The sequence below is a fragment of the Lutra lutra genome, chromosome 2, assembly GCF_902655055.1.
Source record: "Lutra lutra chromosome 2, mLutLut1.2, whole genome shotgun sequence".
In the NCBI taxonomy this organism is placed as follows: domain Eukaryota; kingdom Metazoa; phylum Chordata; class Mammalia; order Carnivora; family Mustelidae; genus Lutra; species Lutra lutra.
The window spans coordinates 104937170-105009258 of record NC_062279.1 but is presented as its reverse complement, the minus strand read 5'-3'; the positions used below and the strand labels follow the sequence as shown (position 1 = coordinate 105009258).

The 72089-nt window shown below is 37.3% G+C and overlaps 1 protein-coding gene across 3 annotated transcripts; it reads left to right on the top strand.

The window, feature by feature from the left end:
- The first annotated feature begins 21879 nt into the window (after positions 1-21879).
- On the top strand, positions 21880-48546 carry CXXC4 (CXXC finger protein 4). 3 transcript variants are annotated; one of them, XM_047718127.1, is made up of 4 exons: positions 21880-22103; positions 22221-22296; positions 24797-26136; positions 44464-48546. In XM_047718127.1, the coding sequence occupies exons 3-4, from the start codon at positions 25054-25056 to the stop codon at positions 44506-44508; spliced, it is 1128 nt and encodes a 375-aa protein (XP_047574083.1). In that variant the 5' UTR covers positions 21880-22103; positions 22221-22296; positions 24797-25053; the 3' UTR covers positions 44509-48546. The 3 variants fall into 3 exon arrangements, with proteins under 3 accessions (XP_047574083.1, XP_047574081.1, XP_047574082.1); XM_047718125.1 differs by lacking the exon at positions 44464-48546 and having other exon boundaries at positions 24797-26326; XM_047718126.1 differs by lacking the exons at positions 22221-22296; positions 44464-48546 and having other exon boundaries at positions 24797-26326.
- Positions 48547-72089: the final 23543 nt, after the last annotated feature.

The window sequence follows — 72089 nt, the reverse complement described above, 5'->3', positions numbered from 1 at the left end:
AGTTATTAACAGCATCTCTGACTGTCATCCCTGGCCTCTAGAGGACAGCTACCCATGAACTTCTATCTCAGCAATGCCCGTGCTTCTCTCACCAGCACATTCCTTACTCCTTTGGCTACTGGAATTTTCTCCCATGAATCATTGTGATCTAGTAGGTTTTCTAACCTATTTAGCATAGGCACTCAGCTTACTTCTGTAAACCCTTTGATCCCTCTACAACTGTAAGCTATAGCAATTCTAGCACTTCTACCTGCACAGTATAATCCATCACTTGCTCTAAGCTTCTGGGAGCCTCCCACTACTGTTAGCTTCTCTCCCAGGGACTTTGCATGTGTTTTAAGTCCTGTAACCTGGGAGAGTGCTCTCACATCAATAAACTCTCTTTTATCCAGCATCCTCTGAATGTAATCCCACATGTACCTGCTGGGATCCAGCCAGTATATATTGGCTAGCTTTTCCTTCAGCTCACAATCCTTTTGCTGTGTTAGCCAACTCAGCACTTCCTCAAATATGTTAGGTTGTGATTTAACCATCATTACTGGCTTAGTGATGGGAGAGGGTGGAGGGAGAAGTAAGAGCATTTCCTGAAACATTTGGCCATGCAGGGAAGACAGCTCAAGCGAATTAATCTAGAACGTCAATCCATAAGGAGCAGTGTATCATTTTAATAGTCTCAAAATGTTCAGAAGTGTCTGGAAATTGGAAAATTCTACAACCCAGATACCTACAACCCAGGTTCCAGAGTTCTACTTCTGAATCCAGGACTTGACCTTAGCATAACACGTCTCCTGGAGCAGAGGAATATACTTTCTAAGAAGCTCTACGCCTCTTTAATTAGATACTGAGTCTTCAGTTTTCACTCCCCACTGGCCACAGGAGACCCTCTGAATTTCATACTGTTACTTATAATCACCCTCAGATTTTCCATGCTTCCAATCTGTCAATGACACCCAGAAATAACCATCAAATTCCAAAATCCTTAAAATTATTTTTGAGATTCTCTAACTCCTAAGAAATTATACATGCCAGTGAATTCCATTTACTATCTATCTGTTGCCAGTTATATACCACTGAACATTTTTGTACCACTTAACATTTTAATAATTTCACCACAACCAGACGCCTGCACCTAACAATATTTAATCTACTTCTCTTGAGGTCATTATTGCAGTGCACTTGCTGGTGATCCAGTTCTAAGCATCTCATTTTAGATTTTGCCCCTGAGAATCAATCACAGTACAATTGTCATGGGCCAAATTTTATGAGACTCTGATAGTTGTGTGTAGAGAAATATTGGGTAGAAGTCCCAGGAATGACCACTGTGAGGGATGAGAGAAGGACTGAGCAGAAGGGGAAGCTGAACCATGAGGCAGTTGCTACAGGGAACTTACCTAGCTGGCCCTACAGGGATTTGTAAAGCTTGGCTGACCCTTTACAGCTGTCCCAATTTGAGGTGGGGGTACAGATCATTAGGCCTCTTGAACTGACTGGTCAAATTCAGTGCACTGCCCCCTAGCAGGGACATAATCCTAAGCGAAGCTGCTTTCTTAGCTGAGTGACCGTGGGAGAGGAATTCAGCTTAGAATCATAGGCATAACTGCACTAAGAGAATGAGACTTTCACTAGAGGAATGAAGATAAAATGTATGCAATGTAGCACATTTCAATAGAAAATATTGATATATTTTATAGGGGAAAAACAAAGTAATTATGAGAAAAAAATCGAAGTGGCAAAATCAATAACAGATAACTGGAAAATACCATAGTACATCGAGATTAAATGTAATCCATCTAAATAACACATCAGTCAAAGAAATCCCAAGAGGACATTAAAAAATATTGAGCTAAACGAAATGAAAAAACAAATTATCAAAATTTGTGGGATGCAGCAAAAGCAGTGCTTAGAGGGAAATTTATAGCATTGAATTCATATATGAGAAAAGAAGAAATATCTAAAACCCATAACCCAAGTTTCCACCTTCAAAAACTGGGAAAAGGAAACCAAGTTAAACCCAAAATAAGAAAATTAAAGGAATATAAGCATGCCTCATTTTATTGTGCTTCACTTAATTGGGCTTCACAGAGTTTGCATATTTTATAAATTGAAGGTTTGTGACAATTCTGAATCAAGTAGGTTTATAGGTGCCATTTTTCCAATAGCATTTTTGCTCACTTTTTGTCTGTCTGTCACATTTTGATAGTTCTCACAATATTTCAGACTTACTAAATTTTTACAGTGATTTTTAATCTGTGATTTTTGCTGTTACTTATTGTTTGGAAGCACCACAAACTTCACCCGTTCATTACAGCAAACTTAATAAATTTTGAGTGTGTTCTGGTTGTTCTACAGACCAGCTGTTTCCTTATCTCATTACCTCTCCTCAGGCCTCTCTATTCCCTGAGACACAATAATATTGAAATTAGGCCAGTTAAGAACCTACAGTAGTTTCTAAGTGTTCAATTAAAAGAGTCAATTAACATGGTAAACGTCATTGTTGTCTTATTTTAAGGAATTTCCACAGCCACTCCGACATTTGGCAACTACCACCCCATCAGTCAGCAGCCAGCAATATAGAAGGAAGAGTCTCCATAAACAAAAAGATTTGAGTTGCTGAAAGCTCAAATGATGGTTAGCATTTTTAGCAATGAAATTATTTTTAATTAAGGTGTGTACATTTTTTTAAACAATGCTATTGCACTCTTAATAGATTATAGTATAGTGTAAACATAACTTTTATAGTCAGTGGAAGCCAAAAAATCCACTTCACCTGCTGTATGTGATATTGGCTTTATTGTTGTGGTCTGGAACTACCGTGCAATACCTCCAACATACACCAGTAAGAATTAGTGCAAAAATCAATGAAACTGAAAACAGGAAATTAATACAGAAAATCGATAAAACTGAAATTTGCTTCTTTGAAAAGATCAGTAAAAATGATAAGCCTCCAGTTAGGCCAAGAGAAAAAGAAAGGACACTAATAGGACTAAAATCAGAAACGAAAGAGGGAGCATTACCACAGATCCTATGGACATTAAAGGATAATAGAGAAATATGAGAACAATTCTATGCTTGTTTCTAAATAGTTGTTAAAATACAAAACTCTCTCAAGTACATTCTTCACAGGATTCTTAAGTCTATCATCTTCCCTAAATTTGGCCACACTCACTAAGCCAATAATTTATTCTGTGTCGATCCAAACACACATTCCCTCTATGCTGCTTTTGAGTAGCTAAAAATCCACTGCAAAGGTATAAACTTATTCCTTTTAGGGTCAAGTGTCAACATTGCTATTAACCAATTTACTCTTCTTTAAGCTTACTTACTTGAAGTCAACAGATATTCACTGAATATCTAATATATTCTAGATACTCTGTTAAATCCTGTACTCTATGCTTCTTGGAATTAATGTTTCAAATATTTACCACTGATTTTATGCACTGCATCTACCTTCACTCCCTCATTTTTACAAGATGCTTACTGTATTAGTGAAAAATAGAGGTAGTTAAAATTGAAATCTCTTTAGTCCCCACTACACTGCCTTCATAATCCCTTATTTATTCTCTTTACTTCTTCTTTCCTCTTTGCTCCTTTTTTTTTCAGAAGAATCTTGTTTCTACTTTTTCCCAAACCTGGTTCTACCATTTGGGCTTCTGATCCCATTCTTAAATTTGCATTGCTAACTTTATAATTATTTCTTCTCTTATATATTTTATATTACTCTCTTCTATTCATACTTTTAAAAATTGAATTACTATTGGGGCGCCTGGGTGGCTCAGTTGGTTAAGCATACAACTCTTTTTTTTTTATATTATGTCTAATTAGCCAACATACAGTACATCATTACTGTTTGATGTAGTATGATGTGGTATGACACGTACTCTGTCTCTCAAAAAAAAAAATTAAAAAACAAAAAACCCCTGAATTACTATTGCATGCCCTACATTATTCACAGCATTTAACAATTTCTCTGTTCCCGTATAGCTTACCTTCTGTGAGGAGAGACAGTTTTTGAGGGTATGTTGTTTATATACTATTAAGGGGTGATAAATACTATCATGGAAAATTAAGTAGTGTGTTAGTCAGAATTCTCCAGAGAAATAGACAGATATAGATAATAGATATAGATCTAATAAGGAATTAGCTCACACTTTATAGAGGCTGAGAAGTCCCACAATCTGCCATCTGTAAGCTAGAGACCCAGGACAGCAAGTGATATAGCTCCAGCTCAGGTCTGAAGGCCTGTGTGTGAACCAGGAAAACTGAGGGGGGTAAATTCACAGTCTGAGCTTAAAGGGGGATGTCCCCACTTGAAAACAATATGGCAGAGAATCAATTTCCTATTCCTCTGCCTTTTTGTTCTACATAGGACCTCAGTGGATTGAATGAGGTCCACTCATACTAAGGAGGGCAATATGTTTTATTCAGCATAAAGACTCAAATGCTAATTTCATCTAGAAACACTGTCATCGGTACACCCAGAAATAATATTTAACCATGTCTCTAGGCATATACCATATACCTATGGACCTGCCAGGTTGACACATAAAATTAACCATCACAAGTAGGACAAGGAAATAGGGTGTCCTGGGGTGTAGGATGACATTTTAAAGAGTACCCAGGTAAGTCCTCACTGAAGGAGTCGTTTGATATAAACAATCCACATGGATGCTGGAGAAGAGCAAGCCAAACAAAGGGAACACTGCCTGGTCTCAAGGCAGAGCAAACCTGAGCTGATCCAGGAAGAGCAAGGAGACTGGAGTAGTTGAACATGGAGGAAATGAGGTGCAAAGGTAAAAAGGAGCCAGATTATGTAGGCCCTTTTTAGCCACTATAGAGACTTTGGCTTTTACTCTGAGGGAAGTAAGAAGCTACTGAGATTTTCACACAGTGGTCTGAAAAAATCTGACTTTTGTTTTAATAGGATCACTGTAGCTACAGTGTTGATAATAGACTGTAGAAGAGAAGGAGGAAATGAGGATACCAGTCATGAGGGTCTCTGGCTGAGAGATGCTGGCGGTAAAGAACCAGAGTGTTAGCAGTTGAGGTGGTAAGAAGTGGTATGTTGCTTTTGTTGTTGTGGTTGTTTAATATATTTTTATAGAAGGGAAACATGACAGGTAAAAAAGAGTCAAGAATGACACCAGAATTTCTGATCTGAGCAACTGGAGTGATGGTCACTCCACAAAACTGAGGGTCAGTTTTGGTGGCATTAGAGAGAGGTGTTCAATTTGAGAAAATTAAGATGATCTTTTCAAATAGTTAGATATAAAAGTCCATATTAGAAATTTACATATTAGAGTCTTTAGGATATAAATAAGATTTAAAATCATGAGATTGGATGGGATCAGCAAGGGAGTGAGTATAGATAGATAAGAGAAAGCATTCTAAAGAGTAAACCTTGGGTTACTTCAGGGTTAAGAGGTTAGCAAGGCAGAAGGCAAACTAGAAGAGTGGTTTCCTATAAGCCATGTGAAGAAAATACCAAATTCTGTTGATGGGTCAAAAAAGAGGAAGACTGAAATTGATCTTGGATTTAACAAGGTACAAGTTGTTGGAAATCTTCACAAAAGACTGATTGGAGTCTATTTAACAGGTAAAAGAAAGACAAGTCATAACATCGTATATCTATATATATAATTTATATTAATATATCATAATTAATTTCTATATATTGATTTATTTATATATAATTAATTTATATTAATATGTGTTTAATTTCTTAAAAGAAACATACATATTTCTTTTAAGAAATTTTCCATCAAAGGATGAATGAGCTCTAGGTACAGCAAGGAATGAGGTTAAAATGGGAATATATGTATATATATATATATATGTATATATATATAAAATATAATATGTGTATGTATATACATATATTATATGTATCTTTATATACATATTGTGTATGTATATACATATATTATATGTATCTTTATATACATATTATATATGTATACTAATGATCATAGTACAGCTGAGAGAAATATTTGATGATGAAGGAGAGGGGACAACTACAGGAATAAGGTTCTTAGGTGGGGCCAGAGCAAATGGATCTAATGAAAATGTAGAGGGTTTGACTTTAAATAGGAACGAACACTTAGAGTTTAGTCCACTAAGAGAAAAGGAAAAATGCTGTGTACTTTTTCTTGAAGATGAGTAGATGTAGCTCTCTCGATCTGTAGCTATAGTAGATCTGTAGCTCACAGAATTTTTGTGAACTCAGTGAAAGCAGAGAACTAGAAAAAAGAATAAGGAATAGGTGTTCAGGGTTTGAGAAGAATATGAAACAGAGAGGAAAGAAGAAGAGTAAAAGTAACATAATTGTTTTGCAGCATAAAATGCCCACTTGACTAACTACCATGAAGTTAACGTGAGACAGAGATTTGTACATTTTTTTCCAACCTCTACTGACACCAACTCTTCCCAATTTCAGTTCCAGTGTGTTTTTTTTTTGGGGGGGTCCCCTGCCAACAGCACACAAAGCAATTCTTGGACATCATCAGGGTTTTTAAGAATTGAATTCCAGAGTACCTGCCTAGAGATAGCATCAGATTCCATAGGTTAAGCATCCAGTTGTACAAATCTGTCCCCCCACCCCGGCCCCCCACACACAAACCACTTCACATGCCTGCTGCAAGGCACAGGCTATTATCTGAACTTCTGATTGAAGGTTCCAGTGACTTCTTCCTTAGGTTCTTTTAATTTGCTTGAGTGGCTCACAGAATTCAGGGAAATAGTTATATTTACCAGTTTATTAAAAAATAGAATAAAGAATACAAATCAGGGGGCACCTGGGTGGCTCAGCGGGTTAAAGCCTCTGCCTTCGGCTCAGGTCATGATCCCAGGGTCCTGGGATCAAGCCCCACATCAGGCTCTCTGCTCAGCAGGGAGCCTGCTTCCCTTCCTCTCTCTGCCTGCCTCTCTCTGCCTGCCTCTCTGCCTGCCTGTGATCTCTGTCTGTCGAATGAATAAATAAAAATCTTTAAAAAAAAAAAAAGAATACAAATCAGCAGCCTAATAAAGAGATACATAGGGTAAGGTATAAAGCAAGGGTGCAGAGCCTTTGTGTCCTCTGCGGGCACACAATTTGTCCCAATCTCCACATGTTCACCAACGCAGAAGCTTTCTGAACCCAGTTTTCGGGGTTTTATGAAGGCTTCATTGATTAGTCATGATTGACTAAGTCACTGGCCATTGGCTGATTCAACCTCCAGCCTCCCTCACCTCCCCAGAGGTCAGAGTTGTGTTGGGAGGGTGGAGGACTAAAAATTCCAAACTTTGGTCCTCCTGGCAACCAGCTCCCACCCTTGAGTGGGGTCCAAAAGTCAACTTCATTAATATAACAAAAGACACATTTATCACTCTCTATACTTAGGAAATTCCAAGGGTTTGGGGAACTATGAGCCAGGAACTATAGACAAAGACCAAATACATATGAGAAGTATATTCTGGTCATTCACATGAGAAATATATATTTCTTATTAATCATAATATCAAACAGCCATATTCAGCTATTCAGGTACATGAATGAAGGAGTTGCAGAGCTGCGTTTAACAAGGGTCAAGGTTTTGTTTGGCAAGTTTTGCAAAGAGAAAGCCAGTGAATTAAGATATATGAAAAAGTATTCAAAATGATTGATCATGGAAAAGTGAGAACGTTTGCAAGGGAGTGCTTATAATGATCAACTTAGCTGAGTATGGAAGGAATCACGGGCCGTAATGAGTAAGGGAAATGGAGGTTGTAGGATCAATAGATCAGTGGTCTGATGAGAGGGAGGATTGAAGGATATTTGGGAACCGAGGATTTGAGGATCTGAAAGTCAGAAAGTGACAAGGAGACAGTGTATCTAGGGTCTGTGTGACCACAGAGGTCAGTGACTGAGGTAAGGTGGAAGAAACCATCATTAGAGGGGGATGGCAAAGAAGAAGGAGTCCTGGGAGAATTACATACCTGAATACTGAAATCTCTCAGAATGAAGGAAAGACTTGTGGTGGAGTGAGGCAGGAGTTGTCAAACATTGAGGTGAACCTCAAAGTCCTTTAGATTATTTTTTAAAAGAACCTGAAGTAGATGGTGTGGTGTGATGACATTAATGTTAAAGAAGGGAAGGGGGGCATAGGAGAGCATAGCCTAGTAGTCTGTAAGTGGCAATGAAGAGCAAGGATGAGCCTTCTACTAGTTCAGCATGTGTGATGGCTACAGAGAATGTAGTGTCTTTAAAGGAACCACATCTCAGCAGGAGCAAGAAGATGAAGGGAACTTTCAGAGAGGTTGTTGAGGACATGGGGTGATGGTTGCTAACAGACAATCAGTCCTAGGAGACAGGGAAACAGCTACTGAAATGTGGATGTGCAGAACTATATGGAAATGAGAATGTGGAAAATTAACTCTATCCTGGGAATCAGGGTTTCTCATTGTGACTGACAAAAGTAGTGATAAAGTGCATTGGACATGAATCCTAATGATCCGGATAAGTTCTGACAAGGAGGCGAGTATTAGGGAGAACACAAAGGTTGGAATCTATGAAGCTTTCTTCATTATCTTGATGAAGGAGTGAAGACTAGAAAAAAGATGGTCTCTCTCTCTCTCTCTTTTTTTTTTAAGATTTTATTTATTTATTGAAAAGAGAGTGAACACAGAGGTAAAGGGAGAAGGAGAAGCAGACTCCCCTCTGAGTGCGGTGCCTGACTCTGGGCCCCATTCCAGGACTCCGAGACTATGACCGGAGTCAAAGGCAGATGCTTAACCAACTGAACCACCCAGATGCTGCTAGAAAGAAGATGGTCTTAACTACATGGTTATCATGTAACCACAAAGCCTTTGAAACTTTTCTCTCAAAAGCAAAAAGCCCTCCTTATTGCCAAATTTGTTGGCTTCTATATGGGGCAAGCTCAAATATATTAGCAGGTACCTCTAGTTTCTGTTTTTCCATATAAAATAAATAATAGTTTCCTCTAAAATAAATTATAAAATAACCATGATTTTGGCATATGAGTGAGCAGATGCCAATTGTGGGGTTGCTGCGCTCAGAGCAGTAATAGTGAAGAGAATCACTTCCCAAACCAATTAGTGATGAAAATAAAACTGCTATGAGTACGACCCTAGGATTACCCCCTGGCTGCTTCTTTCAAGGATTTTTGGATTTTTCAGCATCATTATTTCTGTGGACCACTTAGCAATTTAGGAATACCCTTCCTTTTGGGATTTCCTGTCACTATCTTCTTTCCTGATGACTCTTTCTGAGTCACCTTACTTGCCTTCTGATCTGTCCCTTAAATAAAATCTAGGCATTCCAAAAATTTTCTAGGTGTTTTCCTTCCTGTTCTATTCTGTAGCAAGAATATAAATCTAAAATGATGTCAAAGGGTTACGTAGGTGGCTCAGTCGATTAATGGGCCCACTCTTGATTTCAGCTCCGGTCATGATCTCAAGGTCCTGGGATTCAGCTGTGTGTTGGGCTCCATGCTCAGTGGGGAGTCTGCTTGAGGCTTCTCTGCCTCCCTCTGCCCCTCCCCCTGCTCGCTCTCTCCCTCTCTTTCTCAGATAAATAAATAAATTTTGAAAATAAATAAAATAAGTAAAATGATTTCAAGGGACATGATGTCACTCCTTGCTCCAAATCATCTACTCCAATGGAAGTCAGAGGGACATTAAAAACAAACAAACAAAACTGCTAAAAGTAAATGTCCTGTACAAAAAATATTTAATGGAATCTTTTCACCATGAGACAAGTCTTTTTTCCTCAGGATAACATTAAAGATTTTATGCAATTTGACCCTTTTCTTCTTCCAGGGTTTCATTACCCATCACTTTTTCTCTTCTGGGGAAACCCTTTATGAGAGCCACATTTGACAATATGCCATTTGTGGGTGCTGATTATGTACTCAGCTTTTGTTCCCTCAGCTTTTGCTTATACTATTTCCTTTACACCTCATGTTCTTCTTCCTTGTCTCCATTTGTTAGTCATTCCAATTCAGAGAAGACTTCTTTTGTGAGGTCTTTCTGAAGAGCATCCCAACCCTCAAATTGTCTAATCATTCCTGTCTGCTGTCATTGCCCTCTCTTTACCCTTCTAGTACAGAAGTTGTCAGAGTCTGTTTTACACTTTACCTGTTCACTTAAATTCTTCTTGCTATAAAGGAAGTGGGATAATTGTCATTAGATCTCTTTGTGTATATGTGTGTGTTTTCTCCTTATCTCAGTATTCTCTGTCAGATTATTAGTTTCTCCAGGCCAGTTTTTCATTCCCTCAGTACTTCACACAATTCTGGGCACATAACTGGTGGTTAAAGAATGTTTATTCAATTAAAATACGATAGGGAATAATTCAGGCTGAAAAGGAAGAGTGAATAACCACCAGCTAAATATGGAGATGACAGTAGAACTGAGTTCTACAAGGACAAGGATTTTAAACTGTTTTGTCCTTTTTTTTTCTTTTTCAAGATTCATTTGACAGAGAGAGCAAGATCACAAGTAGGCAGAGAGGCAGGCAGAGAAATTGGGGAAGCAGGCTCCCTGCCAAGCAGAGAGCCCGATGCAGGGCTCGATCTCAGGACCCCGAGACCATGAGCTGAGCCGAAGGCAGAGGCTTAACCCACTGAGCCCATCAGGTGCCCCTAAACTGTTTTGTCTTTTGAGGACATCGTAAAAGTTCACTGAATGAAAAAAAGACTAATACAGGAGATTTCACACTTACATTTCAATACTTTACCTGGAGCAAAATTCAAGTGTTACATAAGGGTAGAATTTGTCACATCCCAGGTTACATACACTTTTGAGAAATGATGGCTATCTTTCTCACAATCAACCTTTTAAAAGCTCTGAACAGACATAAAGGAGAAAAATGTTTTCCCAAGTGTAATATTACAAAAACGAGTCAGTCTTCCTTTTAGGAAACTTTTAGGTTTAAGGGATGCTTAGACTCCTTAATTCTATTCAATTTTTTAAATCAATCACTCTTGTGCTGAATATTTTTAAATGAATATGACACTTTGCATGGATCCCATAAATAAACAAAACGTGCACAGCTTTGTTTATGTTAGGAACCTTCTGCTAAGTGTTGCTTCTATTTATTTACTTTTAAATTATGCCAGATTTTTGCAAATTTGAGTCAGTTTGGGGATCAACTTGAAATTTTAAAGACTGGCTATTTATTTTGCTTCTTATACCTTACAAATATGTTAAAGGAGTGGTTTTATGGGCCAGCAGAAGGTAAAAGAGGACATTATTTCTGATGGACTTAATTATGGAAATAGATGTGCTATACTATAAAAATGTTATCACTTCTCTTAATTTATTTTAACTTCCTTATTCTCTCTGCTTTCTCCTCATATCCAGAGTTTTTAACCCTACGCATTCTATCTGAACCTTAGATATTCTCTGATTTGTAGAAGACAGCACAAAATTTCTGAGACAAAGATGAGAGTAGCAATAGGTTGATAAAACTTTGCTCAGAAAGCCATGTTGCTAAAAACAAGCTCTACTTATAGTCAGTCATAACTGGAATTATAATTCACTAATTCACTCGTGATAAAATGCTGGCATCCATAAACTGACTTCTTCTTATCATCTATAATCTGTCATGATTCACAAGATTTAGGGCTGGTTAGCTTTTCAAGAGAGCAGAAATGAAGTGATGAAGTTACATAAAGCAACAGCAGACACTGAAACTCATCTCACCAACATCTATCCAGTCCCCACCTCCTTCTTCCTCTTTCTCAGTTGAGCCATAATTATGCTCAGATATTTCTTACCCTCCATGTAGTCATGCGCTTCAGGATGATCTCATCGCTAGCTTAAGGGATGTAGGTACCTATAAGAGTAAGTCAATCTCATTCTTTTTGAGAGTGGTTGGTGTCGGTGTGGACATGTAACCTAATTGGATTAATGAGATTTTAGCGGAAGTCAGGCTTAGTTCTTCTAGATTTTATTGCTCTGAAGATACAGACCAAAAAAAGTCCTTTTCTTTCCCTGAAATCTTTTAATGCCTGGAAATGATGATTGGAACTGCTGCAGCAGTAACTGCGGGAAACCTGACTCAAGGAAGAGCCAAGGTGATGGAGATGATTGAGGAAAAAGATGGGAAGAACGTGAATCCCACCCGTGACACACTGATTGTTCCACGCCTGAAGCCTGCCCTATCTGGGACTTCATCATTTAAGCCAGTTTGAGTAATTTTCTCTTACGTGTAGTGAGTAGAAATCTGACAACCTTCCTTTTCACTATGGTGGAAGAATAAAGTTATATTATGTTGTATATAAAGGAAGGATATACATATCTATGGTTCTTTTGCAAATAGCTTAGTGGTCAGTAAAATATCTAGGGGTTTCATTGGACCTTGTTCAAATTTTGGACTCTTGAAATTTGGTAAAGAAAAACGTGTAAATCAATTAGTGTTACCATTGGGTAACATTTTTTTTTTTTTCACTAATATAGGGTAGCAAAAATCACAGGGATAGAATAGCTCTAAAAATAAAAGCATTCAAAAGAAAATGCCATCAAATCATCATCATTTTAAGGGAGCCAAGTTAGGAATAGGTAAAAATTATACTGCTCTTTCGGGGCGCCTGGGTGGCTCAGTGGGTTAAGCCGCTGCCTTCGGCTCAGGTCATGATCCCAGGTCCTGGGTTCGAGCCCCACATTGGGCTTTCTGCTCAGCAGGGAGCCTGCTTCCTCCTCTCTCTCTACCTGCCTCTCTGCCTACTTGTGATTTCTCTCTGTCAAATAAATAAATAAAATCTTTAAAAAAAAATACTGCTCTTTCAAGCAGTGCTACTATCACAAAATGTTAGCAGTTAACAAAGAATGGGATGTAAGCAGTGGCCCCTCTTTCAAAGAGCAGTTGTGCCCAAAGAAAGAAATATAACATTATTATAGCTACCCAATATATATTACACTTTAAAGCATTTTCTTAATTTTTAATTAAATACAATTCCTATTTCAGCCACAGTGAGTTAACACAACTAAAATTTTCATGCTATTCACATCCCATTTAAAAAGTAGTTCATGCTGGAAGTGGGGCAGGGGTTAATGATAAAATTGAATATGATTTTAAGCTTGATATAGTCTTGTGGGGTATAATTTCAAAGATGGGATGTTAATTTTTTAATACTAATTCAGGTCACTGTGGCAGTCTGGCAGTCGCTGTTTTTTTGGGAGGGGCAGTGAGGGAGGGAGAGAGGATTGGAAGCAGACTCCCCATTGAGCACAGAGCCAGATGAGGGGCTCGATCCCACAACCCTGAGATCATGACCTGAGCTGAAATCAAGAGACGGGCACTCCACTATCTGAGCCACCCAAGCACCCCTGTCACTGCTGTATTTAATTAACTTATAGTTAGGATACTGACAAGGCCACTTCTGGTCCCTAGAATGCCTTTGTACAAATTAGGCCCAGAACTTGGCCCAGCAGGCAGAGCAACAGACTGGATTCCAACCCCTACATGCTCATTTGGCCGGGCATTGCTGAGAAGTGAACAGCTAGCGCAAATGTACTCGGAGGCCCTGAGCCGCACATTACAGTGTTTAGGGGGGCAAGTATTAGATAATACAGAGTGCTAAGAATGCAGGCAAACTGGAGACCCCATCTCGAAGCACAGCTCCAGGTACTATCTCCAGAGGGAAATGTAGACACAGGGTGTTCAGATCTCTCAATCTTTGGGGAAAAGACTGGAGATCTAACTCAGATAATACCATGAATCCAAGCAAAGGGTGTTTGAGGCCCAAAACCAAATTTTCGACCGGCAGTTTCAGCTGCTTACCTACCTGGTGCAGTTCTCCTGATCCTGTTGGGTTCAGGGATGTCTCACCTCCTAGAGGAGGTAGACAACCGAGAGAAGTGGAGCAGAGGCCACGTGCTTCATCCAAGGCAAGTCCCAAGTAGGAAAGACCATCGATAGAGATAAGGAAGGGAGGTGGAAAAATAAATGTGATATTAAGTCTGAAGAAAAAAGAAAAAGGAGTATAGAAAATTAAGTACCATGTGGGGAGGAGGGAGTTGTGATTTTCAGGTAGTTTGCCTTTTATAGTACTGTTCTACTAAATAGCTCCAACACTCTGCTAACATTAATTAAACCTCACAAACCCTGTGAGATAGGTAATTACTATAATTAAACTGATATTCCAGATCAGTAAAATGAGACTTAGAATGCCCAAGGTCATAGTGAGATTGTGTGGCCCAGTTTGGCAGAAAAACCACATGTTCTCACAATACATTACTCCCCTAAGGAGGGCTTCCCTAGCTCTCTCTTCCAATCTCTCTTTCTCTCTCTCCATGTTTAGATTAAGGATATACTGATAGGATAAATAAACTTGATCTTTGAGAAGTTAAACTGCAAGCTGATGAGGGAAGCTTAAAGACAAGATGGAAAAATTTCTAAATGAATGAGCCAAATCCCACAAATACATATAATATGCAAATTCCATTTCAATTAATTTCATTTATTTAAAATATTGCCATTTGAATTGCTGATTTCCCTAAATACATTGATAAATCAAGAAATCGACGCACATAAAGCATTGTCCATACTATACAATAGCATAGAAAGACTGCCATTAGTTTGGAAAGAGAACACCACAGACAGACAGAAGGAACTCTTCTTGTTGCTATAACTACGGCATAACAGAGGTCAGCACTGGAAAAAACAAAGTACAAACAACAACAACAACAAAAAAAAAAACCCTTCCTGAATTGAACATGAACAACTCAGGGACATTATCCTGAATTCTTCCTCTGGACAAAGGAAGATAATAACCCTTCATTTTGAAAAGGGTTAATTGGAGATAAACTAAACAATGGAAATAGACATTTTTAAAAATCAAGCATTAAAAAATGGTTTTAATTTAAAGTATAATATTGACAGCAATATCAGATACCTGTGCTTTTGCAAGAAGGGATATCAAAGTTACACTGGAAGTCAAAATCTCTGAGTTCAGGAGAAAAAAGAAAACACAAACTTGTTATTAAAATATCTTTATTTTATTTAAAAATGTCACATTCAAAAATGGTGATTTCAAGGAACATTATTTAATAGAAAATGGTTTAAAATAAATTTAATTTCAAGATGTGATAGAACTTAAAAAGCATGACTGTCCTAAGCCTAATTGTATGTCTCTAAAAAGTTAATTTTAGACATAGCTTTATTACTAAAATTCTTGGAGATTTTTTTGTTTGTTTTAAATAATTGGACAAGTCCTGTCTGGTAATTTGAAGATTCACAAGCCTATTTATGACATGTCCAGTTTCTGCATATAAATTCATTTTAAACAAAATCCCACCTCTTGGGGAGCCTGGGTAGCTCAGTGAATTAAAGCCTCCGCCTTCAGCTTGGGTCATGATCTCAGGGTCCTGGGATGGAGCCCCGCATTGGGCTCTCTGCTCAGTGGGGAGCCTGCTTCCTCCTCTCTCTGCCTGCTTGTGATCTCTGTCTGTCAAATAAATAAAATCTTAAAAAAAAAAAAAAAAGCCCACCTCTTGTCTGTGAGCTAAGGAGAACATTGGTTACGGGAGTTACTGGGTTTGAGGTTTTGAAAGTAAGGAGGTTTGAAAGTAAGGAGAGGGAATGAGAGTGGGGACTCTGTTACTTGCTTTCCAATGTCCTGTAAATCCTGGCAAGTGAGCCTTGGGCACATAAGAGAATGACTGAAAGCAGAGAGAGCCCAGGCTACCACATTGCTGAGGGCCTTCAGGATGCAGGGACTGCTGTGACACTGAGTGCTTGTTGACAGAGGTGCGGGAAGTGTTTTCTGGTCAGCTCACACTTGCCAATTTCACAAGATTTCCAAACTTCATGTGACTTTATCATTACTTATCTATCTGGAGAAATACGCTTTCAAGAATGCACAGAACTCCATGTCTAAAGAAAATTTTCCTGGGAGAAAGGCCAATGAAAGGGGCCTTGAGACTCCAGGCAGAGAAAAAGAGAGACCCTACAGGGCAACTTGGGGCTCAAATTGTAAATCTACATTTAGATCTGTTAGTGTCCAGAAGCTACTTACCAGGACTTGGTGTTTTGTACCAAAATTAGTGCATTATTTCCTTCATAAGTGAATATTTTGAAGAAATGTCTGTGACATTATTGCTTGTGTTTTTTAATATTCCAATGAACAAAACACACCAAATAGTCATGGTAAAGTACAAGGAAGCCCATATCTTAGCAAAACCAAGCCAGTCAGGGAGACTGTGGAAGTGTTCTTCTGGAGACTTCCCTTCCTAGCCTATTATTATTTCAATTTTACAGGATTCTGTGTGTGTGGACAACTATTATACTGCAGGGGCATACCAAAGCTGTAATTTTATAGAAATGAGAATTTACATAACGAGAAGGAGTGCCATGAAGAAATAAGAATGGGCCTAGACCAAATTAGGCCTTGTGAATAACAATTCTAAAAATGAACGTCCAGAATAGTATTTGGTGCATATCTGTCTAGTGTCCAGACTGTATGTAAAAATAGGTGAATGGGTGTCCTTGATTAGTATAGGTGATTTGAATATGGTGCTAATGAGGCCAAGGTAATGGGTTTAACCCTGTGAACCCATTATTTTCATTACCCTCAAGAGCCACAGACTTTATCCTTAACGGTGGCCAGCCATTTCATAAATTCATCCTGTTAGTCATTAAAAAGACAAGGCCAGAGAGTGTAGATGGCTTAAGACAAATTTATTATTGCTGGAAAACAACTCAAAGCACATGACCTGCTGTTGGCAGGTTAAGAGTACCAGCTTCGAATATGAAGGTCAGCATTGTGATAATGATGTATCGATATTTAATTAAATGTGAAAGAAAATAACAAGTGTGCAGAATATTGATTTTAAGAGATAATTTTATCAAATTCCACTTGTTGAGTCACCAAGAACATCTTTAAACATTTTCTGGAAAATCTTCACTTATGGGATTTAAAAATGTTATTTCATTATAATATAGTAATTCACTACAAGGAAAAGTTTTTTTAATATAAATAGGAGTACTTCTTCTTTGCTTACAAGTCTTTAAGTAAAGGTTTCTGCTTTGGTTTTAGATTTTTATAAGATCATGGTAAAGTGAACAACATTGTCTGAGAAAAGTGGAGATGCTGGGGGAGAGAGTTTTTGCAAGGTATAAGAGATGAGATTCAGAAGATGGGGCGAATCAGAGAAAGTCTCTGAATGACATTGTATGAAACTTGCATTTTTATCCTACAAATAATGGGGAACTCACTTCCATGTTTTCTATATGCTGCTTTCCTTCAAAGTGCATGGCATAGAATGTTAGGTACCTACCATGTGCCAGGCTTTGTATGAACTGGGACATAAAACTGAACCAGACACAATTCCTGATACCAAGAATCTCAAATTTTTTTTTTTTTTAGATTTTATTTATTTGACAGACAGAGATCACAAGTAGGCAGAGAGGCAGACAGATAGAGAGAGAGGGGGAAGCAGGCTCCCTGCAGAGCACAGAGCCCGATGTGGATCTCCATCCCAGGACACTGGGACCATGACCTGAGCCGAAGGCAGAGGCTTTAACCCACTGAGCCACCCAGGTGCCCCAAGAATCTCAAATTTTGATAAAGAAGACAGATAATTAAAATTCCTGGGTAGCTCCAAAGAAGAGGTAAAAAAAATTATTCCCTATTTGTGTTATTGGTATATTCCTTCTATGAAGGATGTAGCTATTGTATTATTATTATTTACAGTGTGAATTACTATGGAAAGAGGCAGTTGTCAGGGACTGTTAACACAAATTGGGAAGGTGGGTTCTAGAATGTTAGGTGAGAGAGCTCCACATAGCTTTCCTAACCTGGATGGTGGGTGTTTTTTGTGGTTCATGGGGAACACCTTACTGGTTGGGGGGTTAAATATTTCCCCCAGGTTTTGAAAACACCAGCAAGTGAACAGCTAATGCCTCAGATTTATCTCTAAGTCGGCTTATTTTACATTTATGGTATTTCTTCTGCTTGCGTTACTTAAGCTTTCTTTATTCTTTAGTGAATTCTTGTTTGAATATTCTAACCATGGCTTGGCTGTCCTACAGGTATTTAAGCAACATAATTTGTTCATAGTTGCCAAACTTTCCCCAAAGTCATTAAGACTGCTCTTAAAGATAATCTCTAAGGGTGGTAATCAGCAAAAATGCTCTTAGGGGAAGAGGAATCTTAAGGTCAGTTCGGGCTGTGTGGTCTATTTAACCTCTCCAGCGGGTTATTCTCTGTCCAATGTTACTCTGTGGGGGAAACTGCCAGCTGTCCACCAAAACTGTTTACTCACAGTAATAGAGTCACACTTAGGAAGTGACTACCCAGCAATTTTTGCAGCTAGTTGTGGCATGTGACAATTCTTGACAATTGCCTGTGAACCAGAGCTCTGTGGGTCACTTCAAGACCACGGACTTTAAGAAGGGATCAGATATCTGTGCTTTCTCCAATGCCCTTCTGCTTGCTTGATGTAGGTAGCGGTCCTTTAGGGATCAAAAAGTCCCAGGATGGAAGGAAACAGGAACCGTGAATCACTCATAGAGAAGAGTGGTCTTCTAATCTGAAATTCCTATCCTGGGCTGTTTCATGAGCAAAAAAATAGCCTCCTATGGTTTTTGTGCTGGTACATTTTGGAGCCTATTTGTTACAACAGATAAGCTATCTTTTTAGAGATTCTGGGATCATGATAATGATACTGATCATGAGCATGATGGAAAGCAGCAATGCTTTAAAGACATTTCATAGCACATTACAAAATGCTTGCAGAGCAGAGGATACTTTTCCAGGTGATACTCCAGTTGGAATTTTGCATTTTCCCATGAAGATATCAATGAAGCTTCTCTACTACTACTTCAGATCACAAAACTCATAAAGCAGAGTAAAGGCACAAACCACTTCCAGGTAATTGCAAGCTGTAACAGACATTTTGCAGGGGGAACAAACCTTAAGTTTTAGTACTTATAGAACTGTGGATTCCAAAGGAGAGTTAACAGAGAATCAAGTGTTCTCAGCAATTGTTACAAAACCCCTAACACATCATGCTGAAGCAGACAAAATAGGACAGGGAGTAGTGTGAAAATGGCAGATATACAAGTGTTAAAACTAGTATTAATAATAATAATTAATAATAATAATAATAGAAAAGGGGTAGACCAGAAAAGAGATATTTCTATTTATCACATTTGGTTAAGGATGTAATCACTTCCCTAATGGAAGGAAAATGATACAAGGGCCATGAGGTATATTTTATCATTTGTTCTATATGTCAATTAATGTCATATTAATAAGAGGCCTATACTCATAATTAAAGCTAAGGTATGCAGAGAGGGTTTATTGATTAATTAATTACCGATCATGAAACTAGGATGGAGGTTAGAAGCATAAGGCTTTGGAGATAGCCAGGACTGGGTACAAATTTTATGCTTGTTGCATATTAGCTTTATGACTCAATCTAGGTTGTCTAATTTCTAGGGCCTCAATTTACTTATTTGTAAAAATGGGAAAAATTGGGGCGCCTGGGTGGCTCAGTGGGTTAAGGCCGCTGCCTTCAGCTCTGGTCATGATCTCAGGGTCCTGAGATCAAGCCCCGCATCGGGCTCTCTGCTCAGCGGGGAGCCTGCTTCCCCCTCTCTCTGCCTGCCTCTCTGCCTACTTGTGATCTCTCTGTCAAATAAATAAATAAAATCTTTAAAAAAAATGGGAAAAATTACCTCATACAGTGATTTCAAGGACAAAATAAACTATCTGCACATCAGTACGGATCTGATACAGATGGGTCATTAATAGTATCTCTTATTAATTAAGACTAAATATTCTGGAGTTTTTCCTTTATAAATTAGAAAATAAATTTCTTTAGAATTTAGAGCTTATTTCCTCTCATTTGCTTAGGTTTTCATTTTGAAAGTAAGCTTGGTGTAGTCTGAAAAGCAAAGCAAATTTGGCATGAGAAAGCATAGTGTTTTGATTTTTTAAATTGTTTATTTACAAACTTTAAAACTTCTATCCTTTGGACTGGTATTATAAATATCTTGAAAAGATGTTTAAGACTCTATCAGCTTTACAATATGTTTTCACCCATTAAAAAGCACCTACATTTTGCTAATCAATTCCCTATGATCTCAGCTCAAAAAAGAAAAAAAAAGGAAAACTCCCTTCTTTGCTTTTAAAACGAATTAATGAAATTATGAAAATACCTTATCAATGAACTTTACTATTTACCATCCAGCTATTTTGTCTGTGAATGCCCAAAAACCAGTTTGATCAATTTTATAACCAAACTTATTCGATGTTTAAAAAACAACAAAGTATGCGTATTAATTAATGAGTCATGAAACAATCTGCCCCTTCTTTCAGTAGCTGCCCACTCTTGGAATAGCACCTTGATTTATGCACACCACAGTTCTTAACATCTTATAAATAGTCAACTTCCATAGCTAACAGATTCTTGATATGGTCAAGGTCAATCTTTTGGAAAATTCAAAAGCAAAATCATTTGAAATGTCTTTTCATCATTTTGTTATTTTAAAGAAACAACTCATTATTCTTTTTCTCCTCCTCTAAAACTACTGCATTATTTGAGAATATAGTTTTAATTTTAATATAAAACTTTATAGCACCAATTTAAACAGTCTAATTTCTTTTCTACTTCTGTAGCTTGTTAGCCACTCTCAGGAAATTATCAGAAAAGATTTAGACTTTCATATATTATTTCATAACCATTTCCTTTAGAGCTTACTTCAAGAGTAGGATAGCATGAATCCAGGAATATCTCGTTCTCTTGAAGGCAGCAGTGAAAAAGTTAATTCACAGCCGCATTTATGAGTTTTATTTATACGTAACCTGTGGTAAAAGATTTATCTGTCAATTATTAAACTATTTTTCTCAAGTGTCAAGAATGCATACTAGTATAAAATCAATTAATGCAGATATATAAGTAGTTTTTGTTTAAGTAAAGTTTGAAATTAAAAATAGGGCAGTACGTTAAAAATCTGAGCTAATACTTGAAACTCCCAGATGGAACAGAAAAGAAGGGGATTGGAAGAGAGAGAGAGAGAGAGAGGAGAAATGAAGAGGAGGAGAGGGAGGAGGAGGAGGAGAGGAGAAATGAAGAGGAGAGAGGGAGGGGAGAAGTGAGGGAGAGAGGGATTGAGATTGATTTTGAGATCGGTCAAGCATCACATCCTTTTTTTTTTTTTTTAACATTCTGGCATAAAAATATTTAAAAGATCCGGACAACCAGAACACTGATCCGTTTTTCCTTACTTTAAAGACATAAGTGATATGATTTTTTTTTTTTAAGTCTCGCTGGGTACACCAGGAAAATTATTCAAAAGCCATGCGGTAGGGTGCGAACTAAGAGCATTCTTCAAACAAACGCGACCTTTTCTGTTTCTTGTACTCCTTTTTTCAACCCAGCCAGAAAACCCAGACAAGTTTATTTACACACACACCCGCACACGCACGCACACACACACACCCACACACACACGCAGAGAGAGAGTGGCGGAAACGCCCTCTCTCCATCCCTTCCAAACAATTATCTCTGAGAGCAAAAGAAAATAATCAACGGCCCTCTGTGCCGGGCGGCTGAGCAGGAGAGCCGGGCGCCGGGAGGGAGGGCGAACCGCAGGCAAGCAGGGAAACGTGGCTCCTCCGCCGAGGAGAGGATTTGTGAAGGGGAGCGCTGGCCCGCGTGCGCCTCTTGTTCCCCGTGTAATTTGCAGCCAATCATCAGTAGGTGTCCACGTCCCTGCGTCCTCCTCACCTCGGCGCCAATCACCCCCCCGCCCCCGCCCCCAGCCTCCACACCTCCTCCCTCGCCTTTCTCTCGCGCTCCCCTCCCCCAGCAACCACACACACGCACACACACACAAACAGAGAGGGAAGGGGGGGGAGGGTGAGAGAGAGAGAGAGAGGGGAGAGAGAGAGAGAGAGACTCCCCGGCTCCCTCCCTCCCTCGCACACAGCGACTGGAGACGGACGGAGAGCAACGCGCTGGGAGAGGAGAGACCACCGAGAACAGCCCCGCGCTCTCACACATACACTCACACTCGGCTCTTTCCTCTCCCCCCACCTCCTCCTCCTTCCACCCCCACCACTAACACCATCTCCTCCTCCTTCTCTCTGCAACAAGAAAAAAAAAGCCATTTACAGGTATTTTTTTTTGATCCGCATATTTATTTATCCCCCCCCCAACAGTTTGTTTACAAGTATTAAAGTTGTAATTGGGAGCTGCCAAGACACATCTGGATTTGTGTTTCTTTGTGTTAGGGGGTGATGTGCAACTAATTAAAGGCAGACTAGCAGCGTCTGCAAATTCTAAGGCTCCCCAAATAAAAAGAGACTGGTAAGTGATTGTTCTTTCTCTTTCTCTGGCTTTTTTTCTCTTAAATGTTTGCTGTCCGTTGGGATTGTAAAAGTAGATTATTAATGCTGGACTCCAGCAATAAAAGGCGTCGCTGTATTAATTTATTAATTAATCTGCACCCGCCCCTCCTCCTGAATGTTAAATATGACCTTTGATCTCTATGTCTCTGGTAGACCAGACATACAATATTAGGCATGTACAGTCACATTGTTTAAAGGCAAAACAGGATCATGAAGTATGGTTGTCTAATTTAGCTTTGGAATAGGACTATAGTTATTTGTGTGTGTTTTATTTTGTTTTTTAAAGAAAATCCAAACAATAGCTGTGGCTTAGGTACCTTTTTCATGCTCCAGAGATGCATTGATTAAACAATAATGACCTGGATACTGGGCACAATCATTTTCTACAGTTTCTGGTGGCATTAAACCTTGAGGGAGGAAGGGGGAGGTGATGGCAATAAGAAAAGCAAGGAAAGCTTCTGTTTGCAAACAGCACTCTAATACTCTGGAAAGGGGACATTAAATTATTTCTTTATATGGAACAAGGTCAGAAGACTAAAATACTGAATTTTTTTCTCTCCACTCAATGTGATAGCTAATGCATGGTTGGCATAACTAGTTTTTACTGAGTAGCAGTTATTATGGTCTTGCAGTTACAATGTGATTCGCAGAAACTGAAGCTATATGCATATTCTTGCTGTGTCTTCCCCTACCCCCTTCCAAGCATCAAGAATATTTAGCCAGGAGCATTTTGGGGGCACCCTTTGTATTGCCATCAGACCTCTGAAGGGAGCAGTTTTCCCTAATGCGAAACCACAGAGGTGGTTCCTGAGTGATTAGGGACTTGCTGTGATTGAAAGATGCCTGCTAGCTTCTAATCCAGCCTGGGGTGAGGTTCCTTATCTTGATTTACTTTGCCTAATAGGGATTTGTTTACATAAACCCCTCTTTTTAGGGCACCTCATCAGCAGGTCTTGAAGTTTTTGCACTTGGAGTTTGGGCATAAATGGTTCATTAATCTAATTATAAGCATAATTACTATAATTGATATCCATTTCGAACTGAATATTTGAGACTGAGACTACTGGGCCCCCATTTAGAATTCCCTGAACTCCACATTCCAGACCAACATGTGGGCTTCAAAAGATGTCACAGAAAGATATTCTGCCCCCCCCCCCCAAAATCTGGAAACAAAGAAACTGGTTTTTTTAGGTTAATATACACTTTATGTCTTTGCGTTACTTCTTAAAAGGCTGAGATGTACCTCTTCCTCTGTGATAAACAACTAAAATACCTCTTCCTAAAGCATAATAATGGCCTGTAAGCAAAGGTATGAATGCAAATACCCAGTTAACATTAAACTTTCCTCTTAAAAAGAGCAAAAGAAAGAAAATCTTTTTTATGGTTATTTCTTCAAGTAAACAACACCTTAAGGGATCTCCCTTCCTCCCCAACCCACCACCTTTTTACTCAATGTAAAAACCAGTGACTATGAGAGATCCTTAAAAAAAAAAAAAAAAAAAAAAAAAAAAAGTCCCATGCTTTCCTCTTGTCTTGGGAAGAGACAGGAGTCTCCATTAGGAATTATTGGGAATATTCTTAAAGAGGCTGCAGGCTCTTGGTTTAAAACGGGTGACATTGTTTGTATTATTTTTAAAAATTTGTATCTCGTCCATTTTTCTTTCCTTTCTTTATTTCTTTTAAACAAGTAGAACACCACCCTCTTACCCCCACCGAGCCCCACCACCAAATGGCTTGTACAATTGAGACCTGTCCTTGGTCCATTGAATTAAGACCCTAACAGAGCCAGCTGTGCTGGGATTCAAACTAATGACCGCAGACACAGAAGGACACTGTGGCAGCTGGTAGTTCTTTTTTCCCTGCCTCTTTAGTTCAGATTGTATGTGGGCAGTCTCTTAGCTCTCAGTTGTATTGTGTTTGCTTACAGTTTATACTCGGATGTATTGTAGACTTTCTCAGTACTTCATTTGCTAATTTCCTGTTCATTTTCCTCATAGGGCCATTGCTGTTTTCTACTTTACAGCATTTGCATGCCCAGGCAGCACTTGTTCACACATTTCATAATGTTTAAATGCCCTCTGCTTATAGGTAGTATCGCCCTCCCACCCCTGATTTGCATGTCTTTAGCACTCCAATTGCCCTTTTCCCTCGGCATTTGTCACCCCCGTCTTTCCTCTTTCCCTGGGTATCCTGGCTATTAATACATTTTCTCTGGAGGGTTATGAGAATAGGGAGGAGGAGCTGTGGTGTGCTGTGGGGAGGGAGGGAGTGGGTTGGGAGCGTGGGGGGGGGGGGGATGGCGGGGGGGGGGGGGGTCACGTCTTGATGATTGTCATGCAAACGACCTGACGAAGAATGTGGGAGTTCTGTGTGTCTGCGGTGGGGTAGTGAGGGAGGCTGTTTATTTATTTTAATCTTTTTCCTCGTGCAGCTCGTTGGAATGACTTTCTTTATTTTAGTTGTAACAGTTGGAGGATAATGCTAAGGAAGACGCTGCCTGGGAATTCACCGTCTGTGGAAATGCGCCCCAGAGAGGAATAAAGCAGTCCTCACCTTGCTTTCCCCATCCGGACCTACTTTCCCCTCCCGCCTCGGCCCCCACCCCAACACCACCATCACCCCCTTCCCTCCCCCCCACCTTCCCCCCTTTCCCACCCAGGTGTCGGACCAGGCGGTCCCCACTTCCACCCTGCACCCCTTCTTCCCCCCCTGCACCATGAACACCAATGTCTGCGTGGAGCCCGGGCCGAGCCCGGAGGCCCCGGGCTTGCCCAAGGAAAGCCACCTGCCCGAGGGGGCCCTGAACAGCCTTGTGGATTACAACTCGGAGATGGAGCGCTACCGCTCCTTTGCCACCTCCTTCTACAAGACCAACGGGGGCGCCTTCCCGCAGGCGGCCAAGATCGCGCGCATCACCACCCCCATCTTCCCCAGCAGCGCCGCCGCCGCCGCGGCCGCCGCGCGCATCGGCATGTCCCCCTGGAACTGCGACAACGCGGCCACCGCCGCCGCCGCCACCGCCATGCTCTGGGGCAGCGGCGGGGGCGGGGGCGGCGGCGGGGGCGGCAGCGGCGGCGGGGGCGGCGGGGGCGGTGGCGGGGGCGGCGGGGGCGGCAGGAAATCCTCCTCCGCCGCCGCCTCCTCCTCCGCCTCCTCTTCGGCAATCCTCCCCGCCGGCGGTGGCGGCGGCGGCGGCGGCGGCGGTGGCGGCGGCGGCGGCGGCGGCGGCGGCGGCAGCAGGACCAGCATGCACCACCGAAACGACTCCCAGAGGCTGGGGAAAGCTGGCTGCCCGCCAGAGCCGTCGTTGCAAATGGCAAATACTAATTTCCTCTCCACCTTATCCCCTGAACACTGCAGACCTTTGGCGGGGGAATGCATGAACAAGCTCAAATGCGGCGCTGCTGAAGCAGAGATAATGAATCTCCCCGAGCGCGTGGGGACTTTTTCCGCTATCCCGGCTTTAGGGGGCATCTCATTACCTCCAGGGGTCATCGTCATGACAGCCCTTCACTCCCCCGCAGCAGCCTCAGCAGCCGTCACAGACAGTGCGTTTCAAATTGCCAATCTGGCAGACTGCCCGCAGAATCATTCCTCCTCCTCCTCGTCCTCCTCAGGGGGAGCTAGCGGAGCCAACCCGGCCAAGAAGAAGAGGAAAAGGTGTGGGGTCTGTGTGCCCTGCAAGAGGCTCATCAACTGTGGCGTCTGCAGCAGTTGCAGGAACCGCAAAACGGGACACCAGATCTGCAAATTTAGAAAATGTGAAGAGCTAAAGAAAAAACCTGGCACTTCGCTAGAGGTCAGAGGAGATGATTTCTTGTTTCCCAGTCTCCCCCCCTCCCTCCTCACTCCCCTCTCTTCTCCCCTTCAGGGCTTCTTGTCTGGCTTGAAGATGCAGTACCCCTTTCCTGAAGCTTCATTCAGGCTGTAAGATACAGTTGCAGGTGGTTGTGAGGGCACGGCCTCTTCACCACCCTCCCCAGCTGCACTTCGCGTGGAACTGGCCTCCAGATGGGGGGGGGGGGGTGCGCCCCTCCTTTTTTTTTTTTTTAATCTGCGGTGGTAAACTAATGTAATTGGTTTAAAAAATCAGAAGTTTCACATTCAGTATGCTCAAAAATGCCCCTTGGCGGTTTAATATGCCCCCTCCCTGTTAGTATTAGTTTTAAAAGCATCTCTGCCCAAAGGATTGGACATACCACATTTTATATACTTTTATTGGCTAAGAGAGACTTATTAGTGGCCCAGTTATAACAGTGAGGACACCATTTGTGGCACACAAGCCTATGTTTGCATTAAGACACACACACAGAGGAATCTTGGAAGCTGAAATAACATGGATTCAAAAGGGTGTTCTACCCCCTTCCAGAAGTTTTTCTCTTCACCATGATAAAAATGTTTCTGTTTCCCATTTTCTGCATATCTGGTATTTTTTGAGAAAGGAGAAGTAATATAGAAAGCTGAACGCCACCTGCAATTTTTGAGGGGGTGTGTCTTAAAATCAAGGGACAGAATGAGTTCATTTCAGACAGGTGACGGTAATTTTATTTAAGAATTGTTTTACATAATCTCACAAAAAAATGATTACTAAAATTTGGTTACCAAAGAATATTTCCTCTGGGCTCTGCATTTGACAAAGTAACCATTTTGTGGTCACAAAACTGTTCTATAAACGAAGCACAGTTTTGATTGATACGCTAGGTAGTCAACAATAGTTTTTGGTTTTTTTTCCATATGTCCTTAAATTAGACAATGTATCGACTGTCACCAAAGTAATTGTTAAATTAGGCTTTTAATTATGTTAAATACAAAGAGTGATGTGTTTGGTGGGAATTTCATATGGTAACATGATCAAAACAAAAAGGGAAAAAATGTACAATCATAGGTAAACGAAATGATTTTAGTGGCATGTTTAGCAAGATGTATGAACAAATAATCATATTTAGCCCCTTGATATCGTTTACAGAGTAGGTGGCAGGATGTTCATATATACTTGAGAATATAGGTGGTAGATTTAGCATTTGGGAATATTCTATGGTCTAGATTACAGAGTGAGATTGTCTCTCACAAGTTATCATCAGAAGGGCACTTGCACATTCTTTTTAAAAATTGTGAGCACTACTTAAAGGAGTTTTTTCCATGAAGGACTGGTCTTTAAAAGGATTTTTTAAAAAGGAAAGTTAAAGAATTTTGTTGGAGGCTAGAACACAAATAAGGTATAGTTTTTTTCAAGTTTTATTAATATGCAAGGCAAATAACATTTTGAGATTCAAAAAAAACAGTATTATATTGATATCGTTATTGATTGTGATCAGTTCCATCAAAATGTTACATGTATTCCTCTTTATAAGAAAACCCATCTCTTTGTCGAAAGTTTGACTTTACTCCAGGGTGGTTTATTACACTTCCTTTGGCAACACTGCTTAAACAAAGATAATAACAATTATAAAAATGCAGGTCCCTGTATTTTGTTGGTGGCAAAAATTCGTTTTTAATTTTTAAATTCCGTTTTCTGGACTAGTTTGTTGTAACTTACCTCTAGGTCTCTAAGGCCCATGGAAGTTAAAATTCAGTTCATACTAAAGTTCCTGTTGATGCCCAGTTGATAAGGACTAGATGGTTTTTATTTTTCCACTTGAATTGTATAGTATCTAGAATTACAGATTTCATGTTGCTAGTAGGCCACATCTTCAGCTACACCCATGGCACTGCCTTGTCCTGATTTAGAGTATGCAGTGGGTAAGACCACTGAATAATTCTGATTTATTTAGTAAATAACTGCTTTGCAGGAGCTTAGTGTAGGTACCAATAGGTTTTCTGCACAAGTTTCTATGCTGATGTATCAGTCTAGACAAACTTCATAAATTCCCTTTTTTTTCCCCCTCCTTTGGATAGTTTTCCCACAAACTGGTTTTGATGCTTAAATTCCTTAGACATTTTGATCCCATAGTATTATGTTTTCTTCCTCCTCCTCCTCCTCCTTCCTCCTCCTCTTCTTCTCCTTCTTCTTTTTTAATCCAAGTGCACAACAGTTCTGTTGATCTTCAGAAAATGGGGTGTGGGTGAGAAAGGAAACACATCCCTGTCTTTGTAGAGCTCTCTGAAGATGTTTTCCTAACTACATACCCCTTCCTACCAGAGAATGGGGTCATGGTTCAAGGCTAAGATCGTTAGCAGAGTGTTATTTGGTAGAAAGAAAAAGTTTGGTGGGGGAGGGGTTGTTTTATTTCATTTTTTTAATTGGCTAAGATTCTCTCTAGGTTATTTTAAAAAGGCAATGGCAGACATAAGCATATGTGTAACCACACAGTTATGGCTGTAGGGAAGCAGCTGGATGCATGTCAGAGTGACAGGGTTTACATGACTGAACCAAAGCTGGAACAGTGTTTGCTGGTTGGTGAAAAGTCCCCTGCTGACCTGCTTCCCTCTCTAATTTGGTTCCTGTAAGTTATCATCATCTGTGGAGGTGTTTTAGAGATTGGTTAGACTCCCTAGATGAGGACAGTGATTTGGGGATTCATTATGGATATCACCTGTGGACCTCAGGTTTAAGTTCAGTAACTTGTATTTGTTGGCTTTAAATTATGGACACCAATTAATAGCAGCATCATAATCATTAGTTATATTCTGATTTAACATTTCAAACCTCATGCGTCCTTCTTTCCTTTGACTTATTCTCATCCCAAAGGCTGGAGGCTTAATCAGATTTTCAGGGTGAGTAAACTGAAACACATGGAACATGGAAGTGTTGGGAGTCTTGCCCACATTTTTTTGAAGTCTCCCCTCTGGCATTCCTTTTAAAACAGCCTTACTTATTTTCACATTTTCCTGCTTAGTCTCATGTTAAGAACATCTTACTGCCTTGGAAATAGGTTTATCAAATCACGTCCTTGATAATATTCCATAAGATAATAATACACATATAACAAATTCAGTTTTTCTGTGATACTGTGCACTGTATATTTGTATAGAACACTGTTCATTTAGTCAATTATTACATTAAAAAACTATCATTAATTATTCAAAGCAGCTATTACAAATACCGTATGCCCCTTCTGCAACAAAACTTATTTTAAAAACTTGCATCCTAAATGATCAATACCAAGTTGAGAGATTTTAATAAACATATGATTATGCATTATGATAATAAGTTACATAATAGCACTTTGTCTCGTGCAAAAGTAACCAGTCCTTCAGTTTTCATATTTGCAGCAGTTACATTTCTGATATGAAGCTCTAACTTTTTAAAATATCCCAACTCGATATGGCTCAAGGGATAGGATTGTCCCATGGGCAACCCCAGCCTCTTAGTGCCTGAACATTGTTCAGGTGACATGATTGATCTCTGTGGGACAGCATTAGAGACCACACAGATCTGGTTTCTCTCCCATTAGCTGATTTATGGAATTACATTAGTAAGCAACACCTCAGGAGATTTCCCTGCCCCCACTCTTGGCTCTCAGCTGTAAGTTACACGCTGCCACCACAAGTTAGAGGAGGGACTTGAAATCATTATAGTAAAGAGACTATAGTGAAGAGAAAATGGAACTTCAAGAAAAAGGGACAATTTCAATCTCTTTTCTTTTAAAATCTTTCTCTCATTAAAACATATATCTACTGAATATTCAGGCCAACAAGTTAGGTTGAGCTACTAAGGGGTTTGGTGGAAAACACCCAAATATTGTCCCAAACTTGGTAACTTGATTTTTATTTTATTTTATTTTATTAAGATTTTATTTATTATTTGACAGAGAGAGAGACACAGTGAGAGAGGGAACCCAAGCAGAGGGAGTGGGAGAGGGAGAAGCAGGCTTCCCCCTGAGCGGGAAGCCTGATGCAGGGCTCCATCCCAGTACCCTGGGATCATGACCTGAGCTGAAGACAGATGCTTAATGACTGAGCCGTCCAGGCACCCTGATAACTTGATTTTTTAAGGAGTATTTTAAGGGAAGAGGACACATTTCTTTATACATGCCATTAAGTTCCACCACACAAAAGGCAGTCATAAAATTCTGGACACAACATTGTCTACAAGGAAGATGGTACCTGCTTCCTAAAGAAATTTATTTATAGACCATATGTAAAATTTGTGTGTTCTTCAAACTCAGAATATGTATAGTTAAATAATGAAAACAGCCAATAATTGAACATGTTATAAGTTTTTGAAGTTTGGTGACTTTAAAAAAATGTATAGGTAAACATACATATTTCATATCTTAAATTGAAACATTCATCAGTTTGTCATTTTATATCACAATTTAAAAACGAGTTCTCAGTTTTTAGTTTCAAAAACCAAAAACATACTAGTATAAAAATATGAATTTTTGTTTTATTATCAAAATGCAAGTATGTAACTATCAAAGGGAAAGAGGAAAGTTGTCAATCAATTCAAACAAATGATAGTATATTAACACTAGAGTGTAATACAAAACTCATATAGGAAAAAAGATCCTGAGTTTCATAAATGATAAGAAAAAGGTTCAGAAAAGTTTAGCTTTAACTAAAGACAAATAGATTTGTAGTCAAGTCATCAAACTGTAATACAAGTTCAGTGAGATTTTCCTTCTATCACTATATTTAATACAATATAGTCAAAGTTTTTTTTTTAAAGAACCATGCCTTTTTAATAATTCCTAAATGAAAATAATACCCCACCCATGCAAATATCATATAAATTCTAAGCAATCTTTTGTATGGCAATTAGGAATAGTAAAATAAAGGTAATTAAAATCCATATGTAAGTTATCTTCTAAGAATGTGTGAAATTCAACTGTCATCAAACAAAATACAAATAAGCAATCAGAAAGCCAATCAGAACAAATCAACAATAACAACTTTTAGACTAATCAGTTAAAAATATTATACTTATTAAATAAGAATGAAAAGGGTATCTAATGATTAGGAACACAAGAGTTACTTGATTTTTAGACTTTTTGCTGAACTGATGACAAGTATTGCTACCCATTTTGGTAAATCCCTCGTTTCCTGGGTGAACAGTTAGGAGTTTTGACTTATAGGTTGGCAGATACAAAACAAATTAATATACTAGTCTATAAGACTAAAACTGGAAAGGAGTAGTGGAAGAAGGGTGGGCATTTTATCCACATTGGCTCTAGTTTGCCAGGTTGGAGACTGAAGATCTATGGGGAGGGTGATCCTGACAACCTTGTGGAATATTCTTTCTGGATACACGAGTAAAACATGAAATTATTTGAGTCTGTAGAAATGTGTTTTTAAAAATTCTTTCGAAGTAGTTGGTGCTTAGAACTGTTTGAACTCAGCTGGTTAGATTACCTGAATACATAGTTTATTTTTACCAGAAAACAACTCACCTTTAATTTTGCTTTGAAAAAGTGTAACAAAATGTCCCCCACTATCCAATAAGTTTCACAAGAGTGGATATGCTTCCATTTTTTTTACATGTATTTTTCCTCACATTATACAAAATGTTAATCTAATGTATTCATTGCATAAAAATATCTAATCAAATTAATAGGTTAAATTCAACATTTGTTGAAAGGGAAGGCCCATGTAAATATGTAAGTTGGATAAAGGACTACATCTCTCTTAGTTTTCCTTTATTTTAAAGTTAATCTTTAAAAAACAAGAACTCAAAATAATGGTAAAATTTTTTTGTTTTTATGTATGATTTCAGTCAGCAACTAAAATGTAGTATAGGATCTGTAGAACACTCTAGAAAATACCATTTTTTACAAAAATTTGTTTTCAAGGATTTTTTATTATAGTAATCAGTGTAAAATTTGACGATTCTGCATAGGCGTTAATTTTGTTCCTTGTGCTGCAGTGTTTCTGCTCATTCTTAACATAGTTTTTCATCTGGCATTATGCTATTATCCTTAAGAGTTTCAGAATACTTGGGGGAGGGGCACAGGGGTGGTTTATCCTTCAGTCATATCTTGTTCCATCACATACAAACACCTGTCCTGATAGTGAATTATTCTGCACTGTAATAGGAAAGCCTTCCTCCATTCAGCATCGTATGTTTTCTGTTGTTTATTGAGTTATGTTGCACCATACTTCAGATGCGACAGCCATTTAATAATGTTGAAGACTTAGCTCTGCAGGGGCTAAAAGGATCCCAGCAGGCTTGTTAACTTCTACTCTAAAACATTATGAGAAATATTTTTTTTTTCCCTCTGTGAATCTTCGGGGCTTTCTCTTAATTTTTTTTTAACGGCATAGGAATCCAAAACCAGGTATGAGAGTGAGCCTGTTAAATTTGTCCTGTTTTTCTTTTTCTTAATATTTAAAGCATTGATTTCACATTACATTTCTTACTCAAAAGCAAACGGCAAAGCAAAAATTACTTTTTCAAAAAAGTATACTGAAGATGTAGTTCTTTGGCTGTATAAAACCAGATAGAAATTATATTAGGGAAGTATACTACTAGTTTCTTGGCTTTTTATTTCTTTTATAATTAAAAATTATATTTGGGCCGTATGACCACATTTTGATGATGGGGTATGAGAAGAGCTAGTAGTATCAGGTAACTTACAGTTGAAATTAGGTACATCAGCATAACTTCTCTGAACTTTGTTTCCCCAACTATATAGAATGGCGATAATAGTATTCATTAGCTTACAACTTTCTGATGCTGTATGTCAGTTAGTGTACTTTGTATAATAAAAGACGCTATGCAATTTCTCATTCCTATGTTAAAGTCCTCGACTGAAAAGTAGAGAATAAGACAATTATGTTTATGGATAATCCCATCCACCACAGGCTTCTTATAGTTTTCAGAAATTAAAGCACAGGCAGACTACATTGTGGTTTGTGTTTTCTGAATTTTTGCTTTAATCATCAAGTTCACCAAATATCTGGCTTGAGTTCACTTGGAAAGAGATAAACCTGATAAACAAGTTTTCCTTGTTCTTGTACTTGCACTGTCAAATACCAGGAAAAGTGCACAAATTGCCTGGTCAAGTCAGTCAGTGTGGTGAGCCTTAAATAAATTAGTGCTCTTCCTCCTTCCTCACCAAAGGCACCCCATTGCCATTAATTTCTGTAACACCTGAGACAGAGACACACACACACACACAGAGATTGGTTGACTTTAACAAAGCATCTTCCTTTGGCTACTATTTTCTTTATTTGGATAGACAAGAGGAGTTAGTCTAAAAGGGAATTAATTTAAGAAAATCATTGTAAGAAAGAAATGGTTAAATGCATATAAATTCTAGTTGAAAAACATTTAATAAATATTGGAAAATGTTAGAGTTACTTTTATTTTGGAAGATAAGTGTATAGGAGATAAAATAGGTAGATACACATTTTGGGATAAAAAGTAAAGTAACTATGCAGTGCTTTCTTTTTTTAATAAGGAGAAGGTATTTATGAAATGAAGAAAGTTGGTGAGCAATAATAGAAAAGGCTAATGGTTTTTTGGGAGAAAACAGTGATAAGCCCTAAAAAATGTGGAATACTAATCCAGAAAGCACTAAAAATCCAGGAGAAAGGAATATTCAAGTCAGGACACAATGCAGTTATCTAGAAAGAACTTTGTCAAGACAGGATATGGATGTCTGCTTTCCTTCAGCAGTTATAGAAGTTTTGCAGAGAGTGGAAACTATAAAAAGAGGGAAGATAATATTTTTATGACTTCACTCAATATATTTGGTTTGGGAGTCAGAGCTAAAGCTCAAGTTCAGTGGAGTGGCAGCTGAATCAGAGACAGGGAAAACAGATTGTGTTATAGCTGATGTTATTATTTTTACTTATGTCTTTGAAACATTTGGTAGAATAATTCCAAAGTGTAACTAAAAGAGAATGCTTCCAAAATGGGTGGAAAATGGGATCCCATTTGGATCTCTTCTCCATCTAAATTCATAGTTTAGAGGACATTCTTGAAAATGTGAACAAGTGGCAAACTGGGGAAAACTCTACTGAAAGTGTTGTTTCTTGCCCAAAGACTTGGGGGGGGGGGGGAGTCCTGGATGATTGATAGAATCAAAAGGATAGAGATCTAGGAGGATCAGAGGGGAGGGGGGCATATGTTTATAGATCGCGAAGACTTATGGCCATTTCTGTGTATTTCAGCAAATCTGGTAAATTCCAGAGAAGATATATTTTCTCCAAAACCTTTCAGAGTTGAAAGAGATAAAATACATTTTAAAGGAAAGACAGACTATTTAAATTTAAATGTGTGGAAATGATGATTACGGGGTGCTGGTGAATCAGTGACAGGAATGTAACTGTGCTGGGGAAAGACCTGTCTATGGAAAGTGTATTTGTGTGTAGGTTAAATGAGATCAGCGATGGTTTTAATGGAGTTAAGAATAAGGAAAGAGCTAAAATTCTCAGTTGTATGTAGATCGATGAGAAGTGAGAAGGTGTGGAATCCTCTAGTAAACATTAAATACTTTGTGTGCTCTAATTTTCATCCATGAAAAACAAAATAGAGAACACTGGCCTTTTCTGTCCCAAAGGAAATACAGATTGGATCTCTCAATATAAGGCTGCTCTATACAGTTAAATTCATTGTGAAGTGGAGTGGTTTTGGATTTTCCTCATGTGATTCTCTTCACATGAGTATGCTATTTGTGTGGCGTGGAACTGTGTTTTTCAAACTGCAGGTGACAGAACATTAGTGGTCCATGTGTTGGTTCACCATGAAGATTTTCAGAAACTAGAATAGAAGAGAGTGGAACATAAAATATATGAGTGCAGCACATATACTAAGAGTACATATTGTTAAACTTCTGTTTCAGTTTGTATGTATACATAAATGTATGTGTATGCATGTACTAGGCTGCTATGTAAAATGTATTTCTGAGTGTTGGTTGCAGTAAAAAAGTTTGAAAAACACTAGTTTAGTGACAGCAACAACACTATTGAATGAGATTGTAGTGAGGAAAGAAATTACATTTGTAAATGGAACAATGTTAACAAGATAAAGAGTAAAATTTAAATGTATTTCTATAAATAGTGTGTCTTTACTTCTAGGCAGGCCTCTACCTATGCTGTATATTCATGAATACATGGTACGTTACTAAGCATATAGTCAGCCTTTGATAGATTCAATTCAATTTGACAAATCTTTAGGTAGGAACTGCTATTTTTTAAGATTTGTGGTAATTGCTGTGGCTATATACATACAATTATGTTTACACACACACACACACACACACACATATTTAAGGAACTTAAACTTTCCTTTATTTCTGCCTTTTGCAATACCCATCTAAATGCCTAAATCTACATCTTAGTCCTTCCTCCAGGATACTTAGTTCCCTACTTATATTCTTAACTTTCAGTCCCAAGAAATGGACAAATGTAAACTGACATAATTGAATTAAAATGATATAATTTCTCAGGAAACAATCTCATATCTACTTAAAAGCCTTGGGATTCCTTGATGCGTCCTTGGCTTAGTTCTTCCCCAGACCTAGATAAGAAATACAGGTTGCCATTGATGATCTCTACCTGGTTACCCCATGTGATTATGTGGTATTGTATTACATTTGCTATTAGTAGAATTTTTCAAAATATAAAGAAGAAAAAAAAAGAATACTTGCCTTGAGCATTTGAACACACTGAGAATCTACAGTATGACTTGTTATTTCAAGTATATTTTGCAGACCAGTGGAAATCCTTGTTTGCCCTGAATAAGAAAGAAGGGAGGGAGGGAGGGAAGGAGGAAGGACAGGCAGAATGTAGCGTTACAGACCCAAGAGAAAGGAGAAAGGTGCATACTGGTAGAAAGTATTGTCATGCCCAAGGTCATCTTCTTGATTCTGGTTTAAATAAGAAATTCATAGAAACAAAGTCTCAAAAATTTTGGCAAGATGCCATGAGTCTGGCTGGGCTTAGGCCCACTAGAACCCCTCAACATTGTTTCTTTTCACTTACCACAGGGGGAAAAGTAGTTTCACTGAGACTAGTTTCCACCCCCAACCACTTCTCATTTCTCTTAAAGAGTAATTCACTCAGGTCTTCTGTTAGAAACATAGAAAAGCCAAAGTGAGAAAACTCATGCTCCAAATTAGCCCTGGTGTTTAGGGAGATAGAGGTCATCCTATAAACAACTAATTCTTCCAAAAATATCTGTGATTTTTAAGTGTTATGTAGAGAATTTCCTGGAAAATACAGAATGCACATATGGAAAAGACTCCAGAAAAAATGGAAGAAAGATGATTAATCACTACATCTTATAAATTCTATGCTTGAAAAAAGTTGGGCTTATCAATTGACTCTACTAGTTAACTTTGGGAAGGTGGCTATGTTTGCACAAAGATGGGGCACAAGATGCTCATAAAAAAGAAAGAGTATGTGGAAATTCTCTGAGGAGAAATTTGAATCTAAAGATTTGAGAACTTGCTTTAGCACAAGATATGCTGATATCATGGTAGTGTAGAATGCTTAAGAGTGTATATCCTCTTAATGAGGGAAATTAGCCAAAATGTATTTCTAAAGAGCTAGGTAACATGTAATAACTTGATAAAGTTAAATTATAATAATTATTGATTGTATGCCTTTTAATTTCATTATTTAAAAGGGAAAAAAAATGAGAAAGACCAAAAACTCAGAGTGATTGTGAATTTGAGTACTTGGTGGATGGCAGTTATAATTCAATTACAATTATTTAAAAAACACTTTTTTTTAAAGAAATACTGCAAAAGCTACATGTTATTCTCAGAAGTACAGTTTTAACCAAGTGCATTATTTTGATGATAACATCTTAATGACTGAAATATTTGGAATTTACTCTAAATTCCTCTAAGTAATTCATGGACATAAAACATGCTTTGGTTTCTGGGCTAGGTCTATTGAAGTGGTTGGAATTTTGTCATAGAGGATTCTAAACCAAATGAAGTCCAGTGACTACATCCAAGATGCTAAGGACTTAGCCTAAGGGGGAAAAAAATTATTAAAGTTATTTTTACGTTTTATATAATATAAAAAGAATAGTTCTCAAATTCTCCTATCTATAATAATTCAAAGAGAAGCACTATAATTTGAATTTCTTATAGAAGTTTGGTGTAACTATTGTATTTAATTTGAATACATGTTAGAGACTGTCCAAATCATAGCTTTGATCATTTTAAAATTTCACCTCTTAATTTTTTTGTGACCTCCCATTTTCTCACATTTTACAAGCATATTTCTTCTTCTGTTCAGTAAAAAAAAAACAAGACAGTTCACTGTCTGCTTTAAAATTAACCAAAATTTTCAGGGAACCTGGGTGGCTCAGTGGGTTAAGCCTCTGCCTTCGGCTCAGGTCATGATCTCAGGGTCCTGGGATCGAGCCCCACATCAGGCTCTTTGCTCAGCAAGGAGCCTGCTTCCCTCTCCCTCTCTACCTGCCTCTCTGCCTACTTGTGATCTCTATCTGTCAAATAAATAAATAAAATCTTAAAAAAAATTAACCAAAATTTTCAAAATTGTCTGATAACTTTATCACAAAAAGAATACTGATGGTTTTTCAATAGCTGATTAGCAGTGATCTCACCTAAAGGCATTGTTGCATTAAACAGGATTAGTGGAGTAACTTTGAGGGGAGGTAGAATTATCTTACTTTTGTCTCTGCCAGGTATATAAGTGATAGGTAGGTAGGTAGATAGATTAAGATTCATTTATCACATAACCACATATATTTGGGTATATATTCATAAATTAAATATAAACATATGGAACATATAAATAGAATTGACTCTGTACTAATCATTCTTGACAGTATTGATGTTATTAATCTAATTTTAGCTTTTTAATCTCAATTTTACTTTTAATTTCCTTTCACACTCCCTCTAAGAACATTTAGCATAGGGTTAAAAATACTGCATAAAATAATTTTTTCAAAAACACCTTTTTAATTGGTGAATCGTTGACCAATTTTCCTCTTTTTGCTTACCCTGATATCATTCTATTATAGTTTACTTTTATATTTCCAAGAACATTTTAATCACTAAACAACTCATTAATCAGACAATAAATTTACTTATTTGTTAGAATGATGTGATTTGAAGTGTTTTTACCAAAATCAGTTAAAATATAATTCTACTTAGCATTAATCATGAGACTTGCCTAAATAAAGTAGTTGCATTAGATACTGGGGCCAAAGGTGGGCACCTTTTTTGGTCACTTTTGGATGCATGTAAATCACGGTGGTAGACTATTACTTTCCTTCCTACCAACCCATTCCTACCCTTTAGACACACACATTCTCCTTTAGACAGCTGTTTTCCTACCTGGCTCTACCAGTACACTGATTAGCATCTGTACAATGTAATATATAAATTCATCTTTCCACCCGCAAAAGTTGGCAAGGTTTATTATCTTCTCAAGTCATGCTATCATCGCCTAAAATCATGCCATCACAATGGTGATGGTGAGGGTGGTGGTGTTCATGGTGAGGGGGTGGGGAGGAAGAGGAGGAGCTTTCAATATTTGCAAAGTGGGAAGAGTAGCAGGAGCAACGGCCTACAGAGAATGGATACTAATGAAAAAGCCATTGCCAGTTCTCTACCCTTAATTAGAGAAATCCTGGCCCCATACATGTCAATTTGAAAACCAAAAAAGTAGAGTTCTCCTTATAATCATATTTAATGCCTGCAAAAGATTAGGTGATAAAAGTTATGTAGTTACATATTTGGTGCTTTCTCTCTTTTAGAGAGGGATCTAATATTCCAGTTATCAATAATTTTGGTAGATACTTTTAGTTTACATCTGGATAATGGCCAAAATAAAATGTAAGTATACTACTACTTATACAGTCATATGATAAATTAATTTGAATTATGAGAAGAATTAATCTGATACATATTTCATATGTGACATATGTGCAGTATATATCACATATGTGACATCTATCATACATATGATATATGTTACATAATATAAATGACATATATATTATAAAAGGACAGAAAAAGGTGTAATCTAAAAAGTAGAAATTGTTTATATTAATTTATATTAACTGAGGTATTATTAAAATATAAAGTTGTTTTTTATTATAATAACAATAAGTTATTGGACTGTAAGATTATCATATATCATAAATTAATTTTTCTCTCAATTTACTGACCTATTCTATACTTGTGCTTGCTATTAATTCTAGTAAAGTTAGTGGATTACTGGTCTATGATTTTTAAAATATTAATTATAAATATGATATAGAAAATATTTCTGCTAGAGACATTTTGGGGTGTCTCTAACATTTCCTAAGTATCATTTTAGATCATAATTATTATTATCACAATTATAATAATATTATAATTATAATTATTAAATTTCCAAAGACTTGTATTAATGTGCATGTGTGTGTATTCACATTCACAGTATTGTATACATAATACAATTTTCCACTTCTCCAAATAGGTTTTGAAATTTTGTCAGTAAAAAACTTTGAGACTTCATATAACTTGATGTTTTAGCATTCTTTGTGAATCAAATCAGGAAAAAAAGTAATTTTTTTTCATCATCAGGAATCTTTCATTGTTGTTTATTCAAAATACTACAAAGTTTTAATGTTTCATATGAAGCTAAAACAAAATATAATCAAATATCTAAAGGCAAACAATGGTACCTACTCTTACCTTTTGTAATATGTACTCTCTATCGTGAAATTTCAGTGCTTTGTTGAGGTTTTCAAGTTCTAGCGTGAAGAGGTCAATCAAATGCTGTGAGGTGCTCCAATTTCAAGGTCTTAGATGGTTGGAGCCTAAGAAACTTACAGGCGACTCCTCACAGGAAAACACTATTTCAGAAGAGTGGCAAACTACATTTTGATATTGCTTTGGTTTTGATTGGAAAAAGCATACTTCACATCATTACAGGAGAATCAGAAAATGATTGGATGACTTCTATTTCTTTAATAACAAATGGGAAAACAAGAAATTATTTTTGATTAGCTTAAGAGTAGTGGTGGCCCCAAGTACTGACTGCAGCTTGGAAATCATTGTATTAGAAACATCCTATTTCACAGTAGAATTCTGAAGGCCTAGGGGAATCACCATGATTTTTGGATTAGAAAGTATATGAAGAAATATTGGAAAGATATATTGAACTTTAGTTACAGAATTTTCTAATGTCATAATAATTACCTCAATTTATATAGCTTTATGCATTCTGAAGAAGATTTCGGCGTTAAGTTGTCTTTAATTTGCCCTTTGAAAGTTCATGTTGGGTTTTATTAAAATGAGTTTTGTTTAGTGCCATACTTTACATATTGTAGCTAAATATGAATAGTCAATCCCACCTACTTTATAGAAAGAAGTGTAGATATCCCTTTTACAGCTTCCAGGAGGTGAATTTTTATTCGACTCGCCAAGTTCACACAAGAGCATGTAGATGCTTGCCCAGCCTGAAGATACCCCCTGCTCTGCAGACACCAAAGAAGAAAAATTCTCAAATTCTTTAGGAGGCAGCTTTGGGGATTTTTAATTTATTTTAGGGTGTTTAAATATTTCTTCATTGCTGATTTAACAAAAATTAAACTTAAATATACCTCTGCTGGAGACATATTGATAACTTCTGTTTTCATTTTTTTTTAAAAGTACGTGTTAACTGTACTTGGGCTTAGTCATTTAGGAAGGAAACAGAAGTCCTGCCTTTAAGCTCATTAGTTTAAGGTCTTCTGTATGTGGCTCCTGCTTTCTTTCATGGTAGGAATGCTCTGGAACACGAGGCTTTACAGCACTACGGGAAGGAGAACGGAGGGCTGTGGGTTTCTGCACAGGCCTCCTGGGAGCAGCAGGCTGCTGTGTGTCAGCGTTCACACCTGCATGAGCAGTGAAGGCTGCCTTAAACAATGCTGATCAACTCCATTCTATTCTTTACCTCCCCGCCCCCTTCTCTTCCTGGGGAATCTGGCTTTCCTGTCACTCAGAATAACGATTTCCTGCAAGCATCACCAAGATCCAGAAAGTCACTGTAATGTCATCAGGAGTGTGATTTCCCAGTGGGGACTGTTGAATTTATATAACCCGAAGATAGCTGGTCAGGGTGCTTAATCCTCCCAGCTGGTGTGTTGAGCCCCATTTGAAATAAAATTCCATTTGAAATAAAATTCCTGTAACAAAGATGACCTCATTAGTTGACAGAATTAGAGAAGATAGGTCCCCAGATTAGTGCAGACTTTATCAAAGACCTATAATTTAACCAACATTTTATGTATGAAAGCAATGTTGCTTTCCCCATCGTGACCAAAAAGAACTCAGTCCAGGTGTAAAGTAAATTTCCAGTGAATTTTCATGAGCCCAGTGAAAATTGGGCAGGAGGTTGAGCATACTTCTTCTGCCCTGTGTGGCCTATGGGACACTAAGGAGTTGTGTTACTTTTTCAACCCTGAAATAAAATTTAGAGAAATCTCACTTCAAGCTTGTGGTGAATGCCTTGATAATTTGTTCTAATTACTGCACTAGTAGATTTCCTGTTTTCTCACACTTTTAAGTGATTTCCCAGCAAATCATTTTTAGGCTTCATGACCTCAAAAATCTTAATATAAGGGAGAAATATTTTTTAAAAGATGCTTCTCTGCTTATCTTCATCCTTCCTCCCCCCCCCCCCCCGGGCCGCAGTGGACTATATCTTTATATATGGAGATACATACTGGCCTCAATGTACACATAATAATATGCAAACATCACAGTGCTTTATTTTGTGACAGGTTGTATTAGTAAAGGAAACCAGATCTCTGCTTTTCTCATATTTGCATTATCTAATTAATTTTTGGTGCTAATAAGCACCGAAAACTGATTATCTTTCTCCTCACAACCATGACCTTGGATCTCAGGTGGCATTTTATGAAGCTTGCTTTCTCTAAATATTACAAATAAAATTTAGTAATGAAAAGGGGCACAGGAAGAGCAAAGATTTGGAAAAGAATTTTCAAAATGTATCCAAGACATAAGGAGTTCACCTCATTTAAAAAATGTACTCCATACATTTTTCTGTTTATCTTCATAAACATATATGTTTATCAAGATACAAGATTATCTAAGTATATATACTTACAGTCTTGTTTCCAGTTGGCATCTGAAAGTAAATTGGCATCTCTATGTCATATTCTATACATGTAAATGTGAATATATATGAATATATATGCACATGTTTATTTTTCATATGTGAATCTGTAATTGCATGGATATGTTTGGATCTAACTTATCTTGTTAAAAATGACTACATTTATATAAGTATGCATACTTATATAAAATTTCTTCTTAGTTGGCATCAGGCAGCAAGCTTAGCATCTGGTATGAACGTCTAAGTTTTCATTTACTGCTTGTGTGTGTGTGTGTGTGTGTGTGTGTGTGTGTGTAAAGCATGAATATTAGAATGAGTATGTTTCTTATTGCTTCATATACTTCCTTTAATAATGACTAAATAAATGTAATGAACACATACAATTATATTTATCATTCAAAAGTTAGTTTTCAAAAGTGGTAAAGGGGTTTTTTTCATCAACCAAATCAAATGACGGGGATTCAGATACTCATAGTGAGCTGGAGAGAAGAAAACATTATATCATGAGGAGTAAAGAGTAAAATATTAATGAGTACTACTTATATGGGAATAATAGACTTTCTTGCTTGCATTTTTAAAGAATACTTCACAAGTTAAATAATTTTGCATATACATTATACAAACTTGCATTACAATCATTAGTTTTGGGTGCCTGGCTGCCTCAGTTGGGAGAGCAGGAGATTCTGATCTTGGGGTCATGATTTTGAGGCTCACATTGAGAGGAAAGTTTACTTTTAAAAAAATCATTAGTTCTTATACTTTCTTTGGAAATCTATTGTGTTGACTGAGGACAAATTTTTAAAAATTCTTTCTAGTGCAAATAGTAAAAAGTGGCTTTGCTTTCAAAAGTTTTTTTTTTTCATTTAAATTTCAGTGGACATCTTAACCAACTAATACACTTTTATTTTTAGATGACATTGTTACAGTAGCACTGTATCAACCAGATTAGTCAAATGTGAGAAAGTAAATAAAAGCTAGCCTCAATTATTAAAGAGTACTTAGAGTTGAATTTTTCATGTATTTTCTGAAATATGAAATTCAAGTGCTATTAACACAGTCTTAAGATGTGTTTTTAAGAGGTGTGTGTGTGTGTGCGTGCATGTGTGTGTGTGCGTGTTCTGTACTTACCCAATAATTTGGTAGCATTCAGCATACCAACTTATATACTTACTTATTCTTGGCAGTCATCTTGTATTCTGCACAGGATTGTTGGACTGGTCTAAGGAATAAAATCAGCCCTCTTTCATTTGCCCCTATAGGAAAATTTAACTTATTGTTTCTTATGTACCTTCAAAATGTTCTTATGTGATTCTGTTTTTTTAAAGAATACGACTATAGTATAATGAATTACTGTAATATTAATAGAGAGAGGAAAATTCAATACTTTACTTTTTTTCTGACCAAAAAAAAAACACAAAACAACACCATAACTTTAAGCATTTTGTTAAAATGATTGTTCATACTTTTGGTGCTAACTTAATACTCCTTTGGAAAACTATACTCTTTTTATGGTGCAAAAGGATAGTTATGCTCCACTGAGTGTCATTGGCTAGCATAAGTTTGTTTCATACATATAACATTAATTCGTTGAAAATGCAGACTTTAAAATAGTGGCATATGTTGTCAGTATAGTTCTCATTAGATTATTTGTAGGAATGTTTAGCATTAGCAGTTGTTAAATGATAGAATTAATATCAATGTAATATTTGTTATTGTCTGTGGTAAACAGAATTCCCCGGAATAAAAAAAATTACTTCACTGAATTCTCTAAATATCAACCTTACGTAGGATGCGTACTTAGGCAGCAGATACAGACTTTCTGGCCAGACGTCATACTATTGGCTAATAGTTTGAACCTCCCCCTTTATTCCGATGGTTATCCATGTTCTAGGCTGTGTTCCCTGTATTTTTTAGACTAATGTGTCTTAAATATTATATTCAGTAAATTAGCATTAAAGTCAACATCCCAATTTTTGTAATGTTCCAAGACTGAACATTTCTTTTTTTTTATTAAATGTTGAAATATACAAGTCATTATGCTGTGTATTGCTGACTAAAAATATTGCTCAAGTGTAAAGGAGAAAAATCTAATTTTATATTGGCATAGAAAGAAAGCTTAACTTGTTTTCTTGCTCTTTTTTTATAGAGAACACCTGTTCCCAGCGCTGAAGCATTCCGATGGTTCTTTTAAAGCAGTAGTATATCTTATTTTCAAGGCATTTGGAAGTGAAGGGCAAACTAATGTCTTGTTTTAAGAAACTGCTTAGTCCACCACTGAAGAAAATATCCAGATATTATTTTCATTTTATGTATAGGGGTTTCTTCCAAAAAAAAAAAAAAAAGGAAAAGAAAAGAAAAAAGACATATAAAAATAATCTGGGAGCTTGGGGAATTGGCCAGTCTATTTACTTTCAATACACTGATTCTTTCTTTGATGTAATTTAGCTATACTAGTGAAGTTGTTGTCTATTTTGAAAGTGGCTGTAAAAAATAAGTTTGGGTAAACCCCTGCTGTAAAATCATGTATCTTTGCAAAGTACATATCTATACTTCATTTTCAAATATATGTGTTTCAGTACTGTAAACTGTACAGATAGCAGCTTGTATTTTGTGTGTTTAGACACAAGGAGACAATCATGTCTGAGCATCTATGGAGATTAACAGTTTGTACACAACAGTATGGTTCTGCAAGTTAAATCTGGAGCAATAAATTTTAGCTTTAAATATTTTTTGCCAGTTGTTTCTAGAAGCAGCAACAGCAGTGGCATGTTTTGCCATGCATCTTTCCGTAGAGACTTGATGCCAAGTTTTACAAGACTAAAAGATTATGATGCATCCAGCAATTACCTTCAGTTGTGTTGTTATAAGAGGGGAAGATGTTATGAAAGTTTCAATTAATCTTTTGAGCACTATATTAGAGTAGTGGTTATGCACTTGCATTGCTTACAAATGAGCTGTACAGAAGGGTATACCTCCCAAATACTTAGTGTAGTTGACTTGTCTTGGGTTGCACTGTAAGGCGGAGTACTCAGAGTAGTTGGAACATGCAGAATCAGTTGTATAAATTTAAAAAGAAAAAAAAAACAGTGTTTTCTAGGATACAGAGAAAAGTATCATATCTTAGGGGGAGAAATTCATGATGGACTTTTTTTTCTCAGCCCAACATGGGGTGTATGTATTTTTTTTGTTGCTGTTCATATTTTGTTCTCTTTTTTTTTTTTTGGTAGGAAAAAGAAACACTTAATAAAATGTACCCAAGTGTTTTAATTCCATGTATGATATGAAATGGGTAGTTTGTTTTAAAATTTGAATACAGAAAGACTTCTTGCATTGAGGCATGACTACGTATATTTTTTAAGTTAAAAAAATTGAACACATTCACAAAAGTGAGGCTTTTAAATTTCTTTTTATCTTCCTTTCCCATAGCCTCCCAGGTGGACCAGTGGCCTTCCCCGAGGCCCTCAGTGGAATGTTCCATTGCTCCCATTCCCATTTGATGCTTTCATTCCTGAGCAGCCAGGTCCACATTCTGTGGAATTCCATAAGTGCAAACAGCCCCAAACACAAAGGAGCTAATGCTTCATAGGATCTGTGCTGCCCTTTCACGTAGGATTTGGTGTTCTTATGGCCATCAAGGTTCCTAAGGCTGTCCCCATAGGACAGATATTATTTGTGATGCCATGATATCTAGGAAGTTTATTTCATTTTCTTTTTCTTGCCAGATTATAAAGACAGTTTTCATCTTGAGGAATAAAATAGAATTGAGTAAAAATACATGGAGCATCGAAGTTGCCATGTTACTGTAACTTTTGTTCTTTATCCACCAGCCCACTATTTTAGCCTGTGACAGCCACTAGTCTGCTGAAAAATGTTAGCAAGATGGATCATGCAAAGAAAAATAACTTGAGAAGAGAAAGGGTGAAAAAGGGCTGTAAAGTTTTAGAAAGACTAGCAGATTAATAATTTTGAAAGGCTAGTTGTAGTTGTGAATGGGAAATAATATGACAGGAGATTTTAAGAAAACCAGAAGAAAGCACTTCATCATCAGAGTCTGGGAGGGAGGGTGGAGAAGTTACCTGCAAACGCCAGTGTGAAAAGCAAGTGACTGAACCTGGCTAGAGGGGGATCGCAAGGCCTCCAGTTTCAGTCAAATGGGCTTTTTAAGGAAAACTTATTTCATGTTTTACACCTGTCCCCGTTTCAAGAAGATCATTAAATCATCATAAGCTAAAATGTGCTGTATGTTAATTCTGACATAGCTTTCTGCTTGATGTATATTCCTTTGAGGGTTTCTAGTTAGAATTTCTGTTTCTGCTGTGGGACCAATGAGAACTATATGAGTTCTTTCTCATCCACTTTTACTTGATTTTGCTTATATTTTTAAGCCAGTGTGCAAATTAATTACAAGTAAGTGAAAACTTACTTTTACACTTGAATGGTAAGTTTGCCTTGCTTTTTGGAAAATGGTGATTGTTACGACAGAATTGAAGCAAACGTCTGTTCAGGCTGCATTAGGCATACAGTAACATGTAAAGATCTCATGACAATGTATTGAGAGTCTAAAATACATGCTAAGTATTGCATGTCTTGATGTGTTTTTATTTGTTTTCTTAAAAAACTAATGAATCTGTATATTGTAAAATGTGTTGTTATACATGTCAATTCAGTTTTTTAATGAAAGAAAATCTGTTGATTGAAATGGAAAAGTGCAGCTTTCTTTAATTCTCTTACATGTTTTTATTCTTGATATTGTTCTTTTACACCACCCCTTTTTTATGTTTTTGGTAAAACTCTGTTTATATAATGTAGGGTACATAAAAAGTTCTCGTTGGTGATGTTGAAAAAAGATGTTACTCTTCTGTCCTCCTTTTGGTTCTCTTCTCCGTAAGTCCATATACTGAGAACTTGTAAAGCATATCATTATAACCCTGAGGGAGTGATTTAAAGGTTTACAATTACCACGATTCTAAAATGCCAATGAATGTAACTTTTGAAAATTGTTCACTGTACATTTCATATTCGGACCAAGAAAATTCAGAAGATAGCAATCAGAATATAGATTGTGGCGGACTGTACAATTTAAAAATTACGTATCAGAGAAGTCAAATTAAAAGCTTTGTAAGAGAGGTTCAAATATGCACAGGACTCTTCCCTTCTCTAGGTGTAGACAAGGAGATGCCACATTCTGTCAGCAGCTGGGGAGAGCTGGAAAGTATGCAGGGTGTTGGTATGAAGAGCAATGAACCATTTTTCTTGTCAGCTGTCACTCAGCACCCAAACATTATAAGAACCTCATAATGCAAACCTCCCTCTTTCCAGGCCTTCAGACCAAAGTGGCTTTCTGATGGATTTTGCCCACCTGTGTACAAGCAGAGACATTTTTGCAAATGAGAAACATATCCATCCTTAGGAGAGAACACAGTGAAAGTCTTTCTCCAGTGTAAGAGTATATAAAAACATCTCTGGTTGCTTAATCCCCAACACCCAACTTCCAACTTCTAAACACATTTATAGGGAGCAAGAGATGGTGGGCTTCCCATGAATTAGTGTGAAGCAATCACTAACAGAAAAGAATATTCCCTTCCTTTCATTTAGAACGCCTGGCATGTAAGTTGTACAATTAATGCTAAAGCATATAAAGTCTTTAAGCTGATAGTATCTGTAATCAAATAATGAAAAAAAGGCAAGCAGTTAAATGAGCACACTATTCAGGGTCAATCGTGTTCAGCAAAAAGCTGTAGTGGGTCTTTGATCATGGTTAGATTCACAGTGATATCAAACAGTTGGTTCTCATGTAACAGCTAAATGCTTCAGATTTTGTTTTTATTAAATTTGGCAGTTTCACACTGAGATCTGTATTCCTAGTGAATAAAAGACAGCTACCATGTGAGGAGGGATTCCATTTTCACAATGGCAAGGAAGTCAGATATTTCAGGAACATGGGACACAAAATGTACTCCTTTCACAGCGTTCTCCTATTCTGAACTGTGCAGTCATCTATTAAATTTTCTAATAGATATTTGTGTAAGGTGTATGTATGCTTGTGCAATTATTAAAAAAAGCAGTTTTGGAAAAACAGTGTATTTATTAAAGAAAATTACTTATGGGGCATGTACAAAACTGTAAAAAAAAAAAAAAACTTAAAAAAAAACCACATTCAATTTGCCCAGTAAAGTTGTTTTTGTGAAATTTCTGTGTTGTTGAATAAAGGACTTTAGTATTCAAAATATCTCTATTTTTCCATGAAGAAATTTTTATTTGTGGGAATTGAAGTAATGAACATATGATCCTGAAAATCTAATTTTGTTTATGATAAAAAAGTTTATAATTCTACACTTGCCCTTATGTCAGCAGAATGAATACTGTATATAAATCTTTCATAAAATATGCCAGTTTTGTTCATTTTGTTTTTCCTCATAGATTTTGTCTTTCTCATATATAAAGAAAAGGAAAAAAGAACATGGTTCTTTTCACATTACTAAAGGATATATTCTTTGTTGAAAGCTTTAAAAAGTCATCTAAATAGAGGAAGAAATGAATGTATCCAAACTTTTCTCCATTCTTCTCCATCCTAAGTGTGCCAGGAGAAAGCATCCCACTGTGCCATGAATGAAACTTCCGGTGGTAATGCTTGAAAGACTTCAAGTGCCTGAAGAAATACGCAACACTGGAATTCTGTCTTCAGCCCCTCCCAGCAATACTCTGAGATTAAATTTTTATTGTGTTACTCTTTTTATTATGGAATACTGTGTTCCAACCATGCTGCTTATTATTTGGTGGTGAATGTGTTTAACCCTTACTTACTTCACTGCTTCTCAGAGCAAGGCTCTCATTTTTTTTTTTTTTGATGCTTCATAACCTACAAAAAATGTAAAACACAATTTCGTATATTGGAAATCTTAAAAAAGATTGCAAACCTGGAACTTCAAACAGTTGAAAGAGTCCATGTCCACAGAAAAACATACCACATCAGAAGATTTTTATACATTTTAGAAATTTCAGGATGTGTTCTCTTAGTATAATATCACAAATATAAAATGTCTTGGCCATGACAACAGAATTAGATTATATAATCTGAGAAAGAAGAATTAGGTAACTTGAATTATGAGAGTTCCTGGATCCTCAGCAATTTTTTCAGGTGAGTTGCTGTGTTTCTTTATTATATAAAGTGGTGGTATAAGCAACAATAGGGTAAAAATATAGAATTGGATTTTCATGGAAAATAGCTTCCTATTTCTACTTGAAATCTTTAAGGATACCAATACTTGGAGTTTCATCTGTAATGATAAGAGAATAATTCGAAGTAGTTTGAACCAAGGAGGGAGAGGGGAGGAATTCTATACCTTATTTAGACTTTGAGCCCGATAATTTCATTTGGTTTCTGCAAAAATCATGTATTTTTTCAACTTGCTTATTGGTTAAAGTTTTTATTTGCATTTTTTATACAGAAGTTCTTCTCCATTTTATTTCTACTCTTGTCTTTATTTTGTCTCTTTTTAGTGGTGAAAAATGTTGTTTGAGGTAAACCCAATGAACACAAATTTAAATTTATTTGCATACACTACATAAGTAGAATAGTTACCTAAGAAATTTATTCTTATTTGGAAATTTTATTTCTAATCTTCTAATATCTTGGCTTAAGATCTGTCTTGTCTCCTTTGCAATTCAGTTTTTGGGCCAATTTTTGAGGCAATATTTCTTATTTTTAAGGTATACATATATTTAAATGTCAACCAAACTATCTTTTTAGTCTAAGTCAATGCTTTCTTTATGATGCGTTACTTATGACAAAAATCACTCCAGTTAATAGGTGTTATAATTTCACAAATTAGAAGCAGTGTTCAGGCCTCTTTCCAAGAAGAGTACTTTTAAAAAACTACTCTTAATCCTGTATAAATCCTGTATGTAAAGCATTTTTAATACAGGACAGGATTACATGAACTCTTCAGGAGTTAGATGGTAGGAGAATCTGATTGGTTTGAATTATGATCTTCTGCTTATGACTTTTCTAAAAAGTGATCTTCTATCTAAAATTCTATGGCTTCAGAAAAACTGCACAAGTGGAAGGGAGGGTAGAAAAGCACAAGTGGAAGGGAGGGTAGAAAAGCATACAGTTAAATGATACAGTTTTACTTTTGATACCATCATAAAACACATGTAGCTGAAAATTCATACCCATTGTATCCTTCAAGAACTTTTCTCATGTTTGCATGAATTGCCTTAAGATTTTATTTATAACCTTTATTGATAAACATTTATAATTTATAATTTTATTTATTAATATTGAATTAACATGTGTGTATGGTGGAACTAGACCAGTCTGTGTGTGCGTGTGTGTGTGTGTGTGTGTGTGTGTGTTTAGTCAGCAGAGTTTAAGTCATGTCCCATAATAAGAAAGAATCGGTGTAGGTTATTAAACATTTTTTATGGCTAATATTTGGTCACTGTTGTGCCATTGCAATTGAATTTGATGACTGAGCATCTTCTAATACTTAACCTGTTGTCAGGGAATCAGAGAATTTGGGGGAACCTACATGGAATCTTTTGGACTTTTTAGGTTTTCTTCCTTCAGTTGACTACGTCCTACTTTCAGCCATTTAAGGGACTGTATTGAAAACTATGTGTACAATTTGCTGCCCAAATGCATTATTTATCTTTATAGAATTTTAATATTATAGTTATATTTATATACTATTCAGTTTCTTATATGTATGTATATTTGAGTGTCAAGTGCACATCCAACCGCTAATAGATGACTTAACCCATAGCTTATATATTTTGACCATATGGAAATGCCTTTATCCGCCCCCAAATTCATGATGTCTACAGAGCAGCAGTAAGAAGAACATTGTGAATATTTTTTTGTGTTGGCAAACCAGCAATTGATTTAATTCCTCATTTATTCAACAAGTATTATTGTGTATCATCAATGTGCCAGCTACTGGGAATATCAAGATGAATAAAACATGATTCCTGACACATTTATCATCACCATGGAACTGATCAAATGGTTGAAATAAATACAAAAATAAATAAAAACAGTGGAAAATGTGAATGGAGCAAGCATCATGTGGAGGAGTGGTAAGAAGAGATAGAGTGAGGCTCTTGAACTTCACATTCTTTCCTGTTGAAAAAAGAAGGCAAGGCTTGAGCACTCCTGGGATGTAAAACCTGAGGGTACAATGGTGAGCCAAAGAGATTGGAATTGCAGGAAAAATAGGACGAAGTTCAAAAGACCTGAGCGATACTACCACCCTAGTCCAAGTTGCTGTCATTTCTCATGGGGATGGCAGGAATGCTTTGAAGATATTGTGGGTTTAGTTCCAGACCACCATAAAGTAAATATTGCAATAAAGCAAGCCAAATGAATTTGGTTTCTCAGTGCATTTAAAAGATGTTTAGACTGTGCCATGGTCTATTAAGTGTGGGATAGCATTATGTCAAAAACAAAACAAAACAAAACAAAACAATGTTCATTCCTTAATTAAAAATACTCTATTGCTGAAATATGCTAACCATCATCTGAGCTTTCAATGAGTTATAATCTTTTTGCTGGTGGAGAGTCTTGCCTTGATACTGATGGCTGCTGATTGATCAGGGTGGTGGTTGCCAAAGGATGGGTGGCTGTGGCAATTTCTTAAAATAAGACAATGATAACATTTGCTGAATTGATTGATTCTTCCTTTCATGAACGGTTTCTCTGTAATAAACAACAGTGTTTAAAACATTTTACCTATAGCAGACTTCTTTCAAAATTGGAGACAGTTCTCTGAAATCCTGCTGCTGCTTTATCAGCAAGCTTTGCATACTATTCTAAATCCTTTGTTGTCATTTTAATAATCTTCAAAATCTTCTATTCTCAGGAATAGAGTCCATCTCAAGAGACCACTTTTTTTGCTCATATTTAAGAAGCAACTCATCCATTTTTTTCGTGAGATTGCAGAAATTTAGTTCCATCTTCAGGCTCTCCTTCTAACTCTAGTTCTTTTGCTGTTGCCACCACATCTGCAGTTACTTCCTCTGCTGGAGTCTTGAACCCCTCAAAGTCATCTAACTGAGGTTAGAATCAACTTCTTCCAAACTCCTGTTTATGTTACTATTTAACCTCTTCCCATAAATCACAACTGTTCTTATTGGCATCTAGAATGCTGGATCCTTTCCAGAAGGTTTTCAATTTGCTTTGCCCCATTCCATCAGAGAAATCACTACCTATCTATGCCCTTACAAACTGTATTTCTTCAATAAAAAGACTGGAAAGTTGAAATTACTACTTGGTCCCTGGGGTTTAGGATGCATATTGTGTTAAAAGGCATGCAAACAACATGAATTTCATCATACAACTCCATCAGAACTTTTGGGTAACAAGGTACACCGGCACTGAGCAGCAATATTTTTAAAGGAAATTTTTTTTCCTCAATAAGTGTGGGCTTAAAATAATGTTGTAAACAGATGTGCTTTCTCCAGGCTTTATTGTTCCATTTATAGAACACAGATGGAGTAGATTTAGCATAATTTTTAAGGGCCCAAAGATTTGGGGGATGGTAAATGAGCATTGGCATCAACCTGTAGTAACCAGTCACATTAGAACCTAATAGGGAAGTTCATCTGTCCTTTGAAGTCAGGCATTGACTTCTCCTCTCTAGCTATAAAAGTCCTAGATGGCATCTTCTTCCAACAGAAGACTGTTTCATCTACATAGAAAATCTGTTGTTTAGTGTAGCCACCTTCATTAATGATCTTAGCTAGATCTTCTGGATAACTTGCTGCAGCTTCTACATTAGCCCTTGTTGCTTTACTTAGCACTTTGATGTTATAGAGATGGCTTCTTTCTTTAAATCCCATGAACCAACCTCTGCTAGCTTCCAGTTTTTGTTCTGCAGCTTCCTCATGTCTTTCAGTCTTCATAGAATTGAAGAGAGTGAGAGCCTTTCTCTGGATTAGGCTTTGGCTTAAAGGAATGTTGTAGCTGGTTTGATCTTCTATCTAGACCATCCAGACTTTCTCCACAACAACAATAAGGCTGTTTCACTTTCTTGGCATTCATGTGTTCACTGGAACAGCACTTTTACTTTTCTTCAAGAATACTTCCTTTGGCTTCACTAACTCATTTGGTTGTTTGGTGCAAAAGGCCTAGCTTTCAGCCTGTCTCTCTTTTAGACAGACCTTCCTCACTAAAATTAATCATGTTTAGTTTTTGATTTAAAGTGAGAGACATGTGACTCTTCCTTTCAGTTGAACACTTAGAGGCCATTGTAGGGTTGACGACTGGCCTAATTTGGATACTGTTGTGTCTCAAGGAATAGGGGGAACCAAGAAGAGGGAGAGAGATGGGGGAATATGAGAGAGATGGGTGGTAAATGGGGTGGTCAGAACACACTCAACATTCATCTATTAAGTTCACTGTCATATATGGGTGTGGCTCATGGCGCCCAAAGCAATTGTACTAGTAACAACAAAGATCACTGACCACCAGAGCAAATATAATAATAATAGAAGAGTCCGAAATATTCTGGGAATTACCAGAATATGACACAGAAACATGGAGTGAGCAAATCACACACAGAGTTCATGTGATTCCATACTATTGTCACTGATTTCTCATTGCTCTTAGAATAAAAACCTGGATGTCATCTGTGAGGATCTTGTGATCTGGCTCTGCAATCTCTTATCATCCTTTTTTTCTCTTTACGCTCCAGCTGCTTTGACTTTTTTTTAAAAACTTTATACTTGCAAGATGGGTTTTTCTTCCCACCTCAGGACATTTTGTTCACATTGATTTTAATATTTAGATTTTTTTTCTTCTTTATTCTTCATTATTCAGAACTTAGCTAAAGCTTCACTTTTATAAAGGAAGTTCTTTCTAATTTTTGTGACTATGTCAAATTCACCTATTATAGGTCCTTAAAGTACCCTATACCTCTTCCTAGGAATTAATGAGTTAATTAAATAAATATATATTACATATTTACCATGTGCTCTTCACTCATTCAGACTAGAATATGTGCATACACAAATTAGACAAAAATCCCTGTTTTCATAGAACTTATTTACATTCTAGTGCCAAGAAAGAGGTCAAAACAAAGAAGGGAACAAATATCAATGTCACATGGTAAAATGCACTATGGGTAGAATTAAGGAGTGGGAATGAGATTAGGAATGCAGTAGTGTGAGAAGATGAAGAAGAGTTGGAATTTTAAATGGATGATCAGAGAAAGCTGAACTGAGAAGGCAACATTTGAGGTAAAACCTGAAGGAGGCAAGTAAGTAAGTACACCATAGGGACCTCCTAGAAACAGTCTACCCAGCAAAGGGAATGGGAAGTACAAAGATCTTGTGACAGGAATGGAACTAGAGCTTTCAAGGGCCAGCAAGAAATCCATTGTGTCTTAAATGCAGTAGGTAAGAGAGAGAATAGTAGGAACTGCGGTTAGAGAAGTAAGAGTGACAAGATTGTATGGAGTCAGGTTAAGGACTTTGACTATTACTCAGAAAGAGAAAGGAAATCTTTGGAGCACTGGATTGGAGGGAGACATGATCCAACTTATATTATAAAAGGACTGCTTTGACTACTGTGTTGACAGTAGACCATAGATCAAGGATGGAGGAAGGAAAACCAGTTTGGGGGGCAGGCATTGCCATAACCCAAGTGAAAGAAGATGGTGGCACTGGAGTGTTAGCAGTGGAGGTTGTCAAAAGTGGTTGAATTCAGCATATAGTTTGAAATATAGGAAATAGGATTTATAGACATGTAGGATATGTAAGTAAGAGAAAAATTAATAATAATGCCAGGGTTTTTTATGTGAGTAACTGGAAAAATGAAGTTGCAATTTACTGAGATGGAAAAGACTGAATTTTGGTTTTGGACATATTAAGTTTAAGCTGTTTTTCAGACATTCAAATAAAGATGTCAAACATATGACTGGTATGGATTTGGAGTTCAAGATAGAGTTATAGGATGGGCTTATAGATTGGTATATAAAAATAATGACTCTAGGGGCAATTGGGTGGCTCCATTGGTTAAACATCTGACCCTTGATTTAGGCTAAGGTCATGATCTCAGTGTCCTGGGATTGAGACCTCCTTCAGACTCCACACTCATCAAGAAGCCTGCTGATTCTCTCCCTCTCCCTCTGCCCCTTCCTATGTGTGCATGCGCTCTCAAATAAATAAATAAATAAATAAATAAATTTTTATAAGAAAATAATGACACTGAATGAGATTATCAAAGGAGTGACTACAGATAGATAAGAGACAGGAAGGATGAGGACTGAGATCTTGGTCTCATCTATCACAGTTGTACATCCACACTTACTATAATCATTATTGGATTGGTGTCAATGTCCCACAATGACCAAGGTAGAGAAGAAATGGAATCCCGAGGAAAAATTCTGCAGGTGAGTCTTTCCATTTCCCAATCTTCCCAGTGACCCATATTTTATTAACCTTTAGTTAGCCCAATCTTTAGTCTTCATTCCCCTCAATTTATCCCAATAATTTTATTGTACTTGGTCTAACATAATTAATCTTTCTGTTCTTAAATTTTTGTTAACAATTCCATTAAAGGAGATGAAATTAGTATCTCTTACTTAACATCTCAGGGACCAAAACGTTTGAGTAGGAAGTTGATAGATGTTAAAACCACAAACCGAGAATTGAGATTGTTTGATTGACTCATAGTCATGAGACAGAAATAATATTTTCAAATTTGCCCAAACTTTCTTTGCAAGGGAAGAAGTTGGCTCATTAGTAAAAAACTATTAGAATGGATATTTCAAATACTTACTGTTTTTGTTAATTACCATTGATTCTTCACAGAGTTAGCCATGCATATTTTCTTTAATAGCCTAAATGAATTGTAGGGAGAGTGGTTAAGAGAGAAGTGCATCTTTATATTTTTTTATGCAAGAGAAAGCATTTTGTACCAGAATATCCTTAGACTAGAGTTTTAGTTTCAAACCTGCCATTTGACAGAAATTTCAACATATCAGAAGTTTTCCATTGAATCCTTTCCATCAGAGTTCTGAGGACTAAACAATGAGTAGTTCCAAATCTGAAAGAACTGAATGATAATTATTTCAGTCCATTAGAGTCCTAAGGAACCTCAATATATCCAGAACCAGAAAAGAAATGAGCAATGACTACAACAAAAACTGAAGTGCTTGATTTCACAGTTTGGCTCTTATGCAATGTCATGAATTTAAAAAAAAAATTGAGTTGAAAATAATTCAGCAATACGACCACAATCTATTCTTTCTTGAGGAGCTTGGACAACATTGTCACCGAGGATGTAGGATTTCTGAGATTTACCAACCGATTCCATCACTAAGAAAAACATCACATAAGGATCCACAGCACTCTATCTGTTGTATCAAGTATGGGCTAATTTGCAGGCTGAGTTATTAAATGTATTCCCACACCATAACAAAACCGTGGACCTGAGAAGATGTAATGCTTCCCAGTTTATAAAGTCTGTCAGAGACTGAGTTCTTAAATGGCCAATTTGAAGGAAGCTGGCACACAATTTAAAGATGTAATTTGAGTCATGGCTGATGATATACTTTTACTTGTTTAGCCTTTTATGCAGCTTGTTTGCATTACTTGAACAGATTTGCTGTTTCTATTCTAACTGCATTGTGTATGGTATGAGGAATGCTGGTTAATTCTTGTCGGTAATCATCACACATGCTGCCAAAGTTGTACACTTATATCCTCTATTACATAATCTATGTATGCATTCCTTATGTTATTAGTGGAAGTGGCATGTAATAAGTAAATAAACCTGCTCCTGATTTAGATTTAAAATGACTGTTGATCCTTTTCTGTCTTTAAGAGTTAGAAACTTCATCAAATGGAGGAATCTGGTAGAGGCTTCATCTACTTCAACTAACTTTAATTAGAATTCCTTAATTGTCCCTACAGCTGCCACCAATAGTAAACTCTAGAATATCAATTGTAATTGAAAGATAAATTTGCATTTTATATCATGGCATGAAGTTACTGTGTCTTACTTGGTGAACTTTAAGGAAGGGAAGCTCTTTGGTGCCATTGGAGTGTCCCTGAATAGCCCTTTTTTATCATTTTGATACTTGTATAGTAGGTGATTGTCTTATCTACTTACTTATAAAAAGAAAAGTAAGTAAAAAATGACTTCTATACTACTTACTGGTTTATTCAGAGACTGGGGAGTAGATAGGCTTTTTAAACAATGGCTTATAGTTTAAAAAGACACTTACTACTAGTCTGGAGGCATTAAGAAAAAGTAAACTGTGTCACTTCTTGCTTTATGCTCACAGTCAACTTATAATTTAAGCAGATCTGTATAGGAAAAGAAGAGACAAATAAATAGCAGGTAACATAATAAAATTAATGTATGCATGTCTTCATAACCTTATTCCTAAATTTCTTAATCTTTTCTTGAGTTGCTAAGTTAGAACCACCAAATCAGATGATTAAATTCAATGTAATTAGCCTTTCTGTTTTCTAGAAGGGTAAATGAAGTTCCAGCTTCTGATAATCGTACGATTCATAATCTTTTATTTCATAATAATCTAGTCGTTAAAGAAAGTAGAAAATGTAACTACTCACAATGGCTTAAATAATAAAGAAGGAATATATTATCTTATGGTCCTGAAAAGACTAGAGCAAGATCACACTATTTTATCTTATCCTCTCTGCCTCTTTATTACTCCTGGTCAGCTGTCTTCTGAAGCCTCATCTGTTTTTGTGGCCTCTTCTACCTCTAAATGTTTATTTTTCATTGCTAGGAATTCTTTCACAGGGAAAACTTTTCTTTCCAGACAAGTCCAGGAAAAATCCCAAAATTAATTCTTGGCAGATCCAGTTGGCCTAAGTTAGATTATGTGTCCCACACTGAACAAGTCACTGTTAAACAGAGAAGTTTTGGTTAATCTTATGCAAATGCAATATGCAAGTTTTGCTTAACCATAGGCTATAACATCTGAATTGAATGGAGATAAGCCTTTTCCAAGTATATTTACTCAGAATAGGAGAATACTAGTTCTCCAGGGAAGATCAGAGTAAGACTATCATAAAAAGGTAAATTGATGTCTGACAAGGAAATAAAAAATGAATGAAAGAAGAGTAGCAAGGAAGGACTGAAGAAGAGGAAAGAGAAGGAAGAGAAGGTAAGAGAAAGAGAAGAAAGGAGAGGGAAAAGAAAAGGAAATGATGACTAGTGTCTGCTAAATGATGTTTTACCGAAGGGTTAATGGACAAGGAAGCAGCAGGAGGGAAGAGGCAGAGAAACCAAGATGTTCACTGGAATCCTAATAGGATAATTAATTTCTGTATAATTGTGTGATAACTCTATTTGGTTAACTTGAAAGATACGTTTTTATTAATTAGTCATGTATATGCATAAACACACACATACAACACATAGGCACACATGACACCATTATGTCTGTGGGTCTACGTGAGTTACCCCATTACTTTACAGAAATGTGTACAAATATTGATTAGCTATAGGCTTATGTATGAGATTATTTGTTTCAGAGAAGCCAGATAAGATCACAAAATCTCAAAATACAGATCAGATTTTAGCCACCAACTTTAACATGCATTTCACAGATTCCTTAATTATATTTGCTGCCTCATCACTGAAGCTACATCTCACTAGATTTGACCCAATGAGTATGATTGAAACCAAAGGTGTACTAGTTTCAACACACTAAATGTTTTTCATCTTGGACTCAATTACTTTATGCTCATGAGAAAAGCCATATTTGCTGTTCCTAGGAACAGCAGAGTCACATTTCCCATTTTGTGCTATTATTTTATCAAATAATAAAACCATATGTCATAAAACACTTAAATGATTGTAACAACCCTGGTATGAAAATGAAGACGGCACATCCGAAGAAACTGTACCATGGGTGGTAGTGACAAGTTAATGTGTTTGTCTTTGTTGAAAAGGAAAGCGTAAATCCTGCATATAGGACTTCGGTTTCCACTTAGGAATACAGAGAACTAGGAAATGTATCACTCTAAATGTTACTGAGAGGAGAGGAGAATCCGAGTCAGAGGAAAAGTGGAGTCAAACCCACAAGATGGGGGAGTAAATGCAGGGCAGGTAAACAGAATAACTGTCTACTACATGGAGAAATGGAAACTTCCATTGCCTGCTCTTAAATCTCTTAGCTAGAGAAGGAAAAAGTACACAGTAAGTGGGGCCTATTATCTTATGAGAGAAACAGGCAGTATTCCTAAGTGTTCGAATCCATACTCTCTTTGTTGCCAATGTGTGAGAAATCCTCCTCTCTTCTCTGTTCCTGCAGTTCAGGTGGACTGGCTTCACACTGGTAGCTTTGGGGGTGAGGGAGGAAGTACATGAGCCTGTCTGATTAATATACATATGGACCAGTGATTCAAGGATAGGTACATGATACATGTCTAGTTAAGCCAGGATTCTCTCTCAGCCTCTCTTTCTCTCTTTCAGAAATCACTGCAGAAAGTGAAACTTTTTTTTCTGCTAAGGTTGCCAAAATGGGATATGGTATGATGGGAACTGCTGGTGACCATGTTGCTTGTTCCCAAGAGTGGGAATCTTCCTGAAAGTGAAGCTAAACAGATTCAAGCCTATATTGGAGACAGAGAAAAAGACATCTAACAAGATGTCCTAAACACACAAATTCAGCTATGCCTGTTACTGGGTTTTTAGATATAATCATTATATAATATAATTATATAATATAATTATATAACTAATTATATAATCATATACTCATTACTCATTAACAGGGAAACATGAAACATTCAACATGGAAAAAAAAACTTCAAGTAATTATGGGACGCCTGGGTGGCTCAGTTGGTTGGACTACTGCCTTCGGCTCAGGTCATGATCCCGGAGTCCAGGGATCGAGTCCCGCATCGGGCTCCCAGCTCCATGGGGAGTCTGCTTCTCCCTCTGACCTTCTCCTCGCTCATGTTCTCTCTCACTGTCTCTCTCTCAAATAAATAAATAAAATCTTTAAAAAAAAAAAACAAAAAAAAAACTTCAAGTAATTAAACATATGTTTGCTTTATATAGCCTATATTTCTTATACATATATTAAGTGTTTTTCTTCTTGCTCTCCAATTTGAAATAGAAGAAAAGAATTGTAAAATTTTAGATAATTTGGCCTTCTATGTTGATATGAACATGTAGGAATTAAAATATAGATGTATAAATATCAAAAACCTAAAATAGGTAATGTGAAAGAATATAATGAAAGAATAACTTATAAAATCCTGAATGTGAAAGAATATAATGAATAATTTATAAAATCCTGAATTAGGGTTTATTTGATATTTCACTAGTAAGAGATAACTTTTTTAGACCAAAACTTGATATTTATTTTGAAAAAAAATCTTTATTGAAACGTTTGATCCAGGAACGCAGCTATAAAATCTAAGAAGTGTGATATTTAAATATGCTTGTAGGAAATTTAATTATGCTTTCTTTTATTTGACAATGAATGCTTTCAATCCAATTGGAACATCTTATTTAAAATAAATGGTTAGGCTTAATAATGAGTCTATATCCATATTTATGAATTTTCAAATTATTTATTATTCTTGAGTCATTAGTAGAACACATACTCAGATATAAACACTGATTTTTTTGAAAGTGGTGGTATTCATCCTTAAAACAAGACACTTATGTTTACAACATTGATAGCATTGGTAAGTTCACATATTTCAAAATCTAACTGATTAGTTGGCAGAAAGGATTCTTATGTCATTTGACAGGGGATAGTTCAAATATAACTACTACTATTTTTATCATTCTGTAATATTTACCGTATGTTTATGTTCAATCACTTATTTGCATGTCTCTTCTTTAAGGTGAGAAAGTCAACTTCTCTAAGTGGATCCTCTGCTCAGTTTATTTGTAAAAAGGTAACTCCTTAGAGTTAATGACATCGATAGCTCACAAACGTATGTAATTACATAAAATATTACATTTATCAAAAGCTTCCAACTGAAAAAAAGTATACAATTAAAGTAGGCTCCAAACAGGGGCGCCTGGGTGGCTCAGTGGGTCAGGTCATGACCCCAGGGCCCTGGGATTGAGCCCCACATTGGGCTCTCTGCTCAGCGGGGAGCCTGCTTCTCCCTCTCTCTGCCTACTTGTGATCTCTCTCTCTCTCTCTCTCTGTCAAATAAACAAATAAATAATCTTTAAAAAAATTAAAAAATAAAGTAGTCTCCAAACAAACATACATTTTAATAAGCCTCACCTATATTAGATGCTGTCTCAGCATGACATTTATTTTAGTTCTCTTTGCTTTTTTTAAAGGAATGGTTGATATCCTTATAAATTATTTTCTATTTTCTAAGCAAGAAAGTATTTCAAAAAGTGGAAAATACTGAGAACAAAATAAAACTAAACAATTTTGAGCAACTTTTACAGAAGGCTACTCTGTTGAGGTCTCCCTCCTCTCCCACCTAAATCCTGGAAGCAGTCTTTCATCTGGTGACAGAGTTCTTTTTAATGATAATGTATTGATACATATATTTTTTAATCAGATGTCAACATGTGTGTGATGATTCATTTCTAAATAAAATGCATTCATTTGTAAAAATAGTAACCTTTCATATTTAATCAGGTAACACTTTCTTAAATGGACCTGTCTCATCTCTTATTTTACCAGAGATCTGCTAAAGGTGAATGACAGAGCCTTTTAACCCAGGCTTTGGGTTTCTAGGATGGCTCCAAGGCAAAATGAAAAGGGGACCTACTGATCTCCTATTATTGTCTTTCTTAGCCAAGCATTTTAATATAATTACCTCACCCACCCACACAAAGCATAGATGCATTGCAACCTCACATTTAAAAAAAAAAAAAAGATTTTCAAATGTTTGATTCTTAATCTTTTTTTTCTTTTCTCACCTTAACTCCTGAATTATTATACTCATAGTGACCTTGGTTTATGTTAAATGCTCACTATAAATCTTCATCAGTTTTCTCACTATGACACTTCACCTGGGAATTAAGACATGATTTCTCAGCCAGGCTTTTTAGGTGCATGATCCGATCCAGACCTTAGTTTTCGATCTTATTTTTTATTTTTGTTCATATGAAACCTATGGCTGTGTTTCCTTTTGGTGTTAGTCTGTAGGTTTATCCAGAAGCAGACAATACAACAGGATTAGCGGTGCAAGAAATTTATTATGGGAAGGAGCAGGGGAAGGCGGGAGGACCTTCAGGACACAAAGGGTACGTGACACTTGTGTGAGACAGTGCAGCACTGAAGACTGGGTGGAATGAGTGTTGGATGGCTGCACAGTTCCAAGAACTACTTAGGCTGATCCACTCAAACAGTGAATTTGCCCGTTCTCTGAGGGCCTTTGTCAGAATGCTAAATCTGGAGACAGGTAAGTCTGGAGAAAGCATCCCTTTCCCTAAGTCAATGAATTCTTCCTTATCCAGTCTTACATTCCAGCCCTCTTGATTAAACACTTTCTAAACGCAACCCCAGGGCTCCTTTCCAGGCTCTTGAGGGTACGTGCTAGCTAATTCTTACAAATACATTCGAATACAGTCTTTTTCCTCCCTTATCGGGCAACATTCAGATGGGTAATTCTGGGATTTAACTTTAGTCATGGTCCTAGAAGCCAGGAGAGGTGTTGACAGTAGGTTCTAGGAGACACCTGCTATCTTGCTGAATAGTGGCCTCTGCATCATCTTCAAACCATGGTGGGGAAGGGGGAGCTGTAGGCCATCTCTGCAAGCTCTAAGGATTGATGCAAAGCCAATCCTCAAGATCATCAATCTACATGTTCTCATCCCATAATTCAAGATCCCTGTTTTTCTCAGCCAGGACCCTGAATTTGGTATTACCGACCTGCATTTTCTGAGCATCCTAAGGTCTCTGGAACTCTGTAACACTATCAAATCTTTGATCTGCTGTTTATCTGTTCTGCTCTTCCATTCCAGGAGTCAAGAACTTTTTGTTGAGAGACCAAGAGTCTCTCTGGATTCATGCATATTAACTACTTGTTAATTGTCCTTGGTGCCTCACATTTGCAGGGTGTCAATGTCAATACAATTTAGCAGTAACCAGCCAACTCTACCATCTTTCAAATTTCTGAACCATTATACCTGAAAGACAAATCATCACCCAGTGAAATCTTTAGCAGTTGGGCCTTGTACCGGGGACTTTCTCTTACCTGCCTCCCAATCAGACTGAGTGGTTAAGATGAGCCATATCTAAATCCCCATCTTACCACTTGTTTTATCAGACCCTCTCAGTACAGTAGATCTACACTTGCAAGAGTTGGGATCTGCAGAGAAGCAGATGTCAACAGAGGGTAAGGAGTACAAGAGATTTACTGGAGGAAAGCGCAGCAATCAGTAAGAGTAAGCATCAGATCAGGATATAGGTTTAACAGTGTGGTAGGAGAAAGGAAGGACGGGGAATTAGGTAGGAAGAATCTCAGACTGCAGCACAGTTCTAATAAAGATTTGGTTAGGCTAGTGGTAATCCTTGAACCAAAGTCCGTATTGGAGGAGTCCTACATGTTACCTTGCCATGGTCAGTCATTGGAAAAGAGCGACCAGCAGGTGTAACATTAGAGTGAATATGAAGGTAGACCTAGAGGGATGAAGTTGGGGCCATCAGTCAATCACATATCCTATAGCAGGAGATGTAAGCAGTGAATTTTTCATGGGCATCACAGTTGCCATTTCCTGAATAAATGGATGGCATGATTGGGAACATGGAATTGGGAATCAGATTGTATGAGTTCAGATACTGCTGGGCCACCTACTAACTATGGTAACTTGGCCAAGTTAATATATGTAATTGCCCACTTGTTCATCTTTAAATTGGTAATAATGGTTTCACTCATAGAGCCACTGGAGGAATTAAAAGAGATCATTCACACGAAAGCTGCCATTATTATGATGATTATGTTCACAGTTCAGTCATCCCAAAAAATGCAACTTTCTTTCTTTTTCTTTAACTGAACTTGTTTTCACATCCATCCTAATCCTAGCTGGTGTTAGAAACTAAATCTTAGGTAATTCTGTGTCTTTACATAGCATGATGATTATAAGCACCATTTAGAATCAGACTACTGGGATTCAAATACCAACTCTGCCATTTCTAATTGAATGAATTTGGTTGAATTACTTCAACTCTATATGACCTAGTTGTGCCATCTGTAAAATGGTGATACTATAATGGTAAATCCCTCTTAAGCTGGTTATGACTCAAAATTTGGTAAGAATAATGCTTGGCCATATTAAGTGCTTGGTCAAGGCTGGCTCTTGTTGTTCCTATCCTTGGGTTTGATCATATCCAATCCTGTTTTTGGTATCTCAATTCTACATGTTTAATTATACATTCCAAAGTTGGGGGTGTGGGTGGGCGCAGAGTACAGGACCTTCCAGGAACCTAATAGAATCTAGGGCCTAGCTTCCTTTTGGGTCATCTTCCATTTTCTCACTCTGTGGAATCTTTTGTGTAGTCTGAGTGGGAAGGCCTGGTTCTTTATTCCTTGTTTATGGCAAAAACTTTATGCCTTAAAAGTTTCAGGGTTTAGTTTCTTTCACTGCAAAAAGCCTTGCCTTTTGAGATTAAAAGGTTTTTTTTGTTGTTGTTTTGTTTTGTTTTTGGTTTTAGATTTTTTTTTAAATGAAAAGGTTTTTCTTTGTATATTATGATATCCTCTCTCTCCCCTAATATGAGAAGAGGAATAGAGAAGGGGTCAAAGAATCAAAGGAAATACAATTCCAAGAGGCACATCTTAGTTAATATCTCAAAATATTATTCTTCTACAATGTTTCTATTCAGGCTTTTCTTGATATTACTTGGAATTCTGTATATTCAAGTTGTAATTTAGATGCCTTCTCTTCTTGGAAGCACTCCTTATCACTTTAGTCCAAAGTGCTTTCTTCTAACTTTATTAAAGCCATTATTACAACATTCATTCTAAATGGTCTGATCCATACTCTATTTTTTCCCACTAGACCACGTGCTTCTTGTGAGCTGGCTATAAACCTTATTCTTTTTTGATACATATATTTTCTTCAGACTCTAACACAGAGTTTGACCCATAGAAGCACTTACAAATGTTGAAATCACTGGAAGCTGATTATAACAAAGGTTTATAATTCTGTCTAAATCTCTACTTACATTTTCTTAGTCTTCAACAAGCCTTATCTGTTGTTATGGATCATTGATATTGATGTAGCTAAATACAGCATAGTAATCTTTATTTTGGTTAAAAAAAATATTAAGTGCTCCATGTGCCATCCATTTCACCTGATTCAGGAGATGCAAAACGGAATAAGGCTTGCCATCAAAGATAGAGATTCTTAAAACAAACAATTTTAGATAATATGTATAACCAGCGTTGAGCCTGACACAAGGTAGCTGTGAGAAATGTTAGAGAAACAATGAATAAAGAATTTTGATGAAGTTATGCATAGTTTACTTGGGAGCACGGAGCAGATGCCTTTTGTTTGTCCCAAGGAAGTCTTTTTTTTTTTTTTAAAGATTTTATTTATTTATTTGACAGGCAGAGATCACAAGTAGTCAGAGAGGCAGGCAGAGAGAGAGAGGGAGGAGGAAGCAGGCTCCCTGCTGAGCAGAGAGCCCGATGCGGGGCTCAATTCCAGGACCCTGAGATCATGACCTGAGCCGAAGGGAGAGGCTTTAACCCACTGAGCCACCCAGGCGCCCCTGTCCCAAGGAAGTCTTAAAGGAGGCTGTGACCAAGCTGAGTCCTGGAGGATGAACAGCCGTAAGACAAGGAAAGGAAACAGAGGGACAGGCTTGGCAGCATAAGCAAGTACATGGTGGTGTAAAGCAACAGAATTATGTACTTTAGGTTTAAAAAAAATCAGAGTTGTTTATATTTTAGCCAGGATACATTTTCTGTGAAACACAGGATTGTGGTTTAGAGAATGGACTCGAGATAGACAGTCTAGGTGTAAATCTTGTTCTATCGCTTAGTAACCGGCTGTGTGATCTTAGTCAAGGATCTCATCCTTTCTGTGCCTAGACACTCCACCTGTAAGCTTGGAAATCTCTTACTGTTGTTATGAACTTCAAAAGAAGCCATTTAGGGGCACCTGAGTGGCTCAGTCAGTTAAGCGTCTGACTCTTGGTTTAAGCTCAGGTCGTGATCTCACAGGTCATGGGATCCAGCCCTGCACTGGGCTCTGAGCTCAAAGTCAGGTCTGCTTGAAAGATTCTCTCCTCTATACCTCCTCCTACTTGCTTGCTCTTTCTCTCTCAAATAAATAAATAAATCCTTAAAAAAAAAAAAAAAAAGAAAGGAGGCATACAGGAAAGCATTTAAAAGTATCTGGGGCGCCTGGGTGGCTCAGTGGGTTAAGCCTCTGCCTTCAGCTCAGGTCATGATCCCAAGTTTCTGGGATCAAGCCCCGCATTGGGCTCTCTGCTCAGCAGGGAGCCTGCCTCCACCTCTCTCTCTGCCTGCCTCTCTGCCTACTGTGATCTCTGTCTGTCAAATAAATAAATAAAATCTTAAAAAAAAAAAAAGTATCTAACAGAGGGAGGAAAAAAGTATTAACAGAGTAAGTGCTCAAAAATTTTAGATTAATGAAAACTAAATATCATTTTCTTTTTTTACAACTTTTCACAGGAACTAGTTCGCATTGGACATCATTGAGGTCCCTGTTTCCATCCAGAGACTCATAGTAGGGAGAGAAGAGGAAGAAGAGTTCTCTCTCCTAGGAAACTCAGCAGAGTCACTTTAAAAATCACCTATCCATTTGGCTCTCCTTCTATCCCCCAATTTCAGAAGTACTGCCACTACTTTAGTGAATCACTGTTAGTGGGGGAAAGTGTAGTGTGACATTTTATTCAGAGATGTTGGGGACAGAAAAACAACCTCGAATTTAACTTGACAAATGTTCTAGATACCAAATGGGTACAGTTTAGTTCTAGACTGAAATAGTGGATATATCTGACCTCAGGTCTCTCATGTTTTACCAGTTTTTGTTGCAAAGGCTAGGAGAATACCAACATGGCACCTTTGTTCTGGGTAATCTACAGTGTCCATGACCTCTAGTAGGGACTCCATCAGCAATCCATTCTTTTGTGTTTTTCCCAGTGAAAAAAGGTGTTATTTCTTAACTGTTCTTCTGCAATGAATCAAGAGAGAATAGAAATGAACAGGGAAAAAATCCAATGTTTCAACTCAAAAATCACAATTTCTAAGTTATGGCAAGTAAATTTCACAGTGATAAATAAAACTCGCAAGAATGGACTTTGGCTTCCCTGCAATTTTCATTCACTTGATGAAATGGTTGGGAAGCATGATATGCAAATAGGGAGTGTGTTACAATGTTTTTCTTGGCTCAAACTCATTAATTCACTATTTAAAACCGGTTCATGTTTTAGCTAGCTAGAGTGGTTATATTTATTAAGCCTTTCGTTTTGCTGAAAGTGATTAACCATTAGGATTTTATGTATTTGACTCTTGACTTACACCATAATTTTGATCAAAATGAGTCTCACCTATTTATTCAGATAATTTCAACATATAACACTCACTATGTGTTAATAAAATACAAATAGTTGTTTTATTTGTAAAGTGGAATAACTCTTGAGACTAAGATTTAGATGATACCAGTATGGTATGTTTCTCTATGTTATTTGTTAAAACATATACATCAAGAAGAATATGCTTTAAAAAATTGAGACACTTTATGGCATTATAGTGATTAATATACAGTTAATCCATAAAATAATATTTTACCTGAATCTATCACTATAACGATAAAGCTATGTTATGATCCAACAATCCAGTATAGGTGTAGCATTTTGATGTGCTACAAATTGCTACTTTCAAAATCTATTTTAGAGCAATTCCCCTAAGCCATAAATAATTATATGTAATAATGATGGCATCTGAAACTTTTGCGATATTTTACAATCTTCAAAATGTAATAATTTTTATAAGTTTTCTTTCAACCTCATGCAAATGGAGTAAAAAGTCAGCTCCATTAGAAGTAATAATGGTTTAGGATTTGAACATACAATATGTTCCAGGCTCTGTGTTAACGTCCATTAACTATGTATAACATAAAATGCCTTAACTCTTCTAATCTCCATAGGAAACCTGTGAAGGAGGATCTAGCACTATCCTCATTGTACAGAAGAGGAAACTAAGACTGAAATCAAATTAACATAACTTCCTTGGTAGAGCAAGAATTGACCTAAAGATCTGCCTGAGGTGAAGTCCACATTCCGAAGCATGGTGTCGTACTGTCTCATGGACTTTCTCCTTGCTGGCATCTATGAAGTCATGCATTTCTTTCATATACCATACCTGGATAGGATATCTAATCATATGATTAGAACCTTGATTAGGGTTCTAATCTGACCTAATCTAAATCTAACTGTTAGATTTATTTGAAACTAGTTCCATATACGCAGAATGTAAAGATGACAGCTTAGCAAAGAATTAATCTGTACGTGTACAGTCAATGAAGAATATCTCTAATTGTTGAAAATGCACCACCAGTTTATATTTGGACTGCCTGGGTCCAGAGCTTCTCCTCTTTTGATCTTATTCCCTTGTCTTCCTCGAAAGCCTACATTGTCCTTGCAGATCCTGCTGGCTGAGCAGGCTGTCATTTCTTGGACAATCTTTCCAAGCTGGCAGACATGCTATTCCAAGGCTCTCACAGTTGTTATGAGTTTTGTGGGTGATTTACAGATTCCTTCCACAGATACCTCATTTTCCTGCTGATACTACTGCCTGCTTTCCCTGCAGTAAATCCTTATTATCTCACTTTATTTCCCCATTTTCTCCTTTTTTTCTAGTCACATGGCTGCTGCTTCTCTCCACCTATCAGCCAAGCTCACTTCTCTTTATCCCTGTGCTGTTGGCATTCTCATTTAGACATCACTCTTGTTATGTCGGCTTGTTTATTTGTGGTTTTATGCAAGCCTTCCTAATTTCTTGCATTTCTTGCATCCCCATAAACATCCCCATTTTGTCAGAAAGGACCACCTTCTGGGTAACACCACCAGGAATACATTTCTCCCCCAGGAAATATGACAAAACCTTTCTCTCCAATGCTTCCTGCTCTTTCCCTTTAAAGCATTTCTCTGCTGAAGCAGCTAAGTGGCCGCACAACCTAATCCTGTATAAAGCTGGCAGAAATGCTATTTCAGAGCATTCGCGTTTAACTCTTCACTGTCCATTGTGTGAGAGTCATACAGAGGCACATGAGTTTTCAGTCAGGTTACACTTTTTAAGAAATTAGGATCTGTCGACCTCTTTAAACGCTGCACTATATTTTTCTTTGTTGTTCTAGTGTGTTCTGAGCCCCCACAAAAGCTAACTATATAGACAGCATCAACGGGCTGCATTGCCCTCTCACTTCTGGGTTGGGTTCAGAATATGGGAGACACTAGCAGGTAGGAAGGACGCTGAAGAAGAAGGATTTATTACCTCACCTCTCCCTATGGGGTTTGCTTCTGAATGATGGTATCCCTCCCTGTAGCCAAGGCCACAGCTCTTGGGGCAGGAGACCCTCTCCACAGAACTACCCACTGTGAGTTCTGTGATTGCTACCCTGCCCCCATCCTCCAGTGTGGCTTTCTTCTATGTTAGCATCCCAGTCCTGACATATCCATTACTGGTCCCCCAAGTTCCTGGCATACCCACTGAAATAAGTCTCATTACCAGGCACTCCTCAAGTTACAAAATTGGAGTGCAGCATCTGTGCTCCGAGCTGACTGACTTCAACTTTGAGTACACCGTAAGGAATTAGATACAGTTGTTGCCTTTAAGGAACTTGAACTGTAGAAATGGAGCCAACGCTGTAGACATATGAATTGGGAATTATAGGACCAGTGAAGGAAGCCAATGTAAGATACAGAAGAGAAAGTTGTTGGTTGGTACCATCTGGGAAGAGGGTATCAGAAGGGGGTTTTTGGAGAAATGCTTGAGTGGTACCTGGAAAGATGAGGTAGTTATCAATGGGTTGATGAAAGGGCTGGGCTGTGGCCAGGGCAGAAAGGTCATTCTCAGATGAAGGAACAGAGCTAGTGAATCAGGAAAGCCTGGGACGTTATCCTGTGTGCCCAACTGTAAACTCCTGATTACCAGAGCTTACCGGGGAGAAGGAGCATGAAAGTCTAGAAGAGTCTGGGGATCTTAGAGGGACTTATACACCACACTAAGATATTTGGATCTCATTCTGTATGTCATGGGGACCCACAGAAGTTTGTATCCTACAAAGTGGAAAAATGAATTTTGACCTGAGAGCGCTTTGGTGACAGTGAAACTCATTTGAAAGAGAATGCATCTGGAGACTTGGAGAGGAATAGAAACAAGAGACTAATTCAAGCACTAACAACACAAAGAAATGTTAAAGGGGTAGAATGGATAAAACTGGCCCATGTATTAGAAATGGAAGTGAGCAAAAAAGAGAGCCTGTGTGCCTAGGTGGTGCAGTTAGGTGACCGACTCTTGGTTTCAGCTGAGGTCATGATCTCAGAGTTGTGACCTCAATGTCCTTAGATCGAGCCATCACAGGGCTCAGTGCCAAATCTGCTTAAGATTCTTTCACCCTTTGCCCCTCCCCTCCCCTCTCTAAAATAAATAAATAAGTAAATCTTTAAAAAGAGAAAGAGAAGGAGGGAGTCTTCGGATGGTCACCAGGCTTCTGGCTTGGTGGTTGGTAGCACCGTTTCATAAAGATTTACAGTGCAAGAAAGGCATGCTTTGGGATAAATTAATAAGGAAAGATAGTTTGCTGTGAGGTTGAGCTTTTCTTGGGACACTACTCACAAGGAGAAACTGGAGTGTGCAGAAGAGAGCCCTGAACCAATGATACAGATTTAAACATCAACACAACAAATATATCTGCTGTCACAGAAATGGTTGAGAATGCTGAGGAGGGGTGTTTCGCTTCATAAAAGGAGAAGGACATTGACAGAACTAGCAACATTTATGTAATGATTTTAAAAATAAAGGTAGTCTTCAGGGTATGCTAAGCATATACGTAATTTCTCTTATAAATTATTAAATGTGTACCATATAGCGAAGTTATAGACATCTTATTTCCCTAATTTCACAAATGAAGAAACTCCGCCTTAGAGTTAAGCTAAGGTCACAACACCACAAACAAATGTCCAAATGGGACTAGAATCCAAATCTTTTATCTCTTTTCCAGCATACCCTACCACCTTCTTAGTGTTTTATTTTAGTAGTATTTATAAACATAAGGCAAGAAATAAAGAACAGGGGAAAATGTAGACAAAGGACTCTGAGGAGCCATAAAATATTGCTCTAGTGATGAAAGTGTCTGTCTATACTTTATAATTGTGCCCTTGTTTAAAACATTTTATTTTGAGGAATGCAACCTTATTTATTTTACATGTTTGAAGCTGTGTTTCAAATTTCATCTGTTTAACCTGTTTATGCTTTTATTTTCCTCACCTAAACTTACTTTATATTTTCTCTACTCACCCTAACTGCCACAGAAGCTTTTCCTCCCTATCCTTTGAATGTCTCCCACACGTACCACATTGTGGCTGCCCTCAAAGCACCAGGGCTCTAAAGACTGACCTATCCTGCCACAGCTTCACAGCTAAGCATTACACAGAGGTATAGATCTTGAAGCTAATTTGGAAACCAAAGAGAGCATTAGTGCCAGGTTCCTGCTTCACATTTTTGTATAGTTTCCTGAATCATAATCTAAGGCTATGAATTGGAAAGGCTTTGTGAAGGAAAAATGCAGAGATAAGAGTCCTTAGATTAATATTAATGCTA

What these genes read in the sequence shown, in the direction of transcription:
- CXXC4 (XM_047718126.1), top strand. Translation starts at nt 25,054, where the DNA reads ATGAACACCAATGTCTGCGTGGAGCCCGGGCCGAGCCCGGAGGCCCCG.